At 38.1% G+C, this 51,801-nt stretch overlaps 1 protein-coding gene across 1 annotated transcript; it reads left to right on the plus strand.

The window, feature by feature from the left end:
* Positions 1–432: 432 nt before the first annotated feature.
* Positions 433–49,046, plus strand: LOC107079860 (endoglin-like). Its single transcript, XM_015366901.2, has 14 exons — positions 433–563; positions 2,887–3,083; positions 16,186–16,340; positions 25,156–25,263; positions 31,698–31,863; positions 33,177–33,336; positions 35,578–35,674; positions 36,128–36,320; positions 37,442–37,605; positions 38,091–38,324; positions 39,234–39,297; positions 43,819–43,926; positions 44,420–44,461; positions 44,618–49,046. Exons 2-14 carry the CDS (start codon positions 3,038–3,040, stop codon positions 44,737–44,739), a joined length of 1,659 nt encoding a protein of 552 aa, XP_015222387.2. The 5' UTR covers positions 433–563; positions 2,887–3,037; the 3' UTR covers positions 44,740–49,046.
* Positions 49,047–51,801: the final 2,755 nt, after the last annotated feature.

Consider the following 51,801-nt stretch of genomic DNA (forward strand, 5'->3'; position numbering starts at 1 on the left):
CGAACATTTTATTCCAGTTGCTTTTAGGTTACCAAAAACCCGTGGGTACAGATAACCGTTTCACATACACCGTGTCTTTACCAGCGAATATAAGTTTAAATAAATTATTAACAGCTATTTAAGGAGTGGACTGTGGCAATATTATCCATTTGAGGTGCAGTATAGTATCACAAGTCTGACTGTGGATTTTGCATTTATATGAAATGCGATTTTTGTGAATGTCAGTGTTTTCTATTTTTTGCTGTCTGAACAGTAATAAGGCAAGCCTCAGTGATGAACATATGAGGTCACTGTGTAAAAAATCTGGAAATTTACCAGCTGTTCTGCTGGTCAGGCAAACCGAGGTTGTAAGAGATTGGCCGCCGCCTGTATTTCTCGTCTCCTGTTCGCTAGTTCCGCTGTCAGCCTGCCTGAGTGACGGGGATCTCAGCCGGCCGAGGTGGGAGTGGTACAAAGGTTCGGCTTTGTATGGAAGGAAACTCACTAACTTTCAGTGTCTGAGAGGAGTGGGACAGATTCATCGGGGGTTTTGAAAAGCTTTGAGAGGAGTTCATCATTACTCTGTGAGTTTATCACCTTTTTACTACTTTCTTTCACGTGTTCTTTGTCAGCATTGTTATGAACTGCTAACCCTATTTTAACAGATGTACTTTCATTACTGGTGTTACCCTACGGTATCTGGTGCTAAGTCTAATTACGAAGAAGCGTGTTAGATTTTATTTACATTTTAGACGCCTTTCTTGTACGCTAATATTTTTTTTTCTGTTGACCATTTTCTTACGGACAACATGCACAGTATATATATATATTGGTTTAATTTATTAAATAAAATCTTTAAAATGTCCCTACACTGAAAAATATGACGGGTTCTAGAAGTCATACGTGAATGATTGGATGCTACTGTACTGTATTTCTCTTTATTCCTCGTAAGTATTTTTTTTCTGATTTTGCCTATGTACTTTGTAATTATTTTGGGAGAAAGTACTGTATGTTGCCCGACTTTAAAATAGTTAATATTTTTTTCCGTTACATTACTCAATATAATTAGAATAGTCTCCCCTTATCAGATCACTCATTGTAATATTATTTAAAGAAAAGGACGCCTTACAGTTTCCGGATAAAGTCGGCCAAGAGTCACTGACCACAGAGTTACCGCTAAACCCATTTTACACTCTGTAGAATTGTTTTGGGATTCTTATGTGCTGAGGTATAGTACTGTGCTAGACAGCTAGGCTACTGTTTCCATAAACTGGAGAACAAATGAGGAAAAAACATTTCTGTTGTAAAGTCACCTCTAGCTATCTAATTTTGTTGCACCTTTTTTAAATAGTGCACTAAAAAGTCCTAGAATTCAAATCTCAAAAGTAAAATATATTTGTTATCATTTATAACAGTGAAAAATGAACGTAAATAGATGTTTTCACGGTACATTTTACGTTGTCATCTGGATTCAATTAAACTTTCGTCAAAATATCAGTACAAATACTTTACCCTTTGGAACTTCTGCGAAGTTAGCACCAGTTCAGCATTCAGAAAGATTTTGATATGTTTTCGAATTGCCAATATTTTTTCTGTATCTATAGTTTATAGCATGTAGAATATCATTGTATCATATTTATATAATGCATTAATTGAGTACTATCTTTTCCAATGCGATGATTTATTTAATTTAAAGACAGGTTAATAGTTTTTGCAAAGGCGTAGCTGAAAAATGCGTTCGGGTGCAGTAACGTTTTACAGTGGGTATTTGCATTTACTGATTGTGTAAGGCTTTGCTTTAGCTAGATATTTCGTAATGCAGATTCGCCTCTGATGCGTATGCGACAATTTAAAAAGTGAAGTTATAATATAAACTGTGAGAATTAATCTTTTGTTAACTGGAACACTTAAAATAATCCTTGAGGTGCACTTAGCTACCTAACATCTGTTGTGTTCATTAGCCTCCTTTTTAATTTCCTAATGTTGTTAATCAAGATATCCTTTGTTTACAGCGGGACAATTTCCGACTTTTTATAAAGGAATTAGGCTATTTCCAGTATTTTCTCAGACGCAAGCAATTTAAAAGTGTACTACTAGGGTATACAGTAGTTGTGCATTTGACAGACTTTGACAAATCTGCCAGTAGAAAAAAAAAAGTGCTTTTGTAATTTATGCCATCCCTAGTCATCAAATTATGTACATTGTTTGGCTCTGTAACATTAACCACAAAATTAGAAGAATAAACAAAACATTTTAAATTCTAGCTAACAGTGTGATTGTCATTTAATACAAACCACAGTTCGGTTCAGCTGAATCCTCAATATTATAGTTTTGTTTCATGAATCGCATGACATTTCTCATTCGAAACAAAATCTCATACACACATTTTATAGTTTTATTAACAAAATGCCTCCCCTACACACAAATTGTGTGTAAAATATTATACAGTATATATATAGTGTGTTAACTAAAAAACACATAAACGAAAACTGTACAAATACCTGTGAAGTGAACTGTGTACAGTATATAGAATATTTGTAGTGACTTTTACAGACTTTTAAAGATATATTTTTTTAGACAGATGGAATAATTGGAGTTCTGTAGCAGTTTTTGGTCCTGATCATTACAGACGTACTTCTTATAAGGCATTGTATGGCATAATAAAATCCTATCATACTCATTGTAAAACAGAATAATAATTTACATTCCAGAGAGTCTCGTGTAGAGAAAATAAAAAATCTGCACACAAAATTATTAATAACACACGCTATTTTTGTTACACATTAATTGAAGCAATACTTTGTAGACATATTTTGGCATTATATATTTGTATTTTATTGCAAGATCCCCAGAAACATAAATCTTCACATAAGAGTTTTGGAATAATTCCCTTGTCTTCTTCCCCAGCAATTTAAGACACATCAAGGCTGGATTGGTGTGGACAATCTTGTCTCACGGACCCTTTCAGAAACCCACAGCGACACTGTCATCAGACGGGGACGAGTTGGCCTGAACTTCTTGACACTGGGTAGAGAAAAGTCATCTGGAGTCCTCAGTCATGGAGAGAGCCACCCTGCTCCTTCTCATCATAGTGCTGCAGACAGGTACATGTGCTGGCGGTCTTCCTGCTAAATTCTCTCGCAAACCTCACAACACTGGGCAACAATAAAATGTAGTTGGTGTTTATATAGCAGCCGCACAGTTTTAATCTGCTTTTGCATCCATCCATTTTTTAAATTATTTTATCCAATACAGTGTACAGTTGCGATCCCGGCAAGAAAAAGGCACAATGCAGGATACACCCTGGATGGGACGCCAGTCCATCACAGGTGACACACACTCACACCAGGGCCATTTTCCCCAGAAGCCAATAAACCTACCAGCATGTCTTTGGACTTTGGGAGGAAACCAGAAAACCTGGTGAATACCCATGTGAACACAGGGAGAACATACAAACTCCACACAGATAGGACCCCAGCAATTGAACCCAGGACCCCAGCGGTGTGAGGCAGCAATGCTAACCATTGCTCCAGCATGCCACCCTAATGTGGGTCCTCATAGTTTGTAAAGGTTTTTATTCTGCTTTGCTACAAAATTTTATTGACTTTTCTGTGCAGTGAGTTATAATATGAATATAAAAAGCTCCCTTATATAACGGGACAGAAGATTTCTCTCCAGGATTCCTCAAAGTGTTAAAGCTGAAGGAGAAAAAAAACACATTATTGTCTAGTTTTTCTTTGCTCTGATACTGCATGTGCTAAAGATAAAGACACGTGAACAAAACATTTAATTTCAACAGATTTGATGAAGAATAAATAGAAGTAAAAGAATGTGGTGTCAGTGAAGAAGAAAAATGATTCAGTCTCGATATCAAATAACCAACATCTATGAAGTAAAACTTGTTACACAGACACTTTCCTGTAACAATGCAAGAAGCCTGTAGGCTGAAAACATTCACCCCAAATCTGCAATTCAGAAGCAATGTTCCCTCTAAACTGTGCGCATGTGCACGCGCACACACAGGTTATGAAACCAGCGCACATGGGAAACTGAACTGCGCATAAAAAATGAAATTCCCCCAAAAATATGATAATAATAAAACAAACATGGTCGTCAATTGAAGAATGATAAATTGAGCAATGAGACTGGCTGCGAGAGGCCCAACTTGGCTGTGTGCGTTATTATTGTGACTCGATCATCGATATCTATGCTCTCGTAGTCTCGTACCTCACTGCTCATGCTCGCTCGACACTCAGTCTCTATGACTGGGCTCGTTGAATCGGTGTTCCGGTCTTTTGGATCTGTAATGTGTATATATTTTATCTCTCCCAATTAGGGCAATCGGTGCCATTTAGCTGTGCTACTTGGAAGTATTCATACTGAGAATCATTTTCATTAATGCTCTGAGCTCGGAGCACTAGAACAATTTAGTCACAATTAATGTTTTTCTATAATTCCAGGACTTGATTAACTAGTAAAACAGAGCTGCCTATTTTTGGTTCACAGGACCTGTTGTTATTTGATCATCTAAACTGAGCTTTCTGTTACCAATCTGAGCCTTCATGAACTGTACTAGCTATTACCTTATTTAAATTATTTACTTTTTTGCTCCTGAACATGGTGCAGATTTAGCATAGTTGTTGAACATTTTTTTTCAAGCATCTCAAAATATCTTTCTAAAACCTGAAGACAATGAAAGCGTCTGGTTACGGAAATCAAAGGATCACTTTGGGGGTCGTTTAGAATGTAAGCCGGAAGACAGTGTGGCTCAGAGAAGCAGGACTGTGAGGCTGTGTACTACAGCCTGATGCTTTCAGCTTCCTATGTGACTACATTGGAACTGAGAGTGATGGATTGAGTTAGGGTAGACCTGGGGGTAAAACTGTTTGCTGGAAAATCCTGTCTTGCCTCCTCCCAGCTTTAGGGTGATTCTCTAAGACAAGGGTGGGCAACTCGGGTCCTCAAGTGATGATTTCCTGCAGGTTTTAGGGGCACCTTTCAATTACCTCCCTATTAAGACCTGGATCTGACTGGATCTTATCCACTTAATTGGTTCAATTAAGTCATTAAGGTCTGCGATGGAATGAAAACCAATACCAAACATGGCACTTGACGTTGTCAGTCTCTCCGATCTCCAGCCTTGCTCCCTGGCTGGCCACAAGGCCGCTGTCTTCACCTCCCCACAGAGTTCAAAATGCGCAGGCCAAAAGAAAACTACAAAGCATTTAGCAGAGTGGGAGGGGAGAAGACAGAACAAGGAGCAAGCGATCCAGCTTAGGAGCCATAGAGGCCCTCCATCCTCAGGAAGCTAGACTGGACGGGGGCATTATGTCACCATCAGATAACACAACACAAGGCTGACAGGGAGAGACGACGGCTTCTTAGAAAGTTTGGGAAAAAAAAGAATTTCCCTACTAAATATGGTGTCTGGAGTCTAAATAAGCATCCCCCCCCTTCACAGAACACCACACTGGTTGTCCAGACTGGGTGGCAGTGAGACCTACCGACGCGACCAGTTGTCGCCCATGGAGACTGATCTCTATCTCTATCGCCTTGCAATTAACAATCTGCTCTCTCGTCTGTTTTTTTTTTTAAGCAGCCAGTCCCCTGCGTTTTTCACTGATATATAAGGCAACTGGTGATGTTGGGTTCCTTGGGGAAAGTAAGGGCCAGAGGTGTAATGATAGGCATTGAGGTACTATATGTGTACTGCTTTGAGAAAGTGGGCTAACTGATATGCAGAGGTAGGAATGTGAAATTTAGCAGCTGAAAATACAATGAGAAGGCCATTAATAATTAGAAATGTATGATTCATATTAGCAATATTAAATTAAAAAGTATCTGTTTTTTGTTTATGCCTGGAGAGTGTTTAAAGCTCTGGATTTTCACTGATCATCTGGTCTGGTTTGACCAGCCCGAACCCATTTGTGGATCTTACAGTAGACAAACAGGTACATTGTCCCCTCTTCCCCCTGTTGTAAAACAAATACATTTTTTAAAACACTCAAAGGTGGGAATAGAGTATGTTAGCCTCTACAGCTAATTATCTCACGTTGTAGTCTTGTGATCAAACATTGTTTTCTCATAACTCCTTTCGTGCTCCACTTTGAAATAAACCCATCAGGCCAGAGCTCAAGCAATGATGTAACCTTACATTACTGTTAGCGAAACAATTGAGGAATGAGGACAAAATGAGGACATTTTTGTGATACAATTTAAATGCAATACAATAATTGCAAAACAGATGGATTATATACACATTTTTTGTATACACTTTTAAAACACCTTGTGTGTTTCTTTTCTTGTGGTGAAATTGCTCCCCTGGGGATGAATAAAGTATTTTGAATTGAATTCAACTCTATCAGAATCCAAGAACGCTAGTGTCAGCTGCTAATGATGCCTTCAGTTTCAGCTAGAGATGTTGTGGACATTCAAAGTCAGGAGTCCATATGTGTCCCTGAGACCTGCCTTGTGTCTGGTCATTGCTAATGTCTCCTCATTCTGAGAGGTTGAAGAGCTATTTTAAACATTCTACAGCTGTGTGTGCCATGCGATGGACTGGTGTCCCATCCAAAGTGTATCCTGCCTTGTGCGTTTTGCTTGCTGGGATATGTTCTTGTTCTACTTGTGACCTTGTATTGGATGGAATACATTTTTTAACTCAAAGTCTTCCTGGAGTTTATTTAAGTTTAAGAATTCTACAGTCACAGATGTCCTAGTTCCTTTCTGTAATGAACATTTCTCAATGATTCAGTCAGTAACTTCTTAATTTTTTCTTTTTTTTTTACGTTTGCACTTTGGTTCTCCTGAAAGAGACTTTGTTAGGGGTAGCCCAAAGTTAGCGGTTTTACCCAGGGCAGTGTGAATTTTTTGCTCTAGCAAGCAGCAACAATGAATGAGTTAGAACTTGTGCAACCATCTTAGCATGCTGCACTAGCAGGAGACAGGTAAGCTCACAAGTCTGCTTGTATGTGTTACTAATGACATGGAAATCAAAATTTGTTTGATTGTAAAAAAAGATGTGTGAGAACATTTTCAGTTAAATATAAATATGTATTATTTATATAATAAATATAGATATAATATTTATAGTTAAATATTTGTACAATACAACTTCTACAAATACGTCCGTGGAGTTCTGAAACAAGTTCAGAATGTGATTTACTGAAGAAAAGAAAAATTTTGCAACCTTCCAGCCTTCAGGGAAGGTCAATATATTTTTTAACATTAAAAGGAAGCTGACGCTAAATTTAGCCACAAAATTAACAGGCTTCCTATTTAGCTCGCTGACACAGGAAGAACACAACAAGTGAAAAAGCCATTGATGAATGTCACCCAAACTGTGGAAAATTACAAATACAAACTTGCAAATACAGACAGCTCATTGGTGGTCAAGGATATAGTAGAGAGAAAACTTTAGGTGTGTGCAGTACACCAATTCTATATACTGTAGATAACATTTTCAGTGATAATAATAAAGAAAGGTTTGACAGCCAGTGATCAAATTATTTCAGCAGGGCAGTGCCTTCTCCCTGGGAAGTAGAGGGAAATTCTGATTTTTCCCTTTTAAAAACTTGTATTTTCCTGGATGGACGCAGGCACATGGACAGGTGTCTTTTGTTTGATTTAAAATGTTAGAATGTTTTAATAAAATAAACTTTGTCTCTTTTAATGTATTTGTAGTTAGAGAAATCTTTAAGTGTATTTTTCGTAAAGGAATTGCCTTATCGAATTTTGGCGTAAGAACACTAAACTTTTTAAATCAAACTTGTAGCTCAAGGTTGTTTTTACAAATTGTATAAAACAGAGTGACATGAGGCTTGCCAACTGGAACTTTTTCCAGTACATAAGATATAGTTTTCTAATTCTAATTTGTCATAGCAGCGCGTTCCAAATGCCTCATTAGCACTGTGTTTGATAAACCCAGCAGAATATTCCCAAACACACCAGTGTCAGCAGCCGCCATCTGCTTGGATAAGCAATGCAATTTACAGTTGTTATCTTATAAAGGCATCCAGCAAGACGTTCAAAGGGCTGAGATACAGTAGGAAACAAAGGAAACAAATTCTTCAGTTTCAGATGTTTTGGGGTTAAATGTCCAATTGTTATTCCTCTTAGAGATGTGCTTCAGAAGCATGGATCTTACAGGGAATTGTCGAAATATTCTGTGAGATTTTAATAACCTTTTCCATTTCATAAACCATTTGGTCCATTCTGTTTGGTGAATTTCTTATTTAAATGAAGTGAAAGCAGGTGCTGAACACATGATTCACAGAGATATACTGTACTCTATGAATGGATGAATGAAAGAGAACTCTTTAGTTGCAATAATGTTACAAATAAGAGGAGGTAATTCAACCCATTATCCACTTTACCAGCCACAAACACCATAAAAACTAGAATGATCTGCTCAAATGAATTTAATCTTTCCATATGCCAACAGAAGCACACTACTCCAGGAATACCTACGATGCATTTTAAAATGATTTAAGAGAAAAAAACTGAAGGTCAGCTTTTTACTTTTTGTCCAGGGCTCCGTAATGACCATTTCAAACTTAGATTGTGATTTTGTTGAAATGACTTGAATCGGACTCTTTCGATCAAATCCTTCCTCTGAAAGAATGTCTGTGTGTTACTGGGGAAGAGAGGCGTCATAGCAGTGGGACTGCTTGGGGACACTCATGCCCTCTGTCAAGCTCTGATAAGAACTTGTTTACCTTCCTGTGGATAGTGCAAGCTCAGTGTTCGGCCAAGGAAACTCTGGGACAATAGGTGTGCATAGTAGAGGCAAACTAGACCCCACCCTCCCACTCCCCAGCTTGACCTTGGATTCAGGGAATTTATTCAGTCTCCCTGACTGACACTCGGTCTTGCTCTTGCTGATCGGTCTTTGGTAATAACTGTCTGGCTGCAGTATCGTTACCTTTTTAACATGAATGGATGTTTGTACCCGATTTGTACGACAGTACACATATCAGTACAAAATAGATTTAACCCCCCCCACACCACTGTTCAAAGACATGCTGGTAGGTTAATTGGCTTCTGTAAAAATTGGCCTTGGAGTGAGTGTGTGGGCGTTTGTCTCTGTGTGTGCCCTGCGATGGACTGGCGTCCTGTCCAGGGTGTATCCTTCCTTGAGCCCGGTGCTTCCCGGAATAGGCTGTGTGCAGCCATGACCCTGAATTGGATAAGTGGTTATTGGAACTGATGTGTCATGATGTATTGTATTTATAATTAAGTTAAGTATAGTAATAAAACTGTTACCAGATAAAGTAGAAAGTCACTTACTATCTCTGTTGGATCATATAATGCCGGAGTTAATGGAAAACTCATACCAAAAAGTCATATAAAAAATAACCTTAAAAATGCAATTAACAAAGATTTGTTTATTCAGTGTCTACTTAAACAAATGTAGCTGCTATCTTTATGCACTTTATTGTCCATTTTTGTGTGACTTGACATTACAGAAAAGTAGGTTTGTGATTGTAACTGTGTTAAAATCAAATTTGCACACTTTACAATACAGTTTACTGAGTCTGGTACTCAGTCCAGACTGCTAGAAGGCAAACAGGTGTGTTGGAAAAATGACAGTCCTTGCCACGTGTTCATGTTTGTAACTGATATGATTATTTCTACCATTCTGTGGTAAAAAAGATGGCAGTCTTGCTTTTTAATATACATTTTAATTAAAATTATATATTGATACCCATTGGGCTTGCCAAGAATAGGAAGCCAGGCTTCCAATATTAATGGTGAAATCAGAAGATTTTCATTGTTTCAATATTTAAATGTGTATTTAGTTGCAGTTTTTGCAGTCTGTTATATTTACAGAAAGCTTTCATTAAGAAAAAGTTAGGTCTTCTATTCAGGACGTGAGTTTTTTTTTTTGCATTTCCCTATCAGAATTAGACAGCAGGCTTGTGTTTTTAATCTAAGAGAAGCACAAACAATAATGCACTTCCTTGGCAAGGCTCTCTGTGAGTGGTTGTGGGTATCGGCCTGCCTGCTTGGGTGATGTGGAAAGCAGCTCAATAAAGGAAGTCACAATTTCCAGCATATGGATAGCTGCCTACGTTTAAAGTGTCAACTTTGCACATGGGGATTGTTTTATGTTGAATGAAGATCGTCTAAAGAAAAAAAAATGCAGTTTAGAAGAACCACAGTGTTTTGTCACATTCCCTTGAATACTTTGCAAGCCGTGCTTTTGTTTGAGTTACTAAAACGTGTGTCCTGCATAGAAACCGTCTTTTTTCTGTTGAGAAAACATCGCTTATAATCACGTTGTTTCTGGTCTCCCAGTTATTTATCAAATTCATCTGAAAATGAAACAATTCTTATTGCAAATATAATTTACTTGCCCATTGTACTGTCTCGGAGTTAAAAATGAGATCTCATTAAGATCAGAAAAAAAGTAATTCAAAGAGATCTGTTTCTTTCAATAAATTTCCTCTGTGCAAAGAGCATCTGTTATATGCTGTGGGATGACTTGCTTTATTAAAAATTGTCCCCGGACAGCTGAGCTTATTTTCCTGTTTTGCTTAATTCAGTCGAGTGGATGCACTTTTTGTTGTACCACTTTTTGCCCAGGATAATTTGAAATTTAGGCAAACTAGAATTTTAGACATTATATTTGCATCTACCATGGGGAAAAAAACAACTTTGTTTTAAGGGATATTGTTTTGAAAATGATCCCTTAAAAAGATCACAAATTATATTTGTTTTATGCCATTGATTAGAGAGATTTTTTTTAAGTAAGCATTTTTTTCCATTTAGAGCTTTGTAAGAAACATTGATTGGAGATAAAGGTATATGAGCTTCCTAAGTTAAGACACAAAGGAATTGTGGTATTCTCTGTAAACAGTCTGACCTCTCCAATAGCACAACTATCTGTGTGACCACCTGCAATCAAATGACGAGGGGTCTCTCTTGGGCAGGTGATGCTGAGTATTACAATGGTGAATGTTGATGTTCTTGCCATGTCAGTAAAGAATGCCTTGGGAATATGTTTGCCATGTGACATCACGGTAATACTTTGTGGAGCACCAGGCAGTACTTGAATACTCTGAACTCTTTAGATAGCCATTCAGAATTGTCACTTGGGGATTGTTGTTTCTTGTACTACGATAGCTGGCCAGCTCAACAAATAGCATATGTTTTAAAAACAGATACCCAGTAGTCATGCCATATAATTCGCCAAACCGCTTTATACCATATGGTGTCGCGGGAAGCCGGAGCCTACCCAGCAAGCAACAAGCACAAGGCAGGGTACACCCTGGACAATTTAGAGGCCACTGTAAGGGCTGAGGGGGAAATTTGGCCCAGACACGGGGTAACTCCCTATTCTTATTGAGAAACACCCAGGGATCTTTAATGACCACTGAGAGTCAGGACCTCGGTTAAATGACTTATCCAAAATATGGCGCCCACTACAGTATAGTGTCCTCACCACCATACATTACACGGGGCATTAGGACCTGCACAGACCACAGGGTGCGTGCCCCCTGCTGGTCCCACTGACACCTCTTCCAGCAGCAACCATAGCTTCCCAGGAGTCACCCAGGTACTGACCAGGCTCCACCCTGCTGAGCTTCAGTGAGAATCCAGTTGAGAGCTGCAGAGTGATATGGCTGGATCCCCAGAAGTATACACCAAAATAAATTAAAACAACTGCAGGGAAAAGCAGCTAAATTAAAAATAAAACAAACTCTGCAAACCTAAAAAGGGTGCAGTTCTGCAGATACTGCCAGAATGTGGGGATCTTGCACTGTTTGGCCAATGTGAAATGTCTGTGTTTGTGGTAATATGACTGTGGTTCAGATAAATCAAAAATTCTACTTTCAGGTCAATCACAGATTTCATAACATAAAACTAATAACTCTAATTGGTTGTTTGACAATTTGGCTCCCGCCTCTCACTCCTCCTCCCTCCCAACCTTTGTTCTCCCGCTACTTTACCTTTGCCTACTGCCCTGTCTCTCTCACACCTGAAGAAGGCTCCACGGCCGAAACGTTGTGTTCTCTTTCTTCTTTTTTTCAGCATGGAATAAACCTATTACTTGTTCCCTTGTTTGACAATTTGCCTAGAGGGCACTTATGACTTAAGAGCATAACCCTAAGAAGTCAGTTGCTAATTGATCCAAAGAGCTCATATACCTGTTCCTTGAAAATTCCATACTTCATATAAGCTTTTGTGCAAATAAGTGCATCCTGTTCTTGATTTTAAGTGCACTTCTGCTTAGTATAACTGGCAAACAAGAAGCTGCCATAAACTGACAAGATTTTAATTTACGAATGGTACTGTAGGTGCCACAAACTTTTCACTTGAGTCTAGACCCACGTGTGATTGATATCATGTTCTATATGTCTTCAGTGACTATATAAATATTTACTTCTCCCCAGACCTGAGTTTGGTTGGAATGCTTCTGTGTAAACAATGTATTCATGGAATAGAAAATTGAAGGAACAGATAAAAATAGATGAATGGAATCTTACGGCATTCATAGCTCAATTAACTGGAAATCACTCAGCAGGCTTGTTGGCATTTCCTTAAAGTCACAGTGCCATTGAGTGACAGGGTTTTAAATAGCCAGCACAAAAAGACTTCATGCTTTACTTTGTCTTTAATTTATACAAACAGAATGAGCATATATAACACTGTCATTCCACTTGTGCCTCTGGACATTATACTTTAGCATAAAGTGCCCCATTAGGACAATACCCTGTTGATAAGACCACCAAGCCAAAGCCTTTAATCAGCAGCCTCTGTGAACATTATTAATTCAGAACTGCATTAGATAAGGTTTCGGCTCATATGCAGTCTTGATACTGGATATAAAAACACAAACAGGACATATTTTCTGCAACAACAGGTGAAGAGCTGGGTGAGCTTCCTGGAAGAAATTAAGTGGCTGTTAATTAACAACTGCCTGCAAGTTTTGCCACTCCATTTTCGGGAGCCAAAGTTTCCTGGACAGTACCAGATTGGCGACATGACTTGTTTATGTCCCTTTTGTCACGCCAGAGCCTTTCAGAGGGTGCCATCATTGGGCATGCCGTCTAAACAGGGCATTTCCTGTTGCCCCTGGAGACAGGAAGCTGCAGTGGAGGCAGGGGGCTGGCCTGGGAGCAGGACGAGCTTTGCTTTAGAACTGACTTCAGAACAGAGCTCTGTCTCATTCCCAGCTCTTGTCACAATGGGATAAAGCTCCTAAATCTTTAACAGCAACATTTCCAACCACAACATTACATACAATAACTGACACTATGTTTGACTACATGATAATTATGTATGTAGTTATGTATGACTTCATGTTGTATAGTCTGCTTTTTAGTGTATTTCTCTGAATCTTGTGCTTATGGCACAAAACCTCTTTTCTGAAACAGTAATAGCTTTACTGCACTTGTTACAGAAATTTGAGAATGTTATTGTTGGAAACGAAATCAGATTTCATCATTGAACAGACTGACACTTTTACAGAAAGCAATCTAAATACTGAAACTAGAATTTTGTCTTTTGTAGTCGTGGTAGAGTGGAATGTTTAAAACTTCTGAGCAGGAATCCACAAGGAAGTCTGGCTAAAAAGAGGATACATCAGGGACTAACTCCTTCCAGCATCAAAGTCAAACAGAAACATAGAGATCAGGGCTAAAAAGCCAGCTCCTGAAGCCAAGATAGGAAATTGGAATTTGGCTTTGTATCAGATCTATCTTACAGTATCTGTTCATAAAGATGAATACATTTTGTTCAACTGCAAATGAGCAATGTATTGCCTTTTACATTTATATTATCTATATAGTTTTAGAAACCAAAATAAAAACACAATGCATACAAAAAAACACACTTTTGATGATAACGTCCTGCTATGTAAAAACAATGTAAAATCAAGATAGCATAAGAAACAAATACTACATGCATTGACATATGAGCTGATGTGGTGGCACAGTGGTTATCATTACTACCTCATTTACCAGAGCTTGGGCCCTGGGTTCAGTTCCTGGGGGCCTCTCTGCATGTAGTTTATACATTCTCGCTGTGCTCATATGGGTTGCACCCCACAGTCCAAAGCAATTCTGACAGATTATTTGGCTTCTGTAAAAATTGGCTCTGATGTGAGTGTGTGTGTCCATGTGAATGTTCCGTTCAGGATGATCTCTGCCTTGTGACTTTTTTTTTTACTGGGTTAGGGACCAGCATCCTGTGCGACCCTATACGGGATAAAGTGGTTTAGAAAATGGATAGACTTAAAAGAAGGCAAGGTTTTCGTCGACTAATTCTCAAGAGATATCTGCTTCCGCATCACCTTCAATATCACAAAGTGTCTTCTGACTACATTTACACGTAGCAGTAATTGAGAGTATTGAAGATCAAAATATTTAATTGCATTTTATTGATGGAAGTTACTGCCTACAATATCACACAATTCTGCTAATCAAACCTTTATTCTTTATCTAAACATATAACCAACTGGCTGAACACATCCCCAGAATGGAACTTATTAAATGATTACCAAGCCCCTTGTCTTGAAAATAAATCCAAATTTCATGGACTGTTCTATTCCTCTGCTTTAAGCAATATTTCCGTAAGAAATGTGTTAAGTGCTGTATCTCACAAACCTAAGTAATGCTAATCAACAAGAACCACTTGTTTGCCAATAATACCGTTTTACATCTCTGCTTTGTCCTGTCTGGAAGTACATTAGTTAAGGCTGTTGTCTAGGGCCTGCTTTCCAAGGTCACAACCATTGAATCATGACAGGCGTTCAGGTCCACTTGCTGAGAGCTTGTGACGCCACCTGTCCTATAGAAAGAGCAATAGGGCGCTCTATCTCTCTCAGCACTCAGTCTAGAAGGGAGGCAGTCACTGAGCCAGGGATAGTGTAGGAAACGACACCTGACCCTCATTTCCTAAGGAAGGACACTGTTTACTTCTTGGGGAATATTTATTGACCGCCAACAGGAAACTCCCTATAGGCTAACGGAGCTCTCGGCAGACGGCAGTCCTTGCAGGGAGCGATTAAAAGATGTTGGCAGCTTTCATCAGAAAAAAATTCAACTGTTTCCCCTCGGGTTTCAACAATAGGGCCAGACAGCCCCCCTTCCCTGTACATTTTCACAACACGAACAAACACCCATAAATAGTAGAAACCTTCATCCCCCTGGAAGCTTACGCCATTGGTGGCCTTTTTATTTGACTATCAAGCAAAATTGCCAGTGTGTTTTTGTCACCTTTGAATTGTAGCAGTAGCTGTTGTGTCACTTGAGGATTGCTATTAAGTTGAGAGCCAAGAAAGCATCATTTTGGGGTGAGATGAAAGAGTCTTTAACATATGAATGCTGAAAGTTAGGACTTGTAAGGATAAGATAGGTTTCAGCAAATATCAGCAAAACTAAAGAGAAAAACTGAATTGTGTTAATTAATAAGTATTTAGACCCCTGAATTCATTAATTGGTGGAAAAACGATTGCAGTATTACCATAAGATCCACATTACTGTACCGTATTATAGGCGTAATAGTTATTATATTAAATATTTTTGGGTAAGTCTCTACCAACTTTGTATACTAGTGCAGTATAGCTTTGGGTCATTGTCCAGCTGAAAGTTGAATTTCCATCCCAGTTTTAGATCTTTATAAGACTGAAGAAAATTATCCTCTTTGGTTTTGCCGGTAGTTTGCTCTATCCAATGCCTCCTCAAAACAGCCGAGAGTCCCAGTCCCTGTGTTGGCCAAATGTTTGTAGTATAACCTAAATGCTTTGTTGGACGTTCCATGTGGGATTTTAAATACTTTTCTAGTTCCATATAAGCCTGTTGTTTGGAGTGACCACATACAGTATATTGCTGACCCATGAACGTTTTATTCCATCTCAGAAAATGATTTTTATGAGTCTTTTAAAGTTAACATTGTCTACACAATGTCTTCCCTAACCAGTTTCCTCCTAGGCTGGATATTCAGAGCTATATTCAGCTCTTGATAAGAGGTGATTATAGAGTTGATTTAAAATGATGACTGCGAGGGTGACATAATCAATAAAGATGGATGTATTCTTGCTGATTAGTCCGTTTAAAAATGTGGTATTGTTGTAAGCATGGTTTATAACAAAATCTCCCTGTAAAAGGGTCAGATATGAGGCCAAGTATAGAACAATGTTTGTACAGTGTATACAACAATACAGCTCATTAAATAAGTATTCATTTTACACTTTTACAGGATTGCTGACTGCTTGCACACCAAGGGAGGTGACAGGAAAGGAAAATGACTTCATCAGTGTCACCGAAGCTTCAGTGGGTTGTTGGAGCTCATACGCCAACAATGACACAGAAGTGCACATCCTGAACTTGGAAATTCAGAATTTTGATCAGAAGGTAAGTTGTCATCTAACTTTCTCCAACAGACTTCTCTCGGGAATTTCCAGTTACCTTGTGTCCCTCAAACTCCTGGAGTGCTGGAGTACATAGTGACACGCTGGTCTTGTGGAGCCTTGTTGGTTTCCATGTTTTTCAGTGCTTTCCCCATTTTTTCTTATGCTTCGACATAATGGAGATTTCTAGTGCCTCAAAGTAAAGCATACCTTTCTACACTTCTATATGGGGCAGTTGTAACACATAAGGAACTGTACACAAGTCACTAAACCTTCAAGTGGGTACAGACCCTGTAAATAAAATACATTCACAGGGCAAAATCACAAATTACTGTATGTAAACAGTCAGAACTGCAAAGACTGCTCTCAGAGTACGTTTATCCATTTAAATTGATACCAGATGATGCACAATTGACCAAGACACCCGTTTTATGGCACTTCACAGTAGCTTTTATGCTGTTGTCTTTGACAAGTAGAAACATGTGGTCATGCGCTGTATCCTTGACAACAGCTGCTTGAAGATTGTTCCTTCTTCTCCAGGGCAAGAGCTAACAGTTACCATATGACTATTATCATGCAATCTGGAAATCCCGAGGTATGAGAAGTGATAAAGAATAAAGTCAACCACTCTTGCCTTTTTTTTTATACAACTAAAACAACAAGAGTAAAATCGCTTTTCCAACCTAAACAAAAGTGTTTTACTTGGAAGTTTGTTGACAGCTGTTTGATGGGAAGCAGAATTATTTTGCTGACTGTGAATAAGGTTTTAGTACTTTTCCACAGTAGATACCATACAACAAAATATCAGTTATCAGGACCTCCCAGTTTCAGGAGACGTGATACTTCTAGTGTTTTTCACAAACCCTTGTTGACTTAGTGGAATTTTCAGCCAACTAACTGCATAGACATTTCTGGATTTTCTTTAAACATTGCATTGGAATGATCATGGAGTCACTGTTCATGCACCATCTGGCAGTACAGTATGTCACAACTGAAGAGCACAAGAGAGATTACAAGTAAGAGGAGGCTACACTGCGTGTTTGGTTGTTATGTGTGTCCTACAGAGGCAGACTCTGTAGGACACACATTTTTCAAGGCACATCAACCACGTGCTGATACAATTATCCCTCCTTATAAAACTATTATTATTATTTTGTTCTTCTAAAACCACTCATAAGGTGAAAATACATAAAATGGAAGTTAAATACCCATTACGTCCCGTGTTATAATCTGTGATTGGTTCAAAAATGAAAAAATATTCATCATCCTGGAAGATGCACAAAATCAAGGATCTTGGCACTACTTTATGAGTCCAGCTCATTAGTGAAAATCTGCCTGTTAAACGGGGAAAAAAACAGGAATTACTACATCTCTAAGTAAAAAGATTCAAATATAATATAAATATAACTACCAGGCAAGCCATAAAACTAAAGTTCCTATGAATGCATTGCTGTTTAACATACCTCTTAATGTTTTGTTGGTTATTAATGCTATTTTGCTCCTGTGTTATTTTTACTGCATTTAATATTAAAAACGTTACATGTTTTAAAAAGTGCATTAGTTGAAAAACCCCCTTTACATTTAGATTTAAAAAACTCCCATTTAAAATTGTCATTATAATTTCTCTAAGCAGAGTTTCTAAAACAATGAAATACATTTACGAACTGAAGTACGTTTGTAATTTTTTCTCTCTGGGTATTGTTGGCATTTTTAGTTGAATTTTTAGCTACACTAGTGTGTCGATTCAAATCTTTTTTTTTACACTACTCGAAAGGGAGTCATCCAGTTAAAGTGAAATATTAGATACCACAACTGCATTCTGTGTGGATCACTGAGAGTGAACGTCCAGCTGGAATTTTAAATATGATTCTTTGAACCATCCTGTCTCTTTGCTGCTCCAGTTTAAGATCTTGCCAAAAATGCTGTCTTAAACTGCACGCACTTTGCAGACAGGGAGACAAATGATATCTGAACAACGGGGCAGTGCTGACTGCTTCCCCAGACCTGACTCCAGAAATTGAACATTTCCCTCTGTGGCCAAAGCTGTAAACAAGACAGATGGAATGTGGATTTTCTGAGAAAGCGGGAGAGGATGGAAGGGAGAGTTAGGGGCTGGCTTTGCGGTTCAAAGGGGGAGTTGTTAAAGTCCAGTTTGATGTCATCGTTTGGCACGCAGCTGACTCCTTGGCCTGGATCCTAGACCAGAGACTGGAGCCGTCTTGGGTTAGGGGACAGAGAAGAATTACGGGAAGCCAGTTTACATCAGCAGAGCCAGCAAAAAGAAAAAGAAAAAAAAAGGCACTCAAGAGGAAAAAAAAGTCAGTCAAAAGGAAAACAATTGTATCTTGAAAACACAGGAACAAAAATAGCAAGGGTGAGTGAGCAAGGGCCTGCTACTTTCATTGTTCAAATGAAGAGAGTTAGAGGAGCAGGAGAGAGAGATGAAAACTGGGAGGGGAATCTGTTTTCTGTAAACACTGTGTGGTTGTAATGAGCAATTCCTTCTTTTTTTCCTTCCTCTGTTCTTGAGGAATTTGGTATTTGAATAGATTTTGAATATTAAACACAGAAATTGGTTCAGTCCTGTTGAGGCCCATAAATGCAGCTGGAGCTTTCTTTTAGTCTTTTGAGTTCTTTGGTCATCTTCACTCATTTCAGTCTAGATGATCAATAGTTTAGCAATCATCTAGTCATCTTCTTTCTTTATTAGTTATCAAATATTGCTCAAATAACTAACCTTTTAGACTTTTAATTTCCCAAGAAATTTCAGGATATAAGTTAGACTTTGGTTTTCCCCTTCCTCTGAATCAGCGATGATGGTCTCAACATTTGTCAGTTTCCTGTCTCTGAGTCTAATTCAAAGACAGTCTGCCTGCAGTTTGTTTAAATGCTTTCACATGCAGAGAAAGACATCTAGCCAAGATATTGTTTTAATATAAGTGCATCAAAGAAGCAGGCTTTCAAAATTCAACCCACACACAACACTGTTGCAAAACTACAGTATTAATGCTCGCTAGCTTTCTGGAATTACTGTTGAGGGCTGAGTTTGTAAGTTCTGATTGAACTATTGGAACAAAAAATGTTCAGCTTAACAGTGTTATCCATCCAGGATTATACAATAAAGATTTTAGTTAAAAAAGTAAACTATAAATCCACTCAAAGTTATTTGTGAATATGGGGATTTACATTAAATTATATTTTTATAATTTAATGTATGCTTCAAGTTTGTGTTAATGTTTTTTTAATTCCTGTACTCTTACACTTCATAATAAAAACATTTTTGAGTTAGCAAAGCCACAGCCATCTATCTGTATAACTAACACAGATATATCACTGAAAGTGTCTTGGTCTAACCAGAAATACACCTGTCTGTGCCCAGGCCTTTTGTGATAGATTTGTACATTTACTACTGCTAACAATCTCAATCACTCATTACCTTACTGAAGTAGTTCTAACAAACTTAAAACACTGAGACTAAAATGAAACAAAAAAAAGGCTGAGAGCAGAAAAATGCCTAACCACAAGCTGCAAGAAATAAAAGGGAAAAGTTAACTTGGCAAAAAATACAACAACGTGACTTCCTAAATCAGTGCAAGAGCATTTCTCCAACAGAACAACAGAATGTCTTAATCGCAGCTGTGATTGCAGAAAATTGGTTTGGAAGTACATTCTCTCTAAACTGACATATGTGGAGCCAAACACAAAAAGTATGCTATTCTTACACATACTGTATATAGGGGAACTGCAACACTATTTTTATATTTCGGGGCTGGGAAGATCTGAATTGATGAGAGGATTTCAAACCACAATTAAAGTAAAATGTACACAGTAACATGTAAAACTTCCAATTTACTGTACATTATAAAATAGATGAAATTTCCAGGTATGAGCAGTGCCATATTCTGCGATCCAGAACGAGGCAACAAAACTTCCAGTGACATGAAACGGCCCTATTACATTGTGATTTTCATTTTTAATCCAATGGAAATATTGTTTCTGACTTCAGAAATAGTTTTACTGATAAATGTAACTTAGTAGTTAACTCTGCATGCAGATCACATTGGAAACTTTCTTCAGTGAAATGTCTGCTACACTGTCAATGAATTTATTTTGTTACCGATATTTAATAACCGATCTGAGAAATTGGGGCTGAAGATCCATTTAAAGCAGAATGAACTGATTTACTGTTGTGCTTCCATATGTAATTACTAAAGATTATGTGATTGACACAATGTAGTTTCTGATTGAGTTGAGTCAAATGTCAATCTGTGCAGACTCTGGGCAATTACTACAACTTTACTTTAGACAGGACACTTTGCTTCTGTGATGCATGAGAATCTCTAATATTTTGATAGGGAATGTAGTTTTGGGAGAATATGTGCTGCCCTAAAATATCTGTAATGTTATTGCACCATTGTGATATAATTTATGTTTTTAATCGAACATTAGAACAATAATATAGTATATACTGTAAATAGTATAATATTAACATGGAAATGAAAAATTATTCTTGCATAGTTTTCATTTCATATGAATCCTTTGTGAACAGGCATTTTACATTAAAAAAAGAAGCGATGAGACAATATTTGTCACAGTTACAAAGTTAGATCTGACAAATTGCCTGTAAATGATTTAATTAGTAATTTTGATGTTGAAATAAGGAACAGCTATACAAAATCTACTTCTCATTTTGAAGTGCTTGGGCAGCATTAGCATGGCCTAAGGTCGTAAGGCCAAGGGTTATAAAGCCGTAGAGGCACAGAGCAAGGAAGGGGAATATTTGGAGGTGTCGAAGACTTGGGTCTTTACTTGGGTTAGGAGATTCAGCCAATGGAGATCTTTTATTCAATCAGCTGAAGGGGAGCGTAACACAGAGAACGTTTTTCCCCTAGCACACAGTGAAGTTACACTTTTCCTTTTATATAGTACATAAAATGTAGGTGAGACTTTTAACATATCAAAGGAACACACAAGGCACAGGACACTCACAGAAGTCTTTCAGACACACTCAAAACAGGACAGAAACATCCAGCACATCAAGCATCCTGCAATCTGTTTTATTTCTTTCTGATAAAACCACAGGCCTTAGTTGCAGGAAGACACTTGTCTTAGGTGCAAACAGAAAACCTCTCCTGTGCATATGTAGCGGAGCTAGTTCGGATATGGTGACGTCATCGCCCTCCCTGCACGTAGCAGAGACCTCAGCTGCCTGGACTGGGGGAGGTCTCCTTTAGCTCATGCGGCAGGTTCCCTGTTGCGTTACACCGGAGACCCGGGTTTGTGCCCCAGGTGTTGCGGGACGAAACGGGTGGCAAAGGGCACGAGCCCGCGCGGAACCTCAACAGTCACACATAGTCACTGTCTTGCCCCTTCCCAAGAGATCACCACACACAGTTTTCCACAGTGGGAATGTGGAGCATCTTCTGAACAGGGCACTTGTGGTTTTTCATATAGTGGTGAGTTAGAAAAGTTTACATTCCTGTCTATTGTTGGTACATTAGAAATGGTGTTCACCAGCCTGACCACACAAGCATTCGTGGTTTCAACAAAAGGCCTATGACGTTTACACGTGTGGAGCAGCACATCACAGAAAACAAGATTTTCTGTGGGTTGCTTGTGAATTATATAATATAATATTATATTGTGAAATATGCTGTGGATCTAGAAATGATAGCCACTAGTCTCTCTCTCTCTGCTGTCATTACTGTAAGAGATTCACTCTGTGGGTTAGCTTGGTTCCTGTTCTATTCAAGGACAGGGCAAGACCAATCATTTGGCGCCAATCGCACTTTAGTCATGAGGTGAAATTAGTGACATATGCACCCCAGAGACAGGGCTAGATGCCAGGATTGTGCTGTTTCGTGTGTGTGTGGCCATGAGTGATATTTCCTCAGACCATTTGGGTGATGGGTCAAATGATCCAGATTTACAGTGAAAACACACACATGCACAAAAATGGGCAATGAGTCATGGAAAAAGAAATTCTTCAGTTAAGCGGGGCAATTACACAACACAACACGGTCAAGGTAGCGAGCTGTCATCAGCCCTACCCAGTGCAAGTTGGAAGGGGGACGTTCTGTACTGAAAGACAATAGGGAATCCCCACTGACTGAGACCAAGAGAAGCTAAACTTAGCTCCTTCATTGAAAAGCGGCACGCTCTAGTTTGCCTTGACCAGGTGCGCTGCTGGTTAAGAGCCTTTGTTCATTGTGAGCTGCAATATTTGGTCTCCTGGTTACAACAAATAGTGCTTTTTTGGACTGTCACAGGATAGCAAAATATAAACAGCACCTTGTCTGTACAGAATGGCAAGTAGAGAGTGTGGACAAAGTGCTTCAGCAGAGGAAACGATTGCAGCATTTCTCTTTGCACTTTGACAGGATTACATCTTCTGAAAAAGCGAAACTGACTAGCTCACTAGAACCAATATCTTATTCTAGAAGAAAGAAACAAATGTTCATTTTTTAAAAACACAAGAAAAGTAAAGAAAAGAGAGGAGGGCATTCAGCCCACCTAGCCTGTTTCATAACTTAGCAGCTACGGTAATTGATTTCTTCCAATCATTTCTTGAAAGAAGCCAGTAAATTAGCTTCAGCAAAGTTGCCTGGATCCATACTCTCATCATCTTTATGGTCTTCTGTTCAGAGATGACTAGAAGGGGAACTGAATCAAGCATTCAAAATCCTCAAAGTTAAAAAAGATAAAAGTCAACCTAGTTGATTTCTTCAGAATGAGCATTGGATTTCTTCAGAATGACCTGTGCCTTCTGATTCCTGTTTCAAAAGTAATTGAAACAGGAAACAGAAGGCACAGGTGTTTACTATGTGGATGTACATTTAGAAGTGGAGAAAGGAGACAATTTTTTTATATTCAGAAGGTTGTGGGGGTAATGAATATGATACCCAGCAGGGCTATTGAATATGATACCCAGCAGGGCTATTGAATATGATACCCTGGATTCTTTCAAGAAACAGTTATATGAGATCATTGGATCAATCACCTGCTAACTACCGAAGGGCTAGCATTGTAAAAAAGGTTGAGCAACAGAATTGTGGTTGAGATGGAGTTGATGGATAGTTTTAGCAAGATGGAGTTACAATAATCTAAGTGGAACAATATCAGGGCTTGGACTGGCAGTTATGTTGAATTGCTGGAGATGCCAGAGAGGCCAGGCAGACAGAGATTGAAAGGCTCAGCAGAAGATATTATTATTATTATAATTATTATTATTATTATTTTAGTGAGAGTGCATCCAGGAGGACATGGCTGTGAGACAAGCAGAGATACTGGAGGAGATGTTTGTAGCAGAGGAAGGAAAAGAGAGGGAGATTTGAACTGATGGAAATGCATTGTTTATAGATTTGACTAAATCCAAGCTAAAGTGACTCTTTGTTGTTTGGAAAAAAAATGATAAACATGCGATACAAATAATAACAGCTCTGAAAGTGGACCCTTCTTCTGAAGATGAAGGTTCAAACTGCATCATGATCAGTCAGTACACCACTCTCTGTGCATACAGTAGTGTGACCGCAGTATTAGTAACAGAACGTGTTTTGTCTTAAGGAACTAAAGATGAAAATGAGTGACCAGAGTGAAGTCCATTAGTTAAATCTGACTGGTCAATTAGGGGCATTCCAGAATAATTGTATTAGCTCAGGTCATCAGGGCTTCAGAATTGACACAGCAGTCCAGCACACTCCAGCACAGCTATTCCTGGCTCCTGGACCTCGGTCGTAATCTCTCAGTCTGTCTTCACAGTCTGAGATATTGCCGTGAAGTGCTCCTTCTATCAGGACTCAAGTCCTCAGATGGCTGGGTTGAGGAGCCAGCCAGATTTCTGGCTCCCTGGCATTCACTCAGCATTACTGTGGCCTCCCGTTCACCCCAGAGCGACCCACTGCAGGATAAGAAAAAAAAATCCCACTTTTTCTTTTTTAATCACAACAAATTTATTTCCTGTGGGTTTTCACACATTTGAATTGTTAGCCATCAGACTTCCTTTACAATGCCAGACTACGTGTCTGTTGCGGGAGTCGATCGTTGAAGGAACTGCCTCAAAGAAAGAGAGTGGACTGGAAAAACACGACTGCACGACTTCTTCCTCCTTGCAGGAGGAAGCTCACATTGGGGGAAACTCTGCCGTGGTTTCGCCTGGCTCTTTTTTCAGTGTTTATATGCCCTGAGTTTGCAGTCTTATGTTTTTACTCATGTTCACATCAACAAGGAGGTCGAACCTGATCCTGTGCAAATGGACCATTTCGTTTTATCCCAGATAATGTTTTCAAGGGTTTTCTATTCTTTTTTACAGGACATAAACTTCACCTATAAAATGTAAAACTCTGATGTATTTTTTTAATGTCTATATCAGCAATGGTCATGCTTGCGACAGTTGAAACAACTATTCCCATTTTTTTTTGCCTATAAGCTATTATTTTAGAAAGGTTGAAAGCACAATGCAATAAAATTGATTCTTTCAGAAATATATTTAAAAGCTGTAAAATTAAAGTGTATCATTAATCATTTTTGCTATTCTTTTGTCATGTCCAACTTGCGTGTTTAATCTATTATACAGTATGCCCCATGCAAATCACATTTGTTTTGTAAGAGATTGGTTAGTGTGTCTTGGGATTTTCAGATAAATTGGGTTCTAATTCTGATCATGTTATGCCTGATGTTCTTTTTTAGGATTGAATGATATTTTACTTTTGTGTATCAAATGTTCAATTAATTACTTACTGAAATGTAATCACTGTAACGATTATCTACATGGCATGTCTGTGTCAACAAAAATGTTTTTTTTCCTGTTTGTGGTTCTTTAGGTTGTATTACTAGATCTGATGACTACAAAGCAAACGGTTCTGATTCTGAATGCCAGCGTAACCACAAATCTTTACATCCTCACAGCGGATCCAAAAGTACAAATCTATGTGAGTATAGACTATATTCATTATCCCTATTATTTAGGTTTTTGATGAGCTTTCCTTGTGGTATAAAACACAGTTCAGTGTCATTATAAAGTAAATTGTATTCTGTTTGTTTTTGAGATAAAACCTATGTGCAATTTTGTAGTAAAGGAACAAGAAGGGTTTATTCCATGCTGAAAAAAAGAAGAAAGCAAACACAACATTTCGGCCATGGAGCCTTCTTCAGGTGTGAGCAATGGAATAAACGTATTACTTGTTCCTTTGCAGCCTATGCATGCTGACGCAGCTACCCACCTGAACATTTTGTAATATATACATTAAAAACACAATATTAAACATTTGTAAAGTACTTTTCGGACATTGTAAACCATATTAAGGGTTTGTGCAATTCACTGTGTTTGAGACTTTTCAATGACTCCTACATCTGCAGGCCTGCTACACTGGCACACACACACGTCAGAGTCCTGCATCTTCGACACACCTAAAACCCCACTGTGCTTTACGGGACTGTCAAGTGATATCGCTAAGAGCCTAGAGAAGCCCAGAAAGTTGCAAGAGTCTGTTTTTTGCCAAAAGCAGTAATATCGTGGCCCACTAATATCCACCCTAAGCTGGTGGCACTATGTCAGACGGCCATTGTTAACTGAAGTTCGGGAGGGATAACAACAGCAAGTGAATCTCACCCAGCTGTTCCAAATCCTAATCATTGCCAAAATCTGCTATTTATATTTCTAACACAAATTTGTCTCAAGCATTCCTCCTCCACTCCATCTCCACACTGCAGCTTGGTTAACTCCGCTTTCTGAATGAACACTCTCTGAACATCATCAAAAGCTTAATTTTTTTTTTACCAAAACAAGTTATAAGCTCTGTCAAGGTTTTAATTTATAATGCCTTCATATTTGTGTTTCTGCATTGCCAATTTTGCTAAATATTTTAATGGAAAAGCAAATAAACCAAGTGTTTATCTGAGCCACAGCATGTATACTGTATTCCCATAGTTAGGAGTCATGCAAGAAGTGCCATTTGTTGGTGACTTTGCTCTTTCTATGCAAAAGCAGCTATAGCAGAAGATTGGAAATGTGTGTAGTATATCTTTAATTTGTATTTAAATATTCAATACTTTTTGTAGCTGTATCGCTTTAAGTTTCCAGGGTCTTGCATTTTGTACTTTTAACACTATGCCATGTACTATAGTATACAATTTATTTGGTCAGTGGTTTATTAGCACAAGATGGAGACTTATTGGGAAGATGTCTGAATAATGTTGACAAAGAACAGATGTTTTTTTTTTTTCGATGAAAATGTAAAAAAATAAATGTTTTAGAAAACATGTTGGGGAGGATGACAGCCACTGTGACAGAGAACAGCACTGAATCAGTCAGCTGTTTCTGTGCAAAATAATCTGAGACACATGGTTAGTTTCAAAGAAATGTCAGTGGTTGAAACTGTTTGCCTCCCCAGTGATGGCAGGAGAAGCATTCCTCCCCGTTTTTCATATCCTTTACTGTTCATTCCTGATGTAATCTAGAAGATAAAAATGAGGGCCTTGTGTTTTCCATGTGCACGATAAGCAATTAGTGCATGTTTTTCGTTAACTATGAGGTGGACAATTTTCTCCTAGTTTAGCCTGGGGGGGGGGGAGGACTAGGGACTGATAAATCTTTGCAGCACTGTTATATCGGACAAAACAGTTATCCCACACAACAGCAGGATGATTTGTCTAAAGTGCCAAATTAATGGGACACGACACAAAATATGTAAAACGGATTGTAACCCAGCTTTTATGTCCCAGTACATTTTGAGTAAGACCTTTTCTGTGAAAAATATTTTGAAGCACCTCCAAACTGTCTGGCATTGTGGGCGTAGTGAAGGTGTTCTTGGGCAGATGTGCTGAGAATGCAGGTGTGATAGGTGTACTACAGCTGTGAATGGGTGCAATATGATTGCAATATGAGTGTAATTTGTATGGGTGTGTTTGAGAGTGTTTAGTAGGCCCGGAGCTTCACAAAAAATCTGTTCGGAAATAGCTTAAGGACAATTTCTTTCTAACACCGGTGCCACAAATTCCTACAGCAATGATATTTGTGGTACTGCTGGAAACATATAGGAGACCTATTCCTATAGGTGCCAGTTTTTTAGAATTTTAGAAAAATTGCTTTTTGTCTGCTAAAGATAGCAAATGCTGGAAGACACAGCAACTGTCTTCTTTCGCAATCTACACTTCCTTAGGAAAGGTCAAAAGTATTCTAGGATACAATTGTCTCATGAAAAATGATCAAGCTTTGATTGTTTGAGTGACCTCTTTCTTTATCATAGAGCAAATTCTTTCATAAACAAGGAAATCTACTCAGCAACTCTGACCTTATCTTTGAGGTTTTTTTCTCCCCACTGATAGATGTTGGACACAGCCAGTGTGGTCAGGGAGTGCCATTGAGCATTGAAACTGACCTCAGCAAGCTGCTTTTGCCAAAGGTCTGTGTGGGGTTAATGAAATTAGTAAGTGAAGAAGGGAGGGATGGACCTCTTTCTATGGGCCATTTCATCTCTGCGAAATGGGAAGCCCAGAACAGCTCTTGGAAGACGATCCTGATCTTTCCCCTTCCCAGCACATGCCATTGTCCTATTACTGTATTGCTGTCTTAACCTCTTGCGACAAAGACCTTTCAGTGGAGCCTGTATCTCTGTCTGTTTCGCTTTCTTATTTTGATTTATGGACCTGTTTCTGCATAATCATTCCTCTTACTACTCACTTCAGTGAGTCTTTTTCTTCTTCCACAGTACATAACAAACAGCCATCCCCTAAAAAAGGGAAACTTTCTTTTTACACATATACTGTACACACAACAACCCACTTTCTAGTATGCACTGCTGGGGTCTGTCTCTGCCCCCCTGTAATACAGACAAGCCAGACATGACTCATTACCAGAGAGCCGGGATGCAAACAGGCCATCTCCACTACCTTCATGACACAGAGCCAGCGTCCTTCCGGCTGCACTTCCTGCTTTCTAGTCATCAACTACGCAAACAACCCACTGTTTATTGGCCAAGCCTAGAGCCTACAAAGCCCCACCCCACCCTTGACACTTCAGGACTAGGGAACTACAGATCTTCTCTTGCTCTTTGGTCTCACAGTCCCAGGTTTTCTAACCTCTTGGACCTTTCCAGCTCAGTGACCACCATTCAGTCATACGGTCGCACCATCTTTGTACTCTTTCACTTGAGCATTGCATGTGCCTTCCTGTTTTCACTCACTTGTGCATGACAAGACAAGGAGAGAAGAGCTGTTCCAGCCTGACAGGCCACCAGGAAAAGCACTCCAAGGTGTGCCACAGGCCAGACCCCTCCAACGTATTCCCTTACTGTGTTCTTTCTAGGTCTCACACATTGTTCCCCTTCTGGGGAAGGCTGTTATCTTCTGTGCCTACTGTGTCCCCTCACACCATTCCTACTCTCACACACCTTCAAGCATGTGCGACCGACAGCCTTCAGCTATCTAGGCCATGCTTCTTCTTTGGCGTCTTCCTACTACGCATGCAGTCACTACAGCCAGTAGCCTCTACTGCTTAACTCCGCGTTCACCAGTCTCACTCTCAGAGCCCCAGTGGGCAGTGTGGACTTCATTCCAGCTGCAGTACAGTACATCTCTTCCACCTCCACAGTACTCACCAGCTACAACCACTCTTTTGGTGATCTCAGTCACATTGCACTCACACATCAGACACCACACTAACTTTTTGTTGAACCTCTACAAACATCCCAACATAGTCAGCCATCCCAAGATACAGTGTCAACTACAATTATTCATACCCTCGATCGTATAGGAACAAAACCCATCATACAGTATTATAGGTACTGTATGATGGCTGTGTTTCCTATAATTCAATTACTTATTTTTATTTTATAGATAAATATGACTTTGTGCAATGCTATGGTGCAATATAAGTTTTTTAAAACTGTTTTAAGAAAGAAACATGAACTAACTGTAACTCATTCCGTTATATGATGGCATTTGTTATTATTTCATTAGGATTGTAAATGTGTGCTGGGAATTGTGAGAAATCTGTTCCAATCAGATTTTAAACATTGTCCAAGCAGGGAAATTGGTTTAAACATCTCAGAGATACAACTGAAGAGCTGTAATCTACACATAATTCTCTGAGCCATGTACAACACCATTCAGCTGCAGAATATCATTCCAAAAATATTTGTTTTGTGCCCAGGCTGCTCTGTGGAAATAGAAATCAACATTTCAACAAATACATTAGCGTTAAAAACCCTGTTAAAGGATAAAGTTTGAAAACTCATCTCTTTCTGTCTGTTTCATGGCAATAATCTTTTTGATCTGCAATGGTGGTTTGAATGTCATGAACTTAGCGTCCACAACACTCGGTACAATTAATATACTGTATATTGTACATACCAAACACAGGCACAACAAATGCCCATCATAGACAGCACTATAATCAGACAGCTTTAAAACCTACAGTGGAGTTGCTGAAAAGCAGATGTCATACTTCAACCAACAGAATGATTGCTTTAGTCAATCAATAAAAAATGAGAACATGGTTCAGTCCACTAGCACATTAATTTATCTAGCTAGTCAGGATACACAATCTGAACCAGGTGTGTAGTTTGGGTGTGGATACCCTCCCAACAGATTCTATTTCAGGTTTCGATAAAGAATGACATTGCTGGGCTGCACAATCTATGATTGATGGAAACATATGTCAATGGACAGTGGCTGCATTTAACAGAAAAAATGTAGTACACTGGACACTTTCTTTCAGTTAACTGTAAGTAACATCTTATGTGCTCCTTGTAAACTGGCTATATTTCTTATTTTTTATATACTACTTATGTTACATCAGTTTTTTTTTATTCAGTATTTGTAGTCTATGTAAACTAAGCAAAGGTATTCTGTTGAAAGAGTACTGTATATACACATTTCATATCATGTACATCATTTTTCTACATGCTTTTGAGCGTACACTGTAGAAATTAATATAAAACCCCTGAAAACCAGAATAAAGGTTTGTGGTAGGATTCTGAGCACAAGGTGCAGCAGTAAACAAAGGAAGTCAGTAAAAACTGAGCTGAAATAAAAACTGGGAAATAGTGAAAAATGTAAAAAAAAAGATTAAGACAAATTCGAGACACATGAGGACACAGAGAAATCAACACAAGTTCCATCCACACTGTATAGAGTATGTGAAGAATATTCTTTAATTCTTTAAAAGGTTTCAGTGAATACTTTTTAATGGTTTCTGTCAAATCTATTAAGGACCTATTAAGGAAAATCGCAAGAAACTCAAAGTCCATCCCACCTGTGGTATTGTTGTTGATCAAAGATAAAAAAACATGCAGTAATTTTCAAAAACTTGTTACACTACCTGTAGATCACAGGAACAGGTCCATGTAGGCACTGTTACTCCCCAGCAATACTAATGCCACTAGACTTATTTATCCAATGGCTCAACCTATTAGATCTTTTACACTGCGATCTATAAAGCAGGTCTGGTGTGTGAGAGGTCTGGAATTAAATACAGGTTTGAAACCAGAGACTCAGAAGTTTATATACAAAAAACAAGAACCCACCCAAACTGAACATTAAAAGATGTATCAGATCAGTCTCTTACTTTCTGAGTTTTCCATATTCCTCTCCCGGCCCAGCACAGAGCCTAGAAATAAAAGAGACACTTCGTTTCTGCTAGGCTGCAAACTCCACTGACGCACAGAGTTTAAAAAGGTCTCATTTCCTGTCCCCGGACAGGAAGCTCAGGAAAGACCTTGGCTCCAAGAGGGTCGTGCAGGGAGCTCTCTACACTTCAGGATAATAAACATTCCTTTTCAAATCGGTTTGGTTCAAGAATAAAAAGAAAGAACCTGAAAGCCTGCCGGGAGGGCGCTGCTTGATCAGAGCACTGAATAAAGAGGCCAGCTCAGTCAGCTTTGCAAGATGGCCATGGTGAAACTGCACAGATACCTGTCATCAATAACGATGCAAGCAGTGTCTTAGTGGGGATTCTGAGTATATGTGTCGTTATCTTTTTTGTAAGAACGTGTAAGTCTGGTCTCTAAGGATTGTAGCCTAATTACAGCACTGCATTGGGGAATGTCACTAAAACAGATCCTTATTTTTAGTTGATGATTAGAAACGTAATAGAATGGTGTTTCTATTTAAGTGATACAGAGGAGCTGACTGGAAAATCCATTAACTTAATAAGCCTTGAGCATATGAGAGCTTAAAGTGACTGAGAGTTGGATTTCTAAGGAACTACTGTTTAGAGCTGTTCTTCATCAGTGATATTGTAGGAAGGTTGAACAAATGAGATACAAACTACAAACAGAAAAAGCATCAGCATTTTAAAAAGCCAATTGAAAAGAAACGCTGGTGTTTTAGACAAGGGAGACTAATTTATTTTTATTTTTCACAGAGAAATCCATCCCAAATTAAATTTTTTCCGGGGGAACCTTTAGGTATCAAGGACCTGCCATCAGATATCAGTGATCTTTTAAAGTGGGCGAAGCAGGAGTTTGGAGGTGTCACCTCTTTTACAGTGCTTCGAGACCCTGTTAACATCAGTTTTACTGGTGGGAGAGGTGAGTACCAACCAGACAGGGCACAGAAACACATACAATAAAAATCATCAGCATTTTACATAACAAATTTAAACTGACCTTGAATTGCCTGTGTATCAGTAGTGCAAAGTACAGATACTCTCAAGTTTCATTTAGAAAAGCTACAATGCACAACATATAGTATTAAGTAGTGAAATATTTTTCTTGAATTGTTCATTTAAATTTAATTATTCAGCATTTCAGTGTACTGAATAATAATATAATAATAAACTTTATTTTATATAGCGCCTTTAAAGGTGGCTTCTCAAAGTTCTTCACAGAATGAGAACAACAATAAATAAAAAGAATTACACAAGATAAAACACAATTACAATATACAGAGGAGACCGTGGGGGGTGGTACTAGGAAAAGCAGAGGGGTGAAGAATGGAACCAGTTAAGTAAAGGCTCTTCTAAAGAAGAAGGTTTTGAATCTGGATTTGAAGGAGTTTAGAGAAGGTGACTCTCTGATATCCTTGGGCAGAGAGTTCCAGAGCTTGGGGGCATAACAGGAGAAGGCCCTGTCACCCATACAATGTAGACGGGCTTGGGGGACAGTTAGGAGACCAGAACTAAACAATGAGGTGTGTCATCCAGGTATCGAAAGAAAACAGCACAGCTCCAGATAAGGACACTGAATTGGCCAAGGCTTCATCTGTTTAAATGAAGATCAATTTTGCACTAACGTAAAAGAGCAAATACAAAAAATGCAAATTTAATACAAAACATGAACAAGGTGGTATAGCATAAATTAGACATGAAACACCTCTAATTGGGCAGAATATTCCATCAAAATGTATCAGAATAAACTTATAAAACACTAAACTTTTATATATATACACTAATAGTTTTCATTCTAAAAAAGAAACATTGAAAAGTACCAAGGCAAATTAGACGAATCAAGATATAGAGCCACATAACTGGTATGAAAACTTTGGTACACCTGACTAAAAGCATCTATGAGTTATTGAAACATTATGATTAATATCCTGAGAACAGTTTTTATTAGTGGGTTTTTGCTGTGTACTGATCAAAATGTTGAAACAGAGTGAAAATTAAAATGAATTAAAAGCTTTAAGCAGCGAGAAGTCATTTAAGACTTAATGGTGCAAGATAACTTTACAATCTTCATTTTATGTACAAAAAATACATGTAGAACTTCAGTGCTGCTCTGAAAAACTCAGAAATCAGTGATTCTCATATCTAAGACAGCATTATAAGTTTAGCTTTCATTTATAAGCTCTCTACATAATATCCTTGTCATTGCTGTATTTTCCATTTTTTGTCCTTTCTCAGACAAAAACGGTGATTCAGAATGTGTGCCCAATTCCTCCTTTTACCCTGAAAAATTCCTTGAGTTCACCTTTGAAAATAAAGTGCTGCAGCGGTTTTGCAGCTATCAGGCTTCAATAAAGAAAGTACACATTATTAATGTACTGGATAGCGCAAATACCAGGTAAGGCTATGTTTCTCTACTTTTGTTCCCTAAAAAGAGTTAATTACTGCTTGGAAGCCACTGATAACTGCTCATTTCAAATATAGGAAAAACAGGACTGAAAGGTTCATAGCAAATAGGTTTGAAAGTGGCGTACTGTTGTCTTGAAATTATGTCAGTTCATCTTTGCGAGCCAGCTGCTGTGTTGCTTATTTAAATATCCTTCTGTTTGCAATTTCAAATTGATGTTCCATGGTGTTTTGTCCATGGAACACATTCCACAATTTATTGAACATCACGTTCTAGCCTTCAGCTGACATTCTGTACTAATGAATTTTACTTTATTATTAAGAGATATCTCTGTTTCCAGTGTTGAAGCATTTCTGTTTTGCAGCTACTATTGGTGTTGCATTTTCTCTCTCAGATCCCCCAGTTTGTTTCAATCCACTGTGATACTTCAAGTTTCCAAGCAAGAAGTCTTTTGTTTGCAATTTATCATAAATCAAGAAATACCACTGCCTCTACTGGAAATTACATTAGCTTCCAAGGAGTTTCCTCCTCTTCGAGACTTCCAGAATGCTATTTTCTCTTTAACCTGTGAGTCCAACTGGACTACCACCTACACGCCCAATCCTCTTCCTTTCTTTCTGGCCAGCTTAAGTGCTGTTTACTCTGCTTCAATTCTGGTTCAGCATACCAAAAGCTCTAGCCTCCAGCTTATGTTTCTCTATTCCAGATCCCTGGTAGTTCTGTCTTCCTGACAGGACCTCAGTTTTGGACTCAGTTTCCACTACTGATGTCTTACCTAGAGATGCCTAGAGCCTCATCAAGCCTATCAAGCCTCAAGTGATCTCTCTCTGATCCCAATTCCCAGTGTGGCTGGTGCCCATACAAGCATAGAGACAATTCCTCAAGCCCTCAGCATCATAACCCTCACCACTCAATGTTTTCCCCAGTAGCACCAGATTCACACTTAGTGGTCCCTTCCGGGCATCCAAACTAAATGTGGCTCTGGCAGTGACAGGTGCCCAGGTCCCCTTCTTTAAGTGTTGTTTCTGCACAGCTAGTTCACATATGCAAGACCCCCTATTTTCATTATTCTCTATTCAACTACCTATCTCATCTCTCACTACACATTATTCTTTGTCTACCAAAACCCTCACTTTCAGATTCCGCGTTATGCTCTGTTTTTAAATCCCATGTCTATTAGCAAGACTTACTGTACAACATCCTGATTTTTAATTTGTCCCCTTTTCAAAGTGATTGCATGATTAAATAGTTAATGGATTGCATCTTTTGTTGTTGGATGAGTGTGTGTCTGTTATTCTAAATTTATCCAACAGATTGCTGTGGTTCTCTGTGCTTTTTTCTGCAAAGGCTGCTCAAGAAAATCCCACAAGTCATTCTCATATCAAAAACACAAAAATGCCTGCTCTAGGATTCTGTGTACTCCCCAGGAGTATGTAATCTGCTTAGTCCAGCCATCTAGACACGCTTCCTTCAGTCATACTGATAGAAAACAAAAACACAACACACTCCTTCAGTTGTCTCGCCAGCAGACACAGTCCTGCCCTGGCCATGTGCATCAAAGGCTGGCGGAGATGAGAGAGACCGAATCTCCTGACTCTGCTGGCTGGGTGTTTTATCCTTTTCTGGCCAAAACTCCATTCAGAACTTGAATAAAAGGCAGGAATGTCTAGGTGATCATAGGAGATGTACCGTGATGCGGATGTATTGTAAACTCCCGGTGGCTACCTGCACAACTGACTGTACACAGATTTCTCCTTCCTCTCCTTCCTTTCCCTTCCCTGTCTGTTCCAGGTGTGTCACCTGCGACTGTGTGGTGATTAGTGTCCAGTCAAAGAGCATGCCAGTCAGTCTATGATGATTGTTTTCTGCTGTTTGCACTAGGGCAGCAGGAAGATCTTAAAGGAGAGAGACACAGGTGCAAATGAGAAATAAAATACACACCAAACCTAAGAAAAGTAAACCAAGCTGTTACCCTACTCCTATTTCTATCACCCTGTGACATGATTTACTTATCAGCACAGACGTACAGTGGCAGATTTCTGGTCACAGTCCTCTAAGAACATACAGTATTTTAGAGTTGAACTGGTAATGTCTGGAAAATATAGGCCTTGGTCTGCACTCCAAATCATTGTATTTATTGGGGAATTCAAATGTTTTGTTTCTGGAAATGCTTTGTTTTTGTGCTCTAGGAGGATAGTTTAGATAATGCGGTATTTATTTACTCTTTTATAGACAGATTGACCTGCAAATCTTAAAGGAGGGTTATGAAGTACTCCTGAGAGGTCCTGTTGGTACAGTGTGGAATGTCAGAGGGGCATATAAAACTTTGGTAAGGAGATTCTGAAGCAAAAACATCAGCCATTAAAAATGTGTCACTGATTGCAGCTGAATTCTGTTAATGTAGTTTCCCTAATTTCTTTTATTTTACATTGCTTTACAATGGTTGTAAACATTTCTGAAATCAGGAATTTCGAGTCTTGCTAATGACTGTATCATTAAAACTAAAGTCGTGTGTTTTGCTGCCCTCATTGTTAGTGCAAGACCTTCATGGATTTTGCTCTACCAAAGCCTGCACTGTGGATGACTCATTAACCTTGTGCAGACGGTCATATTAAGGAAATCCATGCATTATCTTATTCATTTATTTTCCTTATTGTCCCCTTAAGTTCCCTGTCACCATGCTTCTCAGTCTTAAAATTAAAATATATATATTTTCTATGTCCATTTTGGCAAAACAGAAGAAATATGTCACACTAATTAAAGTTTAACTTCTTTTTTTCAGTCTAACAACAATATTAGCATGTACGTTGAAAGTGCCTGGTTCCTATTTCCACCCTCTGATCCGAACCTCACAGATACCTATGAAGAGATTGTAGGAGTTGCCAAAAAAAGATTGGATTCAAGCTCTATTGCCTCCTACAGTGAAATTGGAGCTGGAAGTGGAACCCATATAAGAATTCTCTTGGGCAAAACTGGTAAATACCAAAAGTGGTTAATGTAGAAGGAAAGGGACTGTGTGGAACTGGGATTTTTAATAGATAAGGGACCCATAAGATAGCAGTAACAGACAATAGGAAATGACAACTGAATCCATTCTAACTCGATAAATACTCTGTTCTATAAAGTACATTAATGATTTGGAGACTTATTATAATTCAATCAATAAAGCTAATATACAGTTGAGTGCAAAACAAGTTATCATGAGTGATTGATTTGATACCATATACATTAACAGACTCATGCAATTTCAGCAACATGCTACAACGCGGTGTTTAGACATACCACGTAGTTAATGACATAGTCTAAATCTTTGATCTACTCCACTCCAATCATTCGTCAGATCACACCAGTCTTCCTACAGTATGTATCTTAATTTCATTGCACTCAATTTCAGTTAGTTTACCATTCTTGCGGCTCTAAAAGTGATAATGTGGAAACATCTGTATGAAACGTGGCTTCTTTGTTAGTAAAAATCCATATAATTGAAGATTTTGAAAACAGAAACAAAGCAACAAATCTGGCATATGAACATAGTTTTGTAATTTTCTTGTTCTGGAAAGACAGGTATTGTATTCGTGCAAAACACAGGATACTGTAGCTAGCGCCCATGCTGCACTGATGTTACTGTCGGTGAGAAATCTGTTCTTGTGGTTTGTTGCCATAATTACATATACTGTATGTGACACATGTGCAGCATTTTCTCTACTGTGATTAGAATAATAGACTGTATTTGTGATTTTAGTTATTCAGTAGGAAACTTGTGAACATTTGTTTAATGTACTGTATATCTCCATAAAAACTCAGGAGGGGTGCCTTTTTCTAAAAAGCTTATTTTTTCATTATTATTTTTAATGTACTGTATTTTTGAGAATTCATACTGAATGCTGTGAATATTTTTGATACCTAATGAAAATATCACTTCACATAAAAATACAGTCTTGTTCTGATAGTTCTTTTATTTCTGAAGGTAATAATAATTAAAAGACTTAAAACCATTCAGCATTCTTATTTTATCGTATTATGCTGTTATTTAGTGGAGTGCTTACTATGGGGTTTGGCCTTAGATCTTTCTAAACAGTACTTTCTGTGTACGCAGAGACAACATCACCAACTACAACCGTGAAGACTACCTCTGCTGCTACTAAGAACACTAATGATCAAAGAAAATCTTTATTGATGCAGCTGTACAGCTCTCCAGATTACTGCTGTCCCATTGATCCAACAGAGAAAGTTTGGAGTGACAAGAGGATATATGCTGAGGTATGCTGTTGGTACATTCTGTAGAATTACAAAAATACATTGATAGCTGAGAGAGTGGAAAAATCTCAAGCACACTGACTACAAAGCATAAAAATGCAGATAGCTGGATCAGAAGAAGTTTATTCTTTATATTTGATATATTATTGATAATAATTAAATGTTTCATACAGTTTAAAGAAGGTGGCCTTTTGAAGAATTGCTCTGGCACTATTACTGCATAGCCACTATACATTATTTGATAAAGGTTTTAGGTTTGTTTGAGTTTGGTATAAAAGTCTATTTTAGTCTAGTTTTAAAGGGGTATTCTATTAGGACAGTGTTTTCCTGGGAAATGATGTTTTGTTATCAAAATGGTGTTATGTTGGGTTTGTGTGCAGGCATTCCTTGAGTCTCCCGTTTTATCATGAAATAGTATTTTGACAGTAAGACGTAAACATTTATCTAAACAAAAAAAACTGACCTGCTTCTCTCGTTGTCTTTTCTAGGTAACAAGTGTGCAGCTGGGGGTTGTTTCGATGAAGGTATCAGTTTATAAGTGCTCAGTCCGTGCAAAAGTTTCCTGGAATGTGGACAGAAGAATACCCTATCAGAATGAGAGCTGTCCCTCATATATCTGTCCCATAAACAAGACAAGGATCAGCTTCAGTTTACATGAAATTCCAAATCTGCCTGAAGTCAACTTGGAGCTGGAGTGTTTTACAAAACTGTGTTCTGAACAGGTTTGTAGCTTACACCTTGCAATGTGTGCACAATACCCTGTGATTACATTTCAGTTGGTTGAGTGTCCTTTTTTCAGTTTAACCTCACCTCTGTTTGTTAGCTTTTTACTGGTATGCTGGCTCTTTTTTGTTTTGGGTGGGCTTGATAACCAAACGAGGTTTTATATGTGGTAAAAATAAGTGTGAAATTTACAGTATTGTGAAATAAAGCAGTTCCTATTTTTCAGATCTACTAAGTGTAGGGTAGTTTTATCTACAGTATATCTTACTGTACTGTATATATATAGGGTTATTTTCTGAGCTTTGAGCTATCTGGCATGACACTCAGAGAACCAATTAAAATTGTTCAGAGAACCATTTCAAACTAAAAATAGTTACAAAATGTACTTTTTTTCTCCACACACAATTGTGGGAGCAGCATACCTGTGTGGTTAAGAGCCCACTCTTTCTACTGTCTTCTTTACATTGCAGTTGTTTCAGCTCACACTGTCTTGGTATGTTAAATGCACCATAAAATTCAATACATTGCTAGAAATTCTAAGACTTGGAATCAAAAGTATTGATATTTATAGTAATCACAATTATGCTCCTTAAAACTGTTTATTTTGCCTACAGTACATCCCTTTCTCACTCATAATTCTGTTTTATTGCATATTGGAGATGTATCAGTTTGCCCTTATTTGGTTCCATGATGTCTTGAATGTATTCTCTAGCAGAACTGCTGGCATTTTCAAAAGTGTTTGAACAGGCCTGCTAATTTCATAAGCAGCCAGTACATTGCATTCTATAGTGCAAATGTTGAGGACAAGGTTTGTTTTATTTGGGGAGGTCAGTTGGTAACTGAGAGAGAATTAAAGTATCCTTTCACATTGATGATATACTGTAACCTTTACCTCTTTTGTCAACTAGCATTGTGCCGAAGGAGGCAGTGTGAAGACAAGCCTGGAAGTTAGAAAATCGTGTTCACAATCTAGTAAGTAAGATTTGTAGTGTAGGAACTTTGCAACAACGGGTTCTGATCGCAGACAAGTCAAGCTCCATTTGAACTGTCACTGAAAAAGGGGAAAAAAATACACGTGCATGTAAACATGGCTTTGACATCTTTACTTTGAAAGCCGATTCCTGTTTTCCTGTTTTTTACCTTTTTAATTTTATGTCTTTGTTTTGCCTCTTTGGATGGCAAGAAATGCACGTAACCGCAGAAAGCACATGACAAAGTCCTGGAAGTCAGTCTCTGTCAGGCTGCTCGCTCAGTCCGGCCTTGACTACGCCTACAGAATATGGTGGAGGGAGCCATGTTGCCATAGTAATGAGGTTGGGAGGTCTTGTCGGGAGTTTTTACTGGGGGGGGGGAGGCAGGGACAAGGTGGGGCCTGACCCTGAGGAAGGTCTGTGGCCTGACCTCATGGCTGCAATCAGCAATGATGAGCCTGTGGGGGATTTATTGTATCTGAAGCCTGGAATATAGCCAGCCCAAACACAGACCTCCGCACTATTGTCACCGCTACACAAAGAGGGGAAGGTGTTGTTCTTCAAAGGCAAGTTATCTCAACTATCAGACAAGCAGCACGACACTACATTCCTCTGAAATGTCAAACAGGGCCAATAGGAAGGGCTGTTTGTGCTCTAGTGATCTTATTTTTTCTGAATAAGTCCAAGAATATTTGGCAGTCGTCTTCAGGAATTTCTTTTTTTTCTGTCTTCCTACCTCTTATATCAGTCAGTATGCTGCAACACCTGAGGAAACTTCAGGAATAAGATTAACATTGTACTGCAATTGGTATTGGTATTAAAAAAAATATTTAAGGGGACTTGAGATTGAAATGGAAGATATTGTGAATGAGTGCATTCATGCCCAGCTTCTTAGAACAAAGACGGAATGTGACTGAATTGATCTAATCTTTTCAAGTGAAATGGTACACGTAAAATAAAATAAAAAACATTCTCAGTTTCAGCATGTCAGAGTTAAGGCATCAAAGGAACAAGGCAAATAAATTATTGCCATAACAGGACACACTATCTAGACACTCTTGCTCAATTAGTTAAAAATTAGTTAGTCATTGATAAATCACAAATAAATTGTAAATTAAATAAATACAAAGCAATTCCATATCAGATTTAAGACTTTTCTACCATTTGCAATAACATTACATAGTATATCAGAAAGATGTGTCTTTTCAGATACAGTGCCTTGCAAAAGTTTTCGGACTCTTCCTATGGCATCCCATTTTGTGAAATTGTTTAAAACTTAATATATTATTAAAACATTGAATGATCTTACTAAAGAATTCTAAGGGCAAGATAAATTGCAATAAATGTCAGCAAAACCTATGGAGAAAAAAAATCTGAACTATGTTAATTACATAGGCATTCCAAATCATGAGTTTACAGGACTATACTGTATGGAGAAAGCACCATTGACAGCAATTTCAGCCAAAGGTCTTTTCGGGTAAATCTCTACCAATTTGGTACAGCTTATGGTGCGATTTATACCCATTCATCTTGGCAGATTTTCTAAAGTTTTCAAGTTGTGTGGGGATTAATGTGTAATGTAATTTTGTGCATTTAAATATTTTAGTTTTGCCACAGCAAAGAGTTTGATTACTTATGCAATACTGTCTGTTCCATTTTATTTCATGTTAATTATTTACATCTTTCTTTTTTGGTTTTGTGTGGCGTAGGTTGTTAATATAACAAGTATTAAATACTACTTCAATGTGTCATGACTGCTTGCTTTTAAGCAACAAAATCCTGTTCAAAGATCTAAATACTATTGAAAGTTTGTATGCCTTATGATTGAAAATTCACAAATGTGATCCTGATTCATTAAACGTACAACAAAACACAGCCAGGGTGATACAGACCAATCATCTTTACCTCCCCCTGGACAAAATATGTTAACAAAGACCAGGGCAGGAGAAATGTAGCAGTAAAATAATTTTTCATGTTATCTTACATAATTACTAAAGAGAGTAGCTGAGGGGCATGGGTATTGGCAGAAGTGGAGACTGATGCCAACACGAACAGAAAGAGTTTCCTGTCATTACATGGCAGGCAACTTAATATTGACATCAATAACCCTTTGCTGTTCTGCCCAAGTTAATGTAAGGTCTGCCAAGTTACACTGCTAAGCAGAGCCAATTTTCTCCTGATTGCGTGGGCAGTTTTTTTTTTGGAAAGTTCACTTCCGTGTGAGACTAATCACAAAGCCTCAGTTTCACTTATTTAAACTGAACACTTTAAGACTGTGTTAATCTAATATCAAAATGCTCAGCTGAAAGAAAAAATCACTAAAATATGCAAAATAGTAAAAAAAACACAGAGGCCTGTTGGCTTTTTAAAAAAAAATTCAAACGAGGTAGTATCAAATCAGATTCTTTCAAACCAATGAGTTCCCTCACTCTGAAAAGACCAGAAAAAAAACATTTCAAATTATTTTGGTTGAATTGAAACGGAGAGGTGGACAACATTTTTTCATTCAACCCCACTATTATCATAAGAGTTTTTTAAAAGAAAATGATTATATTAGCTTTAAAAACTTTATTATTAGCGCATTTTGCTTGGGCTTTAATTTAAAAAACTATGAAATCATGATTAAAGAAATAAAAAAAGGGCCGGTCTCTTAACTAATTACTGTTTTGAAGTACTATTTAGGTAGTATTTTTGTCTTATCCTTTTCCATTTGTCCAATTTTCATGGAATTTTCACGGCATGCTTTACTGTAATACCGTCCTGCTGTTGCTGAGAATTCATTTCAAATACAGTGGCATGTAGAGTACTCAGCTTTTCCAAGAGGAGTTACTATCAGTTTGAATTAGAATATTTTCCATTGAAGGTGTTTAAAGGCTTGTCTGTGACAACAAAAGTGTGGAGGCAGCAGCAGCAGCTGGAATGACCGAAGGCCACAGGCCTGCGTGCACTGTTTGGATTGTGGTGTCTGTAGCTTTGATTTTCAGGAGCTCCGGCACCACTCTACTTTCCTTCCTGTTTGGGATGTCTCTCTGGGGCCTGGGGTTCAGGTTTTCAGTCCATATCTATTTTCCTTCCCCCTGACACTGCGCTGTACTTCCTCCCACCTGGGTTATTGTACATCCTGCTTCTGTTTGCTCAGCTTCAGTGACGGTGCACGAAAACAAAGAAATTAAAAACTGTTTTTTTGGCTCATTTTGAAATGGGCTCCTCTGGAGCACAGAGAGACTGAGCCACAGGGTACATCCTGATCTTGCAGACGGGGAGAAAGTCAGGCTGCATGGCTGTGTCAGAGTGCGCCGATTGTTGGAGCAAACATGAACATCCGTTTATCAAATTTGTTTTTGGCGGACCATTGTGAAATTCAAAGCACATCAAAGGCGTGACTGAAAGGCTGACTGAAGCACTATAGTTATGTTCTAAATTCAACCCAGCGCTGGAGACTTATCCAATGTTAACGGGGGGTTCAAACCCTATTGTGAATAAAACATTGATTTGCACACGCTTGTTAATTGTTAGATGTGAGAACTTAAATGAACAATCAAAGCTTTGCAAATTAAGCCAGTGAGTCTAAAGGAGAGACTTCAAGAAGGAAAAAAATGAAAGGAAAGAATTTGATTGTTTGCTATTCTGTGACAATTTGGTTGTACCACACCACCATTTCTTGATAGATTTAATCCCTGTTTGTCAACAGCGATGATCCAGTTCATGCTGCAGGAAACAACAACAACAACAACAAAAAAAAAACAATTCTTATTTCTTAAATATGACATCTGAAGTAAAACCTAAAAGTCTGCAAAAAGCACTCCAAGAAAAACAGTTTTCCCTCATGTTTAGAGAAAAACATGGAGTAGTGCATTACTGGCATAAGATAGGAGGGAGGTCATGAGGCCAGTATAAAAGGTGTAAACATTTTAATTAACGTCGCCATTGAGAAAGACTACAGGATGCCCAGTGCCTGACTGGTTTCCTAAAGACAGCTTTCAAGTGGACTGTTCTTGTGCCAGTAAATCTGTGCGCGATTGAATAGAAATGATGCTTGTCGACATGTCAGCATTCCTGTTTTTTGCAGCTTTCAGTTTGGCACTCTACACTTTGAAATGCTTTGATTTTTACTTTTTACAGAGCTTGTACTGTACCAAAATCAATGAAATCCTATAGAGTCTTGGTCGATCTGTGGAATATGCGCACAAGAATGAACTGAAGCAGTGCTGATGAAATTGTTTGAGCATGTTCATTAGTAATAAATGCTAGGAGACGGATGAAAGCACATATTGTTTGCCAGGAAATTTTGTAGCTCACATGTAGTGTATCCGGTCAGTTCAACTCCCTTTCTCGGGCTTCTTGTACAAGAATTTAGACATCTTTGCACTGAGAACATTCATCAAGGCCTGTTTGGGGGGGGTTCATGACAAATCTGACAGTACATAATAAAAGCTCGAACTTTTAAATGAAGTGCTGTGCTGTATGTAAACGGGGCCTGCGTGGCTCTCTCCTAATTCACCTGCTTGTGTCTGTGTTTCAGAGCTGTGCTATGAATTTGAGCTATCAGCTGTCCTGGGAATAGCCTTTGGAGGTTTCCTCATTGGTGTTCTTCTCATTGGGGCTCTGTGGTTCATCAAGACGCACACTGGTGAGAATCACTTTTATCCCGTGTACTGTATATCTCTTTCAGTTCACTTTCATCACAAAGCCTTATTTCAAGTTACTATGTCGGTGCGCAACATATATAGTAGCAATATTCTAACATTTTGCTATTTTCTTTTGTCTTCTGCATTTTTCTGTTTTACTGAATTCAAATGAAGTTGCCTTTTTTGTCCTTTAAAAGTGACAGACTGTGAATTACATTTTAAGATTGAATTGGATTAATTAATACATTTCGCTTGCTAGGATGAGCTGGGATGTTTGAGGACCCAGCTTCAATTATGAACATACTTTTAAGGAGAGTTTAAAAGGAAATGTAGCCAAAAGTTGTATCTTCATTAGAATTGTTTTACTACATTAGAAGATTAATTAGAAGGCTATGGTTTAGGGAGAATGGTCAGAATTGGTAAAGCTATTATGCCTCTGTCTAAAAGACACATTTTTAATATGGATCAAATGTAATGTTTTTTTTTTCCCCCTAGGATACTCCTCTGGGCTTGATGTTGGATCAACCCATCTTTCAGGTAATAACTTGTTCATTTTTGTTCACACTTTCCAAATCCATTGCTGGTACACTTACTCACAACGCAGACTACACAACAACTGTTTTTATAGGAGGAGATGTAAGCCAGGGTAAGTCTGTAAAAACAATTGGGGCTTCTTTTTTTTCCCCCTCACAGGTTGTCCTTGTTCTCTGGTCAAACGGCAGCCAGTTCCCACCAACACATTGCCTTCGGAGAACAGCAGTGCGAACCCCAGTATCGGCAGCACCCAGAGCACCCCCACCAGCAGCATGGCTTAGGAGAAACTCAGGACCAACATTTGCAAGCACAAGAAGGTTCTGAAATGGTGGCTTTCTTTTTATCTTTGTGACAGTGTAAAGAGCTTCACAGTTAACCACCTCCCTGAACCTACTGGTGAGGGGGAGGGAGGGACCAAAGAGAAGACAGGATAATCCAGACTGTTACTTCCCAGCATCCGCGTGCCACTCTGGGGAAAGCAGAGTCTGAATTCAATGGAGACTCAGCTTACAGCAACAGGAAAAACAAAGCATATCCCTCAAGCACTAACAGGAAATTCATCGCATTCTTTCAATAAACTGTCTAGCACCAACAACAGCACTGTAATGATCCAGAAAAGACAAAAGATATGCTTTTTAGAACATTATTAGAGACTTTGTTTGCCTTGTTGGCCGCAATAGCAGTACTTCTGCAGTATAAGCACCAAATTTTTAAAGCTGCCTAACAGGAAGTCAGCTTCGGCTGCCAGTTTTTTTTATCTTACAACAGAAGACCTCCATATCTTTTTATGAAAGAGTATAAAAGATAAGATGAGTGATAGCCACACCTACAATAGAGTTTTGAATCACCCCTCAGCTAATTGTTGTATGTTTATTTTAATAAGAAGCAAAAGCGAATCTGACTTTGAGTTTAGAAATGTTTAGAAATGGCTACCTCTATATTCGTGGAATTTACCTACATTTAATGTAAAGCATACATTTGGCTTTGACTGTAACACTAGGTCAGAATGCAGGCCTTGTTGACAAGTAAAATTTCTCTTCTGTGGCCGAATCATCTTTTTGTGCATTTCATGCAAGTTGGATAACATCTTAACCTTCTTAAGCATTTGACCATTTAAATCCTCAAGTTTGTCAGTTCCTTCAGTGGAAATTAGTGCAATATTCTCAAGAAATGGCGCATCACTTCCTAAGTGAACTGTCGTCATTGGAATAATATGCAATTGGGTTGGGGCCAATTCATTTTACCAGAGGTCTATGTTCCAGTGAATGTAGGAGATTTGAAGTAGAAGACCGACTCTGCAGTTGCGTTAAAGGAACTGTTAAAGCTTCTTGATTTATCTGAACCAAGTAAAAACGTACATCTCTGCATAAATGTGTAGCTTGTTGTATTTAAATCAAATTATTTGCACAGGAATGAGATTTAGACTGGGTGTAGTTCTGGTGATGCAGAAAACTCCGGCTATTGTTCCAAAATGTAGAGGCCACTTGAAGATTAAGTTATTTGCAAAGTGATCCTGCAATCTGAAAGGCAGTGGACCTGGAAAAGTAGGAGTCCTTTTACAAATGACATTTGCCCCTTTGTCTCTGTTTCAGAATCATTACCAATATATTATTCTTCCCCCTCTAATGTTATATGTACAACATTTTTTTAAAGAAAAGAACAAAACTCTTATAGTGAATTATTCATAAACATTTCCAAATAAGCTTTTCAATTGACCTTTATGATAATTTATTACAAATGGCATAATTTATTCTTTTTTATTTTAGAAAAGAATATACTGTATGATAGTGTATTGGTGGGGCGGCGCAATTGTAAATAAATTATTTTAAATGCATAAAACACAGTTTTGATGTGAAAACACGTTTTACTCAGACCAGTTAATACATATATAGAAAATACAGTATATAGCAGAAACAATGCTCCTGAACCAAAATTTTCTTCTTTTTAAAAAACAATCCTAGCCAAGTACTGTATATGTAGTGTGAAAATGACATATAGAATCAATGAATTAAAAAATAAATGTAGCTACTTTTGTATTTAATATGACATTTCCTAATGTCATGTTTTTGTGTTGGGTGTCTTAACGAAATTCATGTGCTTGTGTGTGTGCGAGTGTGAATGAGAGAGAGAAACAGAGCACATTGTAGGTGAACAGGCAAGCGGGAAAATACCACTTGATTCTGTGCAATATCTTTAATATGTACTCTTATGTTTGTGCTTTGTCCATACAATGCATGTTAAAGTCTATGATGTTTCTGTTTCCTCCTTATAAAGTTTTCATACGAAAGTGACATGGCCTAGGAAAATACAGTTTTGGATTTGTTAATACGTCTCAGTTATTCCAAAAAAACGACATTTCAGTCTTGCATTTTGTTCTCTTGAAATGCTATCAAAGGATGCAGTAAATTTAACTGTGACCTTTCATATGCTTTAGTAAACAAATGGGTATCTTCATTCAGGGATCCTTGAGTTTAGCACATGGGGTTTGGCACAAATATCTCATGAGAACTTCCTCCTAAACTCAGTCTCACTGCACAAGGGAATGTAGCAGTATCTCTTAACTTAGTGGTGCATGACACAGGTCCTCAAAGGCCGAAATCCAGGAAGGTTTATAGTCCTCTTTAAATCATAAAGAGGCCAATTCTTTTCTGGAAGTTTGAAAGTGTTCCCGTTAAGCTGATCATTATTTCAGTTTAGTGGAATGAAAATGGGAAGGCACTGTAGCAGACCACAACTGGAGATGTAGCTATCTTGTTAGAGCTAACATTCTTCTTGATTAGCAGGGAACAGGACCTGTAATACAGCAACCAACAGTTTTGTGAGTCAAGTGAGGCACAGAGCATTCTGGATACTTCTCTCATGTTGTACATGATGACGACCTTTTCAGTATGTTTTTACAGACGATAAAAGGTTGACTTTTACTGCTTTGGGTTGTGTTGCTTTTCTTTTGAGTAGGTTGAAATCTGTTGGGATAAAACAAACAAAAAAGAGGGGTCTGTGTGACTGGAATATCGTGAGAGTGCGTACGACTCATAGGGAAAGTATGTCAGAGAATCTGGAGTTTGTAAATGTGGCCTTATCCCTTATTCTATCAGTTGTTTTCTCAAGCAACACAAGCAGAAATTTACCATCATGATAGGAAAGAATGCAGAGAAAACAACAAAGCTGTTCTTAAAAGGCCCTCTTTATATCTTTTGGCTGAAATTGCAGAAACTGGTCCTGTATCCCTGCTGTATCTTCTGCACTTGGCAGGTCTTGCAAAATTTGAAGGCAGACGTTTTATTAAACACGAGACATGCTTATCTTAAATGAAAGGCTCTCGCTGATGCTTGTTTCCCAGTATCATCATAGTGCCATAAATGAAATGCTGTGCTTGTGCATGCTGGTAGGACAATCATTTTCAAAGTGCTTTAATCAAGATCGGCTTGTTGCCTGATTATAGTTTTCCATGCAATTTCATAGCTGTGTGGCACTGTAAGAACCTGCCAGTAACCTGTGCAAAATTGAGAATATTCAGTCTGTTGCAGCACTGAAATGCTGTTCTCACTGTGAGTAAATGTCATACTGTGAGAACTGTGATGCAGTGACCTCAATACACAGCAGAAATAATGCAGCACTGAAGCTCTGTAGTACTGAGAGCAATTGTCAACAGGGGAATGCAAATGTTATTCACTCTACCAAAACCAGGTTCTTTGCAGATTAATTCTTCACATTGAACTGCTAATGTTACTGACATATCTCAACCATTAAGGGAGCCACAGTCAATATTTTTATCTTTAGTACTTTTGCATTGAATTGCAACTTTTGAACTCAGGTTTTTTCCCAACTAAAATTGACATCTTGAGGCTTAATCTGAAAGAGCCTGCTTTGGGAAGAGTGAGGCTATACACAAAGTAAGCTTTTTTACCTGTCCAGTGCTATTCTGGAGTCCCCAGGATCAAATATGAGTGTCTGATCTCATGTTTTAAGCAGCCCCAGAAAGTTGTTTTTAAATAGCTGAAGAGATCAGTAACTTGATATAGCACCAATATATTTTACTTTTTTTAACTACAGTATATTAGTAGACTACTGCCTACTAATATACTGTAGCCTACACAGGTTAGGAATTTATTCATTGTAACACAAAACAGAAGTTCTCTAAAGCCCCTGTTAAATAATCTAATTAAAGGGAATTTTCAACAGAAAGGATTACAGTACAATCCAATAGAATACAGTACAAGTGAAATGTCGGTAATCTATGAAATTATTGAAAGGTAATTTTAAGATATCACTTTTTGGGGAATTGTGTCATGAATTTAACCAGAGTCTTTTAAATATCTACAATAGGAAGACAACTAGAAACTGCAAGTGAAAATTTATTTGCTACATCATTTCTAGCTTTGACTGTATCCATTAAGTCAAATATTTGTTCTGGAATATAGTACAGTACCTTTCATTATGAGAGCCACACTGAGTGTGATATGTTTTCTTTGTGTCATTTGTAATCTCACAAGTAGTCCTATTTCAAAACACTTTCTATTTTAAATCTCTCTTATATAGATTTGTATATTAACAGTTAAATAAAAAGAACTTGGTATAACACATAAAAGGGTGTGGAACTTTTTTCAAGACATGACAGCAGTCACATCTACACCTTGTCACCTGATCTCATTGTATCTAGAATGGTAAGCAAGGCTGGGCCTGATCAGTACTGGGAAGTACTGTACTGTTCATTAAATCAGGAGATTTACAGGTAATAATAATAATTGCTTACACTTATATAGCGCTTTTCTGGACACTCCACTCAAAGCGCTTTACAGGTAATGGGGACTCCCCTCCACCACCACCAATGTGCAGCCCCACCTGGATGATGCGACGGCAGCCATAGTGCGCCAAACCGCTCACCACACATCACCTATCAGTGGGGAGGAAAGCAGAGTAATGAAGCCAATTCACAGATGGGGAGTATTAGGATGCCATGATTGGTAAGGGCCAATGGGAAATTTGACCAGGACGCCTGGGTTACACCCCTACTCTTTTCGAGAAACTCCCTGGGATTTTAAATGACCACAGAGTGTCAGGACCTCGGTTTTACATCTCATCCGAAGGACGGCGCCTGTTTACAGTATAGTGTCCCTGTCACTATACTGGGGCATTAGGACCCACACAGACCGCAGGATGAACGCCCCCTGCTGGCCCTACTAACACCTCTTCCAGCAGCAACCTTACTTTTTCCCAGGAGGTCTCCCATCCAGGTACTGACCAGGCTCACACCTGCTTAGCTTCAGTGGGTTGCCAGTTCTGAGTTGCAGGGTGATATGGCTGCTGGTAACCCTGAATCTTGGCTAAATTACATTGTGGGCTTGTACAATGTGGCCTCACTGGAGTTTCCCCTTAATTGAAAATGGTGAGCAGTTTTGCACTCCTTCAGCTGATCTAGCGTGAGGCTGCTGGTGTGTTATAACTGCCACAGTACATATCACCAAAGTGGGTGCTGAATTTCAATAGTGGATGAAGGGGGATCCTCTACTATATGTGAAGCACTTTGAGACAAAAATTATTATAATTTGATTGGCCTCCATTCTTATTTTTTTCTGTAATTACTAAAAAATATTCACAAATGCCATTGGTTTCAGAAATTCTCATATTACATACTTGTAAAAATGAAAAACAAGTCTATAGAATCACAATCATATAACCAGTTTGTAAATCCCAGTTAATGAAAAGACAATACTGCCCTCTATTAACGGAACAAAATTGAATTACATTAATGTGAACTGATGGGAGGCTTGAAATTATATAAATAAAACAATAAATGTAGGGTTTTTTAATTAATAGAAAAGAGCAATAATGAACTTGATATTTTGAAAGTATAGTTTTACTAATTAATCAGTAAAATATGTTTATACTAAGAATAAGTTCCTTTTTTTGAACCTGTGAACAGTAATGTACTAGTCAGATCAATAATTAAGAGAATCAGTCTTCAGGAAACAAAATAATCCCAAAAACTTCACTTTTCAGAACACAGAGCAGTATTTAAAAAAATGCTTATGTCAATGCCAGTAATTACAGGGGAAAGAAAAACACAACCGGAAAAAAAATAGAGTAACATAGCACAGGAATGTGTGCAAAATGTTAAATGTCAAAGGTTAAATCATCATTCAATATACCAAATACTTTTCTGACCTTTTGTATCATTGCTAAAAAAAAATAATCTCGCAAAAATGCCTGGATAGTACAGGACCCTCTCGCAAAGAATGGATTAATTTTATCATAGGTTAAATCTGAAAAGAGGAAAAAATTATATAAGCATGTACTGTATGAGGCCCATTAGACAAATATTTGAATCGCACCGGATCTCAGTAATATGTAGGAGACTGATATTTTTTCTTCACCTCTTATCCTTGCTTTGGCAAAATCTTTTTTTCACTATACAGTATGTCCCTTTTTTAGTGTCCCTTTTACGTGTATTGGAAGGCGGCTCACACAAATCATACCAAAGAGGGAACGTAAATGAAGAGGAGAGAGGAAAATAAATACCGTATATGGAAATGAATGGAAAAAGTAATGAAAAAATATATAAGAGAGACAGTAGCAACACAAAAGTATGAAGGAATTATCCACGCTTGGGGGTGGAGGAGGAAAAAAAGAAAAATACCAGTCATTATAAAAACTAACAGTCACAAATTTGAGAAGGCTGATTGGCCCAGTTTGCCTGTCTGGTATCTAGATAATTAATCGCATTATCTCATTCAGCTGATTCTTAAAACACATCAGCGTATCAGGTTCAACAAATGTTTTGATAACTTGTTCCCAGTGTTCTCCTGCAGTCCTCTGCAAGTTATTTATATATTATCATAGATATTTTGTAGTAGAGCACTTAGTCTTTATAGAAATCTAATTGTATAAAAATATTATACTGTATATATAAAAAAAGAGATTGAATTCCACATTCATATTCTCTTTTGTAGTTTCATAACATAAATAGCTTTAGAGGTTAATATAAAATAACGTATAAATAAAGACATTACAAAGAACCCATATAAAAGTGTTCTCACACCATGAAGAAGACTCCACAGCCAAAATGTTGTGTTTCCTTTCTTCTCTTTTCAACATGGAATAAACTTTTAACTTGTTCCTTTGCAGCCTACACATGCTGAATCAGCACTCACCAGCACTATGGGGATTAAAAAAACAATAATTACACAAAACAATGGTTTATTAACAGAATCTATGCAAACAAAGAACTCAGAATCTTAATAAAAGAAAATGAAGCACATACTGTATAAGGTATCATTGATACATACTGTAGATAGTAATTGATCTATTATGATGATACTTAAACTATAGTAATAACCTTATTA

This window comes from Lepisosteus oculatus, chromosome 24, assembly GCF_040954835.1.
Source record: "Lepisosteus oculatus isolate fLepOcu1 chromosome 24, fLepOcu1.hap2, whole genome shotgun sequence".
Lineage (NCBI taxonomy): Eukaryota > Metazoa > Chordata > Actinopteri > Semionotiformes > Lepisosteidae > Lepisosteus > Lepisosteus oculatus.

What these genes read in the sequence shown, in the direction of transcription:
- LOC107079860 (XM_015366901.2), top strand. Translation starts at nt 3,038, where the DNA reads ATGGAGAGAGCCACCCTGCTCCTTCTCATCATAGTGCTGCAGACAG. An exon ending in CATCATAGTGCTGCAGACAG is followed by an intron (nt 3,084 to 16,185) that starts GTACATGTGCTG and finishes ACACTTTTACAG; the next exon opens with GATTGCTGACTGCTTGCACA. An exon ending in AATTCTCTTGGGCAAAACTG is followed by an intron (nt 36,321 to 37,441) that starts GTAAATACCAAA and finishes CTGTGTACGCAG; the next exon opens with AGACAACATCACCAACTACA.